Source organism: Anser brachyrhynchus (assembly GCF_964034855.1).
Source record: "Anser brachyrhynchus genome assembly, chromosome: 24".
Classification (NCBI taxonomy): Eukaryota; Metazoa; Chordata; class Aves; order Anseriformes; family Anatidae; genus Anser; species Anser brachyrhynchus.
Genome location: NC_137717.1, coordinates 3,681,142 through 3,733,047, shown reverse-complemented (window position 1 = coordinate 3,733,047; position 51,906 = coordinate 3,681,142). Strand labels below are relative to the sequence as shown.

The 51,906-nt window shown below is 46.7% G+C and overlaps 5 protein-coding genes and 1 long non-coding RNA gene across 13 annotated transcripts; 5 read left to right on the top strand and 1 right to left on the bottom strand.

Moving 5' to 3' along the window:
* The first annotated feature begins 4,062 nt into the window (after window positions 1-4,062).
* On the top strand, window positions 4,063-10,178 carry STMN1 (stathmin 1). Of its 4 annotated transcripts, none has more exons than XM_080567312.1 (5): window positions 4,063-4,191; window positions 6,803-6,872; window positions 7,604-7,776; window positions 8,509-8,700; window positions 9,064-10,178. In XM_080567312.1, the coding sequence occupies exons 1-5, from the start codon at window positions 4,078-4,080 to the stop codon at window positions 9,130-9,132; spliced, it is 618 nt and encodes a 205-aa protein (XP_080423438.1). In that variant the 5' UTR covers window positions 4,063-4,077; the 3' UTR covers window positions 9,133-10,178. The 4 variants fall into 4 exon arrangements, with proteins under 4 accessions (XP_080423438.1, XP_080423439.1, XP_080423441.1 ...); XM_080567313.1 differs by lacking the exon at window positions 4,063-4,191 and adding an exon at window positions 5,757-5,824; XM_080567315.1 differs by lacking the exon at window positions 4,063-4,191 and adding an exon at window positions 5,830-5,891.
* A 1,719-nt stretch (window positions 10,179-11,897) lies between these two features.
* PAQR7 (progestin and adipoQ receptor family member 7) lies at window positions 11,898-15,208 on the top strand. 3 transcript variants are annotated; one of them, XM_080567296.1, is made up of 2 exons: window positions 11,898-12,024; window positions 13,863-15,208. In XM_080567296.1, exon 2 carries the CDS (start codon window positions 13,902-13,904, stop codon window positions 14,940-14,942), a length of 1,041 nt encoding a protein of 346 aa, XP_080423422.1. In that variant the 5' UTR covers window positions 11,898-12,024; window positions 13,863-13,901; the 3' UTR covers window positions 14,943-15,208. The 3 variants fall into 3 exon arrangements, with proteins under 3 accessions (XP_080423422.1, XP_080423424.1, XP_080423423.1); XM_080567298.1 differs by having other exon boundaries at window positions 11,899-12,020; XM_080567297.1 differs by lacking the exon at window positions 11,898-12,024 and adding an exon at window positions 12,268-13,095.
* Window positions 15,209-15,359: 151 nt separating this feature from the next.
* On the top strand, window positions 15,360-24,612 carry GJA9 (gap junction protein alpha 9). Of its 2 annotated transcripts, none has more exons than XM_080567264.1 (2): window positions 15,360-20,164; window positions 21,937-24,612. In XM_080567264.1, exon 2 carries the CDS (start codon window positions 21,958-21,960, stop codon window positions 23,512-23,514), a length of 1,557 nt encoding a protein of 518 aa, XP_080423390.1. In that variant the 5' UTR covers window positions 15,360-20,164; window positions 21,937-21,957; the 3' UTR covers window positions 23,515-24,612. The 2 variants fall into 2 exon arrangements, with proteins under 2 accessions (XP_080423390.1, XP_080423391.1); XM_080567265.1 differs by having other exon boundaries at window positions 15,360-22,184; window positions 22,449-24,612.
* Window positions 24,613-24,746: 134 nt separating this feature from the next.
* On the top strand, window positions 24,747-30,196 carry MYCBP (MYC binding protein). 2 transcript variants are annotated; one of them, XM_080567322.1, is made up of 6 exons: window positions 24,747-24,879; window positions 25,044-25,116; window positions 26,540-26,566; window positions 26,704-26,752; window positions 27,657-27,786; window positions 30,098-30,196. In XM_080567322.1, exons 1-6 carry the CDS (start codon window positions 24,865-24,867, stop codon window positions 30,140-30,142), a joined length of 339 nt encoding a protein of 112 aa, XP_080423448.1. In that variant the 5' UTR covers window positions 24,747-24,864; the 3' UTR covers window positions 30,143-30,196. The 2 variants fall into 2 exon arrangements, with proteins under 2 accessions (XP_080423448.1, XP_080423449.1); XM_080567323.1 differs by lacking the exon at window positions 26,540-26,566 and having other exon boundaries at window positions 24,792-24,879.
* Window positions 30,197-31,893: 1,697 nt separating this feature from the next.
* On the top strand, window positions 31,894-42,447 carry RRAGC (Ras related GTP binding C). Its single transcript, XM_080567307.1, has 7 exons — window positions 31,894-32,196; window positions 34,630-34,833; window positions 35,517-35,716; window positions 36,577-36,691; window positions 38,137-38,279; window positions 39,164-39,312; window positions 40,359-42,447. Exons 1-7 carry the CDS (start codon window positions 31,924-31,926, stop codon window positions 40,508-40,510), a joined length of 1,236 nt encoding a protein of 411 aa, XP_080423433.1. The 5' UTR covers window positions 31,894-31,923; the 3' UTR covers window positions 40,511-42,447.
* LOC308182518 lies at window positions 40,778-44,252 on the bottom strand. Its single transcript, XR_013941850.1, has 2 exons — window positions 43,627-44,252; window positions 40,778-43,088 (listed from the first exon to the last, which is right to left on the bottom strand). It is a non-coding gene; the product is annotated as an uncharacterized lncRNA (long non-coding RNA).
* Between the last annotated feature and the right edge of the window lie 7,654 nt (window positions 44,253-51,906).

The window sequence follows — 51,906 nt, the reverse complement described above, 5'->3', positions numbered from 1 at the left end:
CTCAACTCCTCCCATCGTGACACTTCCAGGCTACATCTTGTCTTGAAAGGGTGGCAGTATTTTTAACTGTATCACGCCAGGGATGTATTAATAGCACAATGGGCTCGCTGAGCTTCTGCGAGAGCTGAGCCCGTGTTTTAAATTCAAGGAACTAATTAGGCGCGAGGGAATAATTAGTGCTACACCCGGCTTTTCTTCCCCCCCCCATTTCATTTGCAAAGAGCTAAAGCAAATGTCTTTGCTGGAATCTTCTGTCGCTCTTGAATATTTTATGGCCTCCCCGTGCGTTGCTGTTCCATGTGGATGTCAAAGCCGTGCTGTCTCCCCTGCTCCATCCCAGCTGAAGCGGCTGACTCTGGCGCTTCTGAAATGTAATTAGTGCATCTCACGTTGGCTCACACGCGAAAACCCGGCCGTAAAGCCCTTCTTAGCGCCTCTCTCGCAGCCCCTCGCCGTGGCTGGGTGGTGCAGGTCGGTTATTTTGGAAGCCTGGGCTGCGCAGAGGCTTCCTCGAGTGGCAAAGTTCTCGGCACTCCATACGGGGAACGCAGATACGGCACCGCGGGTGGGAGCAGGAGGGGAAAGCGGCGAGGATGCTGAGAGCGAGGAGGGGGAAGCGAGGCGAGGAGACCTCAGGGCCGGCTTTCCCTGCGTGTTTCTGGGTGTCGTGGGGCTGAGACCACGTGCAGGCTGCTCCTTCTATCGAGCAGGTTGCTCCCAGGACCCCACAACTGCCTCGGAGGATCTGCTGGTGGCACGAAGGAAACCGCCAGCTCCGAAATGTTCCCCGCTGCAGGGAGCGGCAGCTCTCCCCGGCGCGAAGTCTCTGGTCTCTAATAATAGTCGGGCTTGTGCTGAAGCCTTTCCCTCGCTCTTGCCTCTCCCCAGCCATCTGTTTTCAAGAAACTTGTGGAATTCGAGCCGCTGAGATCTCATCCATATTTACTGGAGGGGCAGAGAGCGGCTGGCAGAGCCGAAAGCTGGGACGGGAGACGAGGCCGAGGTATGGAAGTGGTTCGATTGCACAAAGCCCCGTTTTCTGAGGAAACAAAGAGTGAAAAACACGCCAGGAGACCGGGCAGCGCTCCTCTGTGCCCCGGCTGAGCCGCCTGGGAGGAAGGCCAGAATCTAGGATTCTGTGATAAGGCCAGCGCTCCGACGGCCACCAGGCTGCACCCGGGGTTAAGGTGCCCATGAGCCCAACCCGCAGCCTCTGCCAAACCTTTAGGGTCTGTCACCGTCCCCGTGTGCTGGGGGATTGTTTGCGAGGACAGCAAAGTGCTTGTCATTAGTATATTAGAAGCTTATCATATTTTTCCACCCTCTTTAGAGCCTTGTAGCTCCCATCACCGTAGTACGTGGGCATCACGCGGTACCGTCGTGTGGCTGCGTGTTAAGAGCTGAGTATGATGTTTCAGGGTTATATTGCCCCAATATCAGAGCAATTAATTTATATTTTCATCTCTCTTGCTGCAGGCGCAATCGCCGTCTGTGGTGAGTGCTTTTACTTGTCTCATTTTACGGAGGAATTAAGTGAGTTCGAGTGAATTTCTCAAAAAGCAAACCAGCAATAGGAGCCAGGCGCCCTGTCTGATTTGAAAAAAATTAAATCATTTCCAACAGCACATTGGCAAGTGCGATCTTTTTCCGAAGGGAACATTTTCTTAATGGTTTATTTCAGCATAAATATAGTATCAGCCTGAACCCCACCAGTAAACAAATCTCAATTACCTTACGCATTCCTTGCCCGCGGGAGAGCTTTCACGGGGAGGCAGACACTCCCTGAAAGTCGTGTTTTATTCTACGTTTCCGTGGACTCCTAGGCTGCACGTGGATTGAAACATATTTGTATCTGAAGATCAGGGAGAGCTGTGCAGCCACTAATTTTTCCTGCAGGACTTTTGTCAGGCGGCAGCACGTAGGTGCCAGCACCACGTCGATGGGCAAGCGGCCGAGAGGAGAAAGATCTGCTGGAGGTTAACACAAAGCCTGAAAAACGTGGACAGGAAAAAGCCTTGCAGCCCCTCTCTCTACCTCTGAGAGCAATTTTCTTTTCAATTACCGTCTCCTCTAGCAGGTTATTTATTATGGGAGTATGGTTATGGCTGACTCAGGTCAGTGTATTGGATTTCTGGCTTTAAATTGAACTTTACTATCGCACTGCCTGTTACCAGTCTCAGCAATGCACTTGCTGCTCGTATTACTTACAAAGGCGCTTTACAACGTTCTCTGACTAACAAATAAGCTGTCAGTCTGTCCACCGTGGGTGCTTAAGGGTGGCAATTTTATACTCAGAAAGAGCATTTCCTTATTAGAGATTAAATATTTTTGCAAGTTAAAAGAGCTGCCGTGGGCTGAGTTGTCACCTAATTCTGTCAGTCTCTTTGTGGGGTATTGTGATAAGCACATCAGAGGAGACTCTTTTAATCTTCGTGCTAAATCTGATCACGCCACGGCCTAAATTCACACGTACAAGGAGTCCTCGGGATGAGGCCTTGACTTATCGGTTTCTCTGGGAGCGGAGTGTGTTGAGACGAAGCCGAGGGGTCTCGTGCTTTGTCTGTGCTGGGAGCGAGCCCCACTTGAGCCAGCAGCAAGCAGTTGCTGTGACCGGCACGAGGGCAGCGATTTTATGCGGGTGCAGTTATCACTGGCTCGCAAGCACGGCAGCCACTGGCCCTGAGAACGGCTCAAATCCCCAGTCTGTAACGCCTTCGCCCCTTCCCGCCCTGGGAATATCTCCTGCAGGTTCTGCTGTGGTCCTTTCTTGTCCCAAGATGCACAACTTCGTCTGATTCATCTGGCTGATCTGGTTAGATTTGGGCTTCAAACAGTGTGTTCCTTCTTGAGCCTTTTTTTTTTTCGGGTTAAATAGTGGCGTTTTGAAGGAAATTTCTCATAATGATGCTTGTTCTTTTTTTGGAAAAACAGGAATTAGAGCAAAAGGCTCTTCTTGGTGATGAGGAGCCCAGGAGACAAAAGCTACTGCAGCCACACGCTGCTAGGCTTGCCGAAAGAAGAGGCTGTTTAGAATCCCAGTAAAAGTGTTGATAAACACAAATCAAATGCAAATTAAATAAAAGCCTTTCATACACTCCATTCTCATTGAGATCCGACAAAAATAAATTCCACATAAACAAGCGGGTCTTATGAAATGTTCCAAAAATAAAAACCCTCTTGCAATGAGGCCAAAAATGAGATCGCCTCCATGCGTTTCCAGCTGCTGAGGGCTGTTGTTTCTCTTTGTATTACAGCAGTGCTCAAAGATTTTGGCTTAAATTGAAACCAATGGTGGCAGGTGTTGTAAAGAGGTTGGTAAAGAGTCTCCGTGTAAGCAACATGGAGTGGAAAATGTCAGAGCTGAGAACAGATCCCAAATCTGATTCCCAGCACATTGCCTCTTACATATGAGAGCTCTTATCTGAAGTAAATGATTTTGGCTGTAAAGCTGGTCTGCAAAGGAAGGTAAGTTACATTCACGTGTTTCTCTCTTTTTTCTTTTTTTTTTCTCTCTGCGAGAAGCCCAGGAAATAAGATGGAAAGCACTGAGAACAGCCCCTGCATGGCTGTAGTTATATCTCAGTCTGCATCCCTTCTTCAGAAGCTGAAAATGATGTTTCATCATCATCTCTCCAGGGGATGAGGAGTGACTAAAGGCAGTCACATAGGTACCAAACAAAAAGCCCCAAGCCCAGGAAGATTTATTTCCTTTGGGAAATCCTGAGATCATCCCAGGATAAGCTCACTGATTTTACTAAAAAGCATTAATATTAAAGCATCCAACACACTGTTGGTCTACATGGATGATAATTAATGAATGATAAAGCAAAACACAAGCTGATGACATGATCTCTTGGCTTCTTTGTCTTCCAGCACTATTTAATGCAATTTAATCCAAGCACTCAAGATGTTTCATTTAAAAACACATGTTGTGTGTGATATCAATGCGTGTACTGCTGTTTTTGAGCCGGGAACCCTGTAAATGTACCAGGCGTGATCCTGAATGGCCAAGCAGGCAAACCATTTGGAATCTGAAGCCCCCTCCACCCTACGAAAGCTCTACCATGCTGCTGGAAAATGGCTCTTCCCATGCCCAGCCAGCCACTCCGACAGCAACCTCTCCCAGTTCTAGCAGCTCGGCGGCTGGATGTGGTTTCCATGGAAATAGACGTCAGATCAGCAAAAAACAGGGCAAGTGTTTAAAATAATCTCTATTTTGAAAGCTTTACATATTTCTGTCACAATATTAACCTTCCTTAAGGTAGGATTTTTTTTTTTTTTTGGTGCAAAATCCGTGTTTTTAAGATTGTGCACAAGAAGGGTGGGTCCCCTCGGAAAAGTCCTTTCTTTGGTATTTTGGGTACAAAGACTGCTCTGCTGGGCTTGTGTTGTAGCAGAAGATTTGTGCTTTTCTCTGGCCATCTGCCTTTTATGTGTATTGACTCTTGGTGTTAACTCAAGTGACTGCAGCATGAGAACTACCGCAGCAATTGTACACGAGTAATTTGTACAGAACATGCAAAAATGCAGCCAGTTCATTTAAAACACATTTGCGAGCAAGCCACTTATCTATGCATGGTAATGGCGTTATCTCAGGAAGGGAACCGCTCATAATGCAGCCCGTAGGACAAGGGAGGATCCTCTATATGCAGCCATTGCACATTATGTATCATGGAAATTCTGTTATGAAGACAGTTGTGGCTTTTTTGGACCTGCTGGTGTCACCTCATAGGAGAGGGTGGCCAGGTGGCCAACCAAAAACGTCATTTGTTTGGGTGGCTACCCAAAAACTTATCCCAAAACGTCATTCCAGGGGCTGTGGGGGCCAACGCATTGCCAGACCCAGATCCTGTGGGGTCAGCCTGTGGTGGCTGCGGCCCGGAGGTGCACAAAGGTACACGGTGGTTATCTTGGTGGTGACCTAGAGCCCCGAGGTGATCGTGGCGCTGAGATGACCAAAGACGCTCAGACAACTGGCTGGCCTTGAGGTGAACAAGGCTCCTCAGGTGGCCATGGCTCTGCAGCAACCAAGGGCCCTGAGGTGAGAGGCTGTGGCCCTGAGGTAGCCATGGCCCTGAGTAAAGTGTTCCTGAGGTTGGTGGCCGTCCCTGAGGTGTAAGTGGCCATCCCTGAGGTAAGTGTTCCTGAGGCAGGTGGCCATCCCTGAGGTACAGGTGGCTGTCCCTGAGGTGTAAGCGGCCATCCCTGAGGTAAGTGTTCCTGAGGTGCAGGTGGCCATCCCTGAGGTGTAAGCGGCCATCCCTGAGGTAAATGTTCCTGAGGTGTAAGAGGCCATCCCTGGGGCAGGTAGCACTGAGGTAAGCAGCCATCCGTGAGGCAGCCACCCCGTCACGGCTACATTCCCCCGAGGGGCAGAGCGACCCCCCGCCGCGCGAGGCCCCCGCTCCTCCCCAGCACCGGGGTGGCAGACAAAGGGAGTCCCACCGCCCTCAAGGAGCGGCAGGAGAGCGCCCCGCAGAGCCGCGCAGCCCCCGGGCCGGCCCGCCGAGCCGCCGCACTCCGCGTCGCGACCCCGCAGCCTCCCCCCGGCCGCGATCGGCCCTCGGGGGTCGCCGCCCCGCATCGCCTCCCCCCGCCCCCCGCGAACTACAACTCCCGGCATGCAGCGGGCGGCGGGGAGCGGGGCGCGAGCCCCCCAGCCTCGCCCTCCTTCCCCCCCCCTCCTTCCCCGCGGCGGGCGGCACGTGCCGCCGAGCTCGGCCAATAGGGGCGGGGCGGGGCGGGTCACGTGCCTTTGTTTGGCGCTTTTGTGCGCGGCGGGGCGGGCGGGAGCAGAGTGGGGCCGGGGCGGCGGAGCGGGCAGGTGGGTGCGCGCTGTCGCTGCGGGCCCGGCGGCGGGCCGAGGGGGGGCGCGGCGCGGAGAACGGCCGGTGGGCAGCGGAGGGGGCGTCGTAGCGGTGGAGGGGAGCCAGCGGGAGGGGTCTGAGGGCGGCTGTCAGGGCGAGGGGAGGCGGCGCGGGGGGCTCTGAGGGGCCGCGGGGGGCTCTGAGGGGCTCGGAGGTGCCGAGGAGGGGAGCGTGGGGTCGTCGGTTTTGTCCGTGAGGGGGGCGTGAGGTGGGTCGGGGGTCGTGGAGGGGGGGGGGGGGGCATGTAGGTGTGAGGGGTTGACGGGGGGCTGCGGGAGACAATGGGCGGGGGTCCTATTGTCCCGCCGTCGGCGCTGAGGGGGAGCCGCCCTGATGGCGGCTGAGGAGAAAGGCGGCGGCGCCCCCTCCCCTCCCTGACAGGACCCCGCCATTGTCAGTGGGGAGGGGGCGGGGCGGGGCCGTTCCCCCGGGGGGCGGCTGTGGGGAGAGGAGGGGGCGGGAGGGGGGGGGTGAGGGGAGGGGAGGGGGCGCCGGGGGGTGCCCGGATGTTGCCGTTGGCCCCGCCCCCTCCCCGAGCCCCCCGCCCGCGCGCGCGCGCTCCCCCTCCCCCCGCCCGCCCCTCTCCGGCCGTTTGAATTCGGTGCGGTTGGAGAGGCGCGTGCCGGGGGGGCGGGGCCTCCGCCCCAGCGCGCCGCGCTCATTGGCTGGCGGCGGGCGGCGCGGGGAGGGGCGGGGACGGGGCGAGGAGCCGGGTCCTAGCGCCGCCCGCGCTGCCGGCGGTGGGCGCAGCCCTGACGGGCGCTAATTAAATCAGCGGCATCTCCGCTCCCACCCGTGCGCAGCAGCCCCGCGGCCGCTAATTACCGGGTGCGGTCACCTGTCGGCCCCTCGTTCCTTTTCCCGCTGCTGCGGGGCGTTGGAAGCGATGGCAGCCGTGTGCCTGCTGCTCAGAGACATGTCTCTTTGTTACCCAGGAGTGCAGCTGTCGGAGGTCTCGTGGAGCGGGCTGCTGGAGGCGTATTTCCTCGGTCATGGCTACTTCTGGTACGTAGGATCGTGAGCCCAATGCATTTTTCTTCCCTCCCCCCTTAATTTCCTATGTAATTGTTGTGCTTTGTCAAATAAACTGTTGTCGCCAGGCTTTTCTACCATCTCTAGGCTGCTTTGGAGAAGCTGTTAAAGCAGTGCTTGTGGAAACAGAAGCAAAAGCCATCTCAAACTAGGCTGAGAGCAGATGGGCTTCAGTTCATCTGCACGCCATCTGCTCAGTTAACAAAACCGACTGTCATCTAGACATCTTGGTGGTCAAAACTGGTGTGCTGCTACAGCTGAAGCCATACGGGGCTGACGTGCCTGTGCCCCTGTGGAGGTGTTTAAATAGAAGGATGCTGGCTTAGGTGTTTCTCGGAGAAAGGGTTTCAGTGCTTGGCCCTCTAGGTCAGGTCTTTTGAAGAGGTTCAAAATGCTCACCTCTAACTTCTCATTGGAGAAAGAGTGTTTTTTCATTTGGAACCACTGCTACAGTTGTTTTTATGAGTCTGGATATTAAAAGCTAAATGAAATGCCAGGCGCTTGAGTAATTTATCAAGGAGGAATTGTGAACAGAACTGCCCACTGCGTTTTTGAATGGCGCTACTGCGTAGAACAGAGCTATCTGCTCCGATGCACCTGTAACCTAAAGTGAGCTTGGTGGCCTTCAGTTCTTGAAGGCTGCCGTTCAAGTTAGCTAAGTCAGTTTCATGGCTTAAAATCCCATTTCTTTTTTATGTTCCTAGATATACAAGTGAAGGAACTGGAAAAGCGTGCCTCTGGGCAGGCATTTGAGCTGATACTCAGTCCCCGCTCAAAAGAAGCAGTCCCAGAATTCCCTCTTTCTCCCCCAAAGAAGAAGGATCTGTCATTGGAAGAAATTCAGAAGAAGTTGGAAGCAGCAGAAGAGAGACGTAAGGTAAGTTTGAAAGAGCAGGTTAAAGGAACTCTACTCAATCAATCCGTGGGGTTTTCTTAAATTTGTGTTACGTAAGACAAATGAGTGGTTTGTGTTATGGTAAATGGAATATTAATTGAGCTTGTTAGAATCATGGGCTCTTAGGGAGATTTACGCCCAAAGTTATTTTGAATGGTCAATTGAAAAACTGGGGAGATAACTGAGAGGTGATGCTCTTTCAGGAAGAAGCTGTTCTTTTCTCTATCTGTAATGTCACGAAAGATTCACTTTCTCCTAGAAAACCTAGTGGTGAATCTATAATTAGAAGGCTCGTGGATGCAGTATCTTGATGTAAGATCTTGCTGTTGATGTGGTTTAGAGCCCTTGGCTGTACAGAGGCTTAGGAATTGAAGTACAGCCTCACGTGTGACTGGAATTGCAAACTCAGCATTCTGAGAAGTGAGTCTTCTAGGAAAGATCAATAGGTATTAACGTAAAAATCCATGTACCCTTCTGAGAAAAATCCCGCTTAAAGACTTGTGAGTAATGATAAAAATTCGCTTTCTTTTGTTGTTGGTAGTGGTGAAATACAGACTATGGGAGGTGGAGTGGGTACTGGGGGGCTTTGTGCTGCATCAAGAACTTATGCAGATTGCCATTAAAATGGCAGAAAAACCTCTGCTCAGGAGTTGCAGGCACCTGGATTGTAGCTGTGTAGTTTATGTTCAGAACGCGCCTGCTCTGTTTTGTTAGTCTCATGAAGCAGAAGTCCTGAAGCAGCTAGCCGAGAAGAGGGAGCATGAAAAAGAAGTGCTTCAGAAAGCCATTGAAGAAAACAACAACTTCAGCAAAATGGCAGAGGAGAAGCTGACCCACAAAATGGAAGCCAACAAAGAGAACCGTGAGGCACAAATGGCTGCTAAACTGGAACGCTTGAGGGAGAAGGTAGGTGTTGAGTCGTGGTTGGGAGAGAAGGTGTCAGCGCTCCTCACTTGCAAACCAGCTAGACAGGGACCAGTGAACGGCCGTGTGAGGGGACTGGTACAAATAGACACATCCCTGGGCGGTCTGTGGGTCCGGTCTCAAAAGAATATGAAATCTATGGGAGACCTTGTAGGAATCCTCCTTGTGGGGGAGGAGGGTGGAAAGGGTTAGAGCAGGCTGCTCGCTTTCTCTCGAGCTTCATTCCGCAGCCCCCCTCAGTAAGGCGCAGCAGGTTTCCTGCTGTGAGCCGGGGATGGGATGCAGGCGGGGGCGCGCTCTGCTCTGCGCCCTGCGGCTCACTGCTCCCCTGCTGTTGTCTTTCAGGACAAGCACATTGAAGAGGTTCGAAAGAACAAAGAAGGCAAAGACCCCGGTGAGGCCGAAACCGACTGACTTCGTTCTGGAAACTGACACTCTCCCCCTCCTCTAAATATCCAAAGACTGTACTGGCCAGTGGTTTTACTTTTGGTTTTGTTTTTTAAGTTTCTAGAAACTGATGTAGAACTGTAAAGTTAGATCCAAACTGTACGCTTTCTTTGGGGGCTAGAGGGGAGACCTTCCATGTTTCACTTTTTCTAAAGTGTTGTCTTTCCAGTGTAGCTATCTTCTTGTTGCATCCTTTTCTACTCCAGAGCACTTGCTACTGGGTTGATGGCTAGTACTGTATCAGCTCTGTAAGACATTTGTGAAAGGAATATGTAGTAAACTGTTCCATGCTCAATATGTTACACTTCAAAAAAAATCTGACTCTGTCCCAGTCTTCTAAAATACTGCTGTAACTGAGTGACTAAATAAAGCTGCACAGTGCTGTTACCATGAGAATCATTTCTGGAAATGACCTGAGGAATAATTGGTTGGCTGATGTCTACAACAGGCATCCTTATCCAGCGCTGATAGAAAAATCTGTAACAGCACTTCTCCTTACACCCATGGGCATGCTGCATAGCTGGCTCTTCCTAGAGCACGCTCATTGTCTCAGTTGTACAGTAGGAGCTTTGTTTGGACACCTCAGCAGTTGTCAGCTGTGGGGTGTTTTTGTTCAAAGGGTTCAGAGCCACCTCCCTTCAGATGCTGATGCCTCGACAAACGAGTCCTTGTTGCCACATGACTCTGATCCGAGCCTTTTATTTTTTTGGTAAGGGTTTCTGGAAGATCGCTTGTGCTATTGAATCGGGATCTGTGTACCGCTCGCTGCAGTGTCACGGGGTAAAAGCCAGGCCTGCTCCGTGCTGGGATCACGCGCGTCCACCAACAGAGAATGCCGCTGAAGATTTTTAATCTTGTATCTGCTGCAGATGTGTTGGGATAAAAAAACTGTGCCCTGGGGCGAGTCTGGAGATAACGCCTGCCCGCAGAGATGCATGCTGTGCTTGTTTTTCTGGGAAGTGAAACGTACAACTGTACTTGTGCTGTGAGTAAAGATGCTTTTAGGTGGCGCATTGCTGTAGTGTACGGTTGCCTTAAAAAAAAAAACAAAAACACAACAACAACAACCACCCTTCCTGTGGGATTAACACAGGGTCTGGCATGTCCACGAGTACCCGTGCAGCTTGGCTGTAAAGGCGAGGCTGCGCTGGAGTATAAATAGCCGTCCATGAAGGGAGCGTGTCAGTATGAAGTATAACTTCCTGAGCTGAGATACTCGGCATTAATGATCGCCTTCCCTCGGAGCGTGGGGACCTGTCGCTTCTCAGCTCCTCGTGCTGCCCGGCACTGAGCTCTGCTCCAAGGCGCGCTCCGTCCCAGCTCCCCCTCCTAGGTCATGGGGCTGGCTGGGGGCTGGTTCTGCTCCGTGCCCAGAGCTCCTGGCACTGACCGTGCACCAGACACTGATACTCTGAGGATGGAAAACCTGGTAAGGATATTTTTAAAGGGGCTAATTGAGTCCTGGATCACTCACCGTTGCTCTGGGGCTTGCCAAAGCGGGAGGCTTACTTCAGAAAGCTCTCGTGCGTTACGTTTGGTGCTTTTGGTTGTACTGGAAAAATGCAACAAAAAGGGGAGGGGGAAAACAGGTGGGGAATAGGGTGACACAAAGCCAGGCTGCACAGATGGGGGGGCCGAGCTCTTGCTTAAAGAACTTTTCAGCACTTGTGCTTCACACTTCGAGGCAGGAAGGGCTGTACTTGAGCCTGCTCAGAGGCACCCAGCTGCAGGGGGAACAGCGGGCTTTGTGTTTTCAGTGGCACAGAGGTAGGGGCTGGGATCCACTGGGGCAGGGGAGGGGGCTGCGATGAGCTCGGCATGGGGAAAAAGACCTCAGGCATTACAGAAGTGCCTGTGAAAGGTGAACGGCTCTGACACTGCGCGGTGAGGCTGGTGGTCACAGAGCCGGTTCCCTTCTTTAAGATCATGCGTAAGTGCTAGCTGAAAACCAAAAGCCTCTGCAGCTGAACATGGTTGCCTGCCGCTTGAGTGAAGTTCTGGCAGCCCAAATGCTGTACGCTCCCCCCTTCTTTCCAAGGATGAGAAGGATGCCAAAACCCAAACGCTATTAAGAGCACGAAGACATTAAATACGCGGCTTTGACTTGCCAAAGCTGTCACATGGGAGCCTGGGGCCTTCTGTTCCCTTCAGTTCTGCTTTCTGTGCCTCCTTGTGTGAAATGGAGCCTAATGTGTGGGGCTGGGGCCTCGGCAGGGGAAGGGACAGGGGGATGCACATCCTGAGGGGAGGAGGGGGTAAAAGAAAAGCCCTGCCCTTGTGCCCCCTTGTGCGGGGGCGGGAAGAAGGGACAATTCCTCTGCTTGATGGGGAGAACCTGAACGATGCCCGAAACGGCAGCAGAAAGCTGCAGCTTCCTTGTTCCTTCGGTCTGCCCCTTGCACGGCAGCGAGCCGCAGGAACGGCAGCGGCCCTTGTAAGGGAATAACGCCAGGAACCCCATCACGCCGCTTCCCACCACCACCACCACGGGGATAACCCCAATTCCCACCACCCCCCCCCCCCAGAAAACCCAGGTTTTCGGCCGGGCGGAGGCTGCGCACGGAGCCCGGCCTCCCCCCCCCCCCCCCCCCGCGGGCATCCTCCGCTCCCCCGGCCCGGGCGAGGCCCCGGGGGCGGCTCTGGGTGCCCGGCGCTCGGCAGGGCCGCGGTGCGGGTCCCCCCCCACCCCGGGTCCCCCCCCCCGGTGCCGAGCGGAGCCCGAGGCCCCCCCCGGGGGCGGCAGCACCGAGCCCCGGTGCGGGGCGGGCCCGGCGCAGGGGGCGGCCGCTGCGGAGGCTGGGCGGCAGCCGGGGCTCCGCGACCTCCGGCGGGCAGCGCGGCCGCGGCGGGGCTCTGCAGGTGCCTTCGTGGGCAGAGGGGGGAGAAACCGGGGTCGGCTCCGGGCTGGGGGCACCGGGACGGGAACCGAGGGGGGGAGGAGGCGGCGGGGGGAGGCTCCGCCGAGCGGGGGCCTCGCCCCCTGGGAGCCTCCCGGAGCCGGGCTGGAGGCTGGAGGCGGGGGGGGGGAGGCCCGGTGCTGAGCCGGGTTTCCGAGCGAGGGGCTGGGGCTGGGGCTGCGGCCCCGAGGGAGGCTCGGAGGGGGGGGGGGGGGGGGGGAACGGATGCTGCGGAAACGCCCCGCAGGAAATCCCGGGTGCGACAGGGGCAGGGGGAGGCTGGAGCCGGGCACGAGCAGGGCTCGGGGATCCCAGCGCTGCCCCAGCGGTGCTCCGGCCCTACGCCAGCATCCCTTAAGGCTTCGTGGCTGGGAAGAGCTTTGGAGGAGAGCCCCGTGCCTGCGGGCTTGGGAGGGCCTGAAGCGACCTCCAGAGCCTCCCCTGCCCGGCTGCCTCCACGGGGATCCCACTGCCTGTGCCCCAAAACCTCCCCGGGGGCACCTTTCCCGTGGGAACCGTCGCAGGCCGCAGCTCCCCACACATCGCAGCAGGGCTTCGCCCTGGGAAGGTTGGGTTTGGTCAACGCTGCTCTCGCCCGCGTGCGCCCCAGTGGGACCCGAGGCTGCTCCGGACCAGCAGTGCGGGGCGAGGGCTGGCGCAGTTCCCTCCCCGTGTCGCAGCATCACGGGAGGGCTCAGGTCGAGGGGGAGCCTCCTTAGCCAGGCAAGGTGGGAAAAGAGCGCTCAAGAGGGGAGCCGAGCGGCAAAGAGCCGATTTTTATCCCTATTTGTGCTCCTCAGGCAGGCGTGGGTTATGGACCTATCTGCTCCACTGCGATGAGGAAATTCTGGAGTGTAAAAAATAAAAAAAAAACAGTCCCGCTCCCTCCTCCTCTGCTTCCAAACTTTGAAAAGCTTTTCCTGTCTGAGCCGTGCCTGAAATGACTGAACTTGCCAGGAGTTAAGGCTGTAAATCAGCACCGGGGCTGGACGGGAATTTGGCTGTTTTCCTCCACTTGTCTGAGCAAGAGCAGGTAAACGGGCACGGGCGAGCTCACCTCGAGCGAGTTCTTTTCAGCGAGCCTTTAAGGCCACCATGAAAAGGCAGAGCGGGGCTGCCTTTATCTCGGCAAGGACAGCAGCTTCTGAAGTGTAAATATAGGAAGCTTGCTCGGAAAGATTACGCTGCTGGATGTCAGTGATGCAACCGGATAAACTCACGCAGGCTGCATTGTTTTCATGTAGTGTCATATGGAAAACACAGAGTTGAAAACAGACGGTGAAAACCTCCATCAGATTATGTCCGTGCTCTGTTACTTCGTTCCCCGAGGCAGCTCCTCATGAGGCAGGGCAGGGTGTCTGGCCAGAGCCTCGAGCGGGGATCCTGCAGGCGGCTGGCAAGGGAGGATTGGGGCTGCTCCTGGAGCGGGAAGTTCTCTCAGGATGTTGTGGGAACAGAACATCCCGAACCCCTGGGAAGGGCCGAGCTGAGCTTAACTAGGAGTTGGTGTATCCTGGTGAGTTAATTATTTCATTGATTAACCCCATGCTGGTGTCCTCTACCTCTCCAGTCTTCCCGACTGTCGCCTGCATGGGGCACTCCAGCAGGGCTTAAGTATCACATCAGCCTCCTTCATATTGCTATTTCTGGTGACTCTCTTGTTTCGGCTACAGAGGCCGCTCTCTAGTCATGCAGGATTTTACATATTAAAATAAAAAAAAGCATTCAAACAGCCCCTGTTGCTGAGATTGCTGAAGCCGCCATTAAACCCCACAGCAAAACTTTCTTTTTGTTCCGAAGGTTGTGCCGGGTGGCGGCGAACTGGACTTTGGCTGTGTCATGGCAACGGCCGTCCCTGAAAAGCTCAGCCGCCTCTTCGTTAACGTGCGGCAGGTCCCTCAGCTGCTGGCCCCGCTCTCCCCCTCCACCGTCAGCAGTGCCGAGGTGCCGAAGGTCTTCTGGAAGCCCTACATCCACACCGGCTACCGGCCGGTGCACCAGACCTGGCGCTATTACTTCTCGACGCTCTTCCAGCAGCACAACGAAGCCATCAACGTCTGGACCCACCTGGTGGCCGCCCTCATCCTGCTGCTGCGGTTCCAGCAGCTCTCGCAGAGGGTGGATTTCGGGCAGGACCCGCACGCCCAGCCCCTCCTCATCATCATCGTGGCGTCCATCACCTACCTGACCTTCAGCACCCTCGCGCACCTCCTGCAGGCCAAGTCCGAGTTCTGGCACTACAGCTTCTTCTTCATGGACTACGTGGGGGTGGCCGTCTACCAGTACGGCAGCGCGCTGGGGCACTACTACTACGCCATCGAGCCCGGCTGGCACGAGAAGGTCAAGGGCTTTTACATGCCCGGGGCCGTCCTGCTGGCGTGGATGTCCTGCGCGGGCTCCTGCTACGCCAAGTTCCGCTACCACCAGTCCGCCGGCCTGCTGAGCAGGCTGTGCCAGGAGATGCCCTCGGGTCTGGCGTACATGCTGGACATCAGCCCCGTAGTGCACCGCATCTACACCGCGCCGCCGTCTGAGCGCGCGGACCCGGCCCTTCTGTATCACAAGTGCCAGGTCCTGTTTTTCCTCATCGGCGCCTTTTTTTTCTCCCACCCGTACCCGGAGAAGTGGTTCCCTGGGAAGTGCCATTTCTTCGGGCAGAGCCACCAGATCTTCCACGTCTGCCTGGTGCTCTGCACGCTGGCGCAGATCGAGGCGGTGGTGCTGGACTACGAGTCCCGGCGGCACATCTACTCTTCCCTTCACGGTGACCTGGCTCACAACTTCTCTGCCCTGTGCCTCGTCACCGTGACCTGCTCGGTCCTCACGGCCATGTGCATGGCCCGGAAGGTGCAGAACAAGCTGAGCTTCAAAGAAGATTAGGAGCCCCGTGGGAGAAGCTGGGGCGCTCGCCCGCGGGCCTGAGCGGTTCCTCTGCAGCTGGTTGCAGCGATGCCGTGGCAAAGGCGACAGAGTTCGAGGAGAAGAGGAGAGAGACGCTTTGCAAGCTGTTTCTCGGCACTGCTCTGGTTAGGGAGGGGGAATAAGAGCTGCTCTTCGTGCTTTTTTAATTCACAGTTAATCCCAGCTTGTTCTCAAAATGGTACACTGGTTTCGTTCAAACGTCTGAATAAACGGCTGGAACAAAACGCTGATGGTGGTGCAGCCCTGTGCCTTTGCAGATGGGGGCTGGGAAGGTTTCTGGGATGTTCCTGAGTCTTGGGGCAAAAAGTCAGGAGCTGCCAACCGACTTCCTCGCTAGCGGTGGCAGCATCCAACCCATTAAAGCAAACAGACCCATGGGGGCTTGTATAAATCATAATGAAGGGGGAGCAGGTTTATTTAAAATTGGTTCAGGCCCCTTTTATATGGGTTAGGGAATTGTGCAGAGCTGTCCACCCAAAGAGCATGCAGGTGGGCTTGGGGTGGCGGAATTGGACCAGCTCAGGTTGGAAGGGTCCCCAGAAGATCACCAGGCCCACGCTGCATGGGAACAGGGAGCCTGGGTGGGATGGCACCCCTGTCAGCCTCTGGTGATGGGGCTTCTGCCACGTCCCTGCGGAGGTCCTGCCCCCGATCGATTGTTCTCACCATAAATAATTTCTTTCTTATATCGGGACAAAACCTCTCCCGGTGCGGCCTGCACCCATTGCTCCTTGTCTTCTCCTTGTGACGAGGGAGCCCCCACCCGCTTCGTGGCTGCCCTCCAAGTACGGGAGCCCTGCGGTGAGGCCCCCCCCGGGCCTGATCCTCACAGGGAGGAGAGACGCAGCTCCCTCAGTCCCCGCTGCTGGTGTTAGCAGCAGGCTTTCGGGGGCCGCTTCCAGTCCCGTCACCCAGAGCATTCAGGAAGGTGGCGAGCAGCGTGGGGCCTGGCAGCGAGCCCTGGGGGACCCCCCCCTTTGACAGGCCGCCGGCCGGGGTAAAGCCACTGATCGCCCCCCTCCAAGCGTGGCCTTTTTGCACCCCCCCAGCCCCTATCCCACCAGTTTGTCTACAAAAGGCTGCGGGGAGCAGTCTGCTTGCTGAAGGCCAGGTCAGCAGTGACCACTGCTCTCTCCACCTCGACAGAAGTTGTTCCCGTCTTGTAGGACGCCATCAGGTTAGTCAGGCACCGTCTGCCTTCAGTAAACGGGTGTTGTTTTTTCCCAATCACCTGCTCCATTTGGCTGGTAGTAATTTCTAAGAGGGCTCCTTCTGTTACTTCCCCAAGGACTGGAGAGGCCGGGCTGAGGTTGGTTGGATGGAAGCTGAACGGATCGCTGTGCGTGGGGAGAGCGCTGCTCGGTGCGGAGCTGCACTGGCTGCCACGGGCAGGCACGAACCCAGCTTGTTTGTCACCGGCTTGCACCGCTGGCTTTTTTGGGTTCGGCGCGGGGCCCCGGTTGCCTCCAGATCTGCCAGGAATTTACAAACGAGTGGAGGACTTGAAGAGCTCCTCTTACGTGACTGCTGTCATTGCCTCTTCAATTTTTGGTGTAGCCTTACTCCTTGCTCCGATCAGATTTATGATTTTTTCTCTTTGCCTTTGCGATTGTGGTGGAAAAACAAAGAAACCAGTTTTGCTGAGAGCAGTGCAGGCTTCCCTCTTCTATGACATTCAGATTTCCCTAGGCATTGGCTTCTTGCTGTATCAGACTTTTGCCCAGTCCCATTTCTTTTAGGGCCCAATTAACTGCTTTATTCACTGGGCTACAGCAGGACAAACGGCCACGTGCGCGGTGAGCAGCGGCTCTGCAAGAGCAGTGAATGATCTTTGCTCATCAAGGGAGAGCTCCACACAAACGCACCTTCTACAGTGTCTTCAGGGAAAAGCAGTTGCCTTCTCTTTAAACGTGCTGAGGCACATCAGACTGGATATTTCTTGCTTGTAGGAATGGGATTTAAATGTTGTCAACTTTGATCTACAAAATTGCTGTGCAAGAAATTCCTAAATAGTACTAAGCTGGTTTTGAGCATTCAGCATCTTAGCAGGGAGTGTTTTGTGAGTACAAGCACCCTGCTTGCTTTACAGGAAGCTTTTTACAATATAGCGAAGAACTTGAGCAGCAAAAAAGGGCGTCCTAAACGAAATGTTGCATGCTATCTAAGCTTAAAAATAACTAGTGACCAAAAAACCACCTTAAACCTTTTGGATAAATGCCAGGGCATCTTCAGAAAGCTCCCTTGGGAAAGCAAACCCACAAGTCTGCACCTACTAATTCGCACGTATATCATAGCAATAAAAACTGATTCTATAAACCAGCACAGAAAGCAGTCAAAGATCAAGAGCGTGTGCCTCTCCCTTTATGTGTTGTTCTGTGATCTGCCCCCGGCACAGCTGGATTGTGCAATCATAAAGACAATATTGAGTATTGTGGTTGTCCAAATTTCTCATTATCATTTGCGATCCTAATGTTGCTGTTGAATGAGACTACAGGAGTGAGTCTGCGTCGTCCCACAAGCCTGTAGGACACGTCGCTGATGTCCGTGCCTCTCGCTATCTAGCTGGCCGTTGTGGGTCAGACAAGTGCAGTAGAAAATCAAAATCAATTGTACACATAAAGTGCACATTATTGATGAGTAGGAATGAAAAGGTCTGATCTTAGGAGAATATTTCCACGACTGAATGATTTTTATGGCGTTTGACCCTGAGCTAAGAAAACATAGTTTAGTAGGCAGATGAAATTTGGAGGGTATTTTGCAGCAGAACCAACTACAATAAAATGTGGGTGATGTAGCTTCCTGACCTGGGAGAAAATAGAGTATTCTCTCCTATGTCACTACTCGTGTTGTTGCTAAACTCTGAATACTGGCAGGACAGTCTGTGTAAATATTCCTATCTGCAAAATATCTGGACTAAAGTAAAGAGCAGCATATCGCTGCTGTAAAATTGCCATCAGCACTTGAATTCATTTTCCCTCCTGACCGGTCAAGTTGTCATTTGACTGAAATGCCCTTTTACATGAGATAATGCATCTTGGAATACTAAGTGCAGATTGATAAAGGTTTCTCCTAACATAAATCTTTTACAAAAAGAGGGGATCCCCAGACACCATAGCTCAGTCTCTTCTAATTCTTGGGATTTTCAAACAAAGCTTCAGAATCTTTGCAGGGGGTGGGGGGTGTCCATGGACCGCTCAGATGGATTAAGAATCTTTTGTACCAATAGCAGAAAAATATTTAAAAACCTACTTTAAGTATTTAATAGAAATGGCTGGCTGGAGACCAATAGCTTGCCAAAACGACTGAGTACTTCCAGCATGCTGTCATTCAACTATGAAATCGGACATGACCTATTGACTGGTCCTCAGCACCAAAATTAAAAGATATTGATGAGCGTCGGAGTTTTCAGCAGAGGAAGTTTATTCATCCTATACAGGCCACTTGTATTGGCGATACACTTTGGCAGGGCACTGATCAGAAAAATCTAAAAGAGCATTATAGTGCTAGTTATACTTCTCAACGAATATTGATCCTAGCGCAGGAGTGGCATCTTAATACCAAGTGTGCATAACAGGTCCGAATTTTTGGCTACTGTGCTGCTAACACAAGCTCCAGGAAAACCTCTGTACACAAAGCAAGCATAGTTCTTTCTCTAGCTTCCCTTTTCTAAAATGAGGTCTCTTTCTCTTCCCTCTCCCAAACATTTTGCATGCATTTACTAAATTTTAGAGTGTTTGAATGGATGTCACCTGCTCCATTTTTACAGGCTATATATAAATATTACTCAATCTTCAGAGTGTCTGACAGCTAGACTGGGGTGGTAGCGACTTGCTCCTGAAAGGAAATACCAAGTTATACAGGCTGGGAAAATGGAGTAGCAGTTGCAATGTTTAGGGGTGTTTAAAAGAACTCAATATGACAAGAGAGGTGGCACGGGGAAAATAAATGAGGGGTCAGGAATCATGGAATATAAGGACAGGTGCTGTATATGAAGAAGGATCGAGTTTGGAGCTGCCCAAAGTACTGTTACTGTGTTTTGTTTTGTTTTGCATCAGGAGCGCAGCGCTGAGCTGTTACAGCAGAACAGATTTTCTGCAGACATTTACACCGCATTCCTTTTGGGAGGATTTACATTCTTAGATTTTGCATAGCCAAGCTGAATGTTGCTATTGTGATAGGTAAAATATAGCTTGGTTGTAGCTGGTGGTGTAGTTGGTGGTTGTAGTTAGCCTTTTTATAACCATGTATTAAAAGAATGAAAGAAGATTATTCCAATGCCTTGACAGAAGCAGCCACAGAAAATCAGTATCAATAATTATGCCGTTAATTGACCAAGTTAATATGGCTACTGTGGTAACAATTTTTCATAAGTAATGTCTTATGGGATTACAGGGGTAAACCATCTTCTGTTGGTCAACAACTATTTCATTTAAATCAATAAAGGAAAGCTTTTTTACTTGCTGGCTTTCGAGGGCATAAAGAACAGAGTTAATTGTAGGGCACTAACGCCATGTTGTAAGTGCATCTGTGTAGTGACAGAGGTCTTCTGAAATTCCCATTTCAATTCAAAATAAGCAAGTTTCCTTTAAAAAACGAAGGAAACCACAAATGAATCAGACAACAAAAACTCTCTGCCCCAGAAAGGAGACTGGAGGGTCTGGTAGTATTTGCCCTGATGGTCTGAGCTCTAGCCTGTGTTGCTTGGGAACTCTACGTCATGCATCGAACTGATGAAACTCCGTTCCCAAGACACCAAAGAGAATGAAATTCTCCTGGTTCATCAGAATATCTCTGCCTGATGTCTTTGATCACCCGTTTATCCCGTACCCATCACCGAGGCTTACAAAGGGCAAAAAGCCTCCAAAGGTGGAGACTTGTGAAGCACCCTTCTCTTGCTCCTTCCACCCTGTCTTATGAGCTCCTACGTTGGGCAGTTTATGGCAGGGCTGTTTTCTTCTTTTGGCATTGTACACATAAGGTGCACAGGCTCCTCACTCGACCACGCTGTGCTAGGACGCAATGCAAAACTTGAAGTTGTCTAAACCAGGACCTCAGCATTTCTGCTGTGACTGAAGTCGCTAAGACGTCTGATCGCTCCGTCTGGAAGGACTACGTTCATGATGCAAAGCCAGCCTATGCCCAGCGTTAGGACAAGCAGCGTTTTGCAATCAAATTAATAGGTAAGGGTGTGGGAAGGGGTGGGGTGGCCTGGGGTATTGCTTTCTTTTTTGCTGTTTACCAGATGCTGAGATGGTTCTTAAAGCTTGGAAGGTGCTGGAGAGGGGAAAGGGAAGATCATCTGAAGGAAGTCTGAGCAGTGGATTTTTTTATTTTTTTTAATGGGATTTTTCCCTGTAGATGTTAATTTGATTACAGTTAAATTAGGCTTGGAGCTGTAGCAGGCTGGCCAACAGATTGATTTTCTCCTCCCTCCATCCCTGGCAAGTATAAATTCAGTGTGCAAGGCTTGCACTCCGTCGGCTGCTCCAGTAGTGAACTAAACTGTTTATAATGTGAAATTCGCTCACGCGGATGGAAGATGTCAGGGGTTGTAACTTTTCATTGGATGCCATAGAGCTTAATTTTACAGATTTTTGTAAAGAAAGGTATGTTTTATTTATAATGTGCTGTTTATTTGTAATTTGTTTATCTTTTTAAAATGTCTAATACCTATTTGTCTACCAATACAAAAGTGTATTGTCATGTTTAATAGGCTGTCTTAACATAAAATTTCCTCCGTGGTCATCAGTATTGCAGCCAAGACTTCAACATCCATTTACTTAATATTCTTCAACATCCATTTACTTAATATTCTTATTTTACAGGGTGAAAATTAATTACATATGAACCAAAAACTCTGTTAAACCACCCTTATCCTAAATAATCAGACTATTCTGTTTTTAATATAACTGAATTCTGAACAAAGTAAAGTTATATCCACGAATATAACTGTTACCCCTGCACATACAGAAGACAGATATTTTTGTTAGTGTGTACACCCACAGAGGTGCTGAAACGGAATTTATAATCTTGTTCACTCTATAGTATCCTGTAACAGAGGAAGAACCAAAAATGTGAAGTAAATGCAAGGTGTGTGATTACACGTATATTACCAGTTTATCTGTACTCGGATAATAATTATTTGTGAAAATGCTGGTAGGTAATTTTTGCATAAATCATTCATTTTTCATAGAACCACAGACAAAGATTGCAACACTTGACACTTAGACACTCCATTCTGTATTTCATATGCAGGTATCATTGAGCAGAGGAAAGTGATCCGATTATGGTGATTTATTTATTTGTTTATCGTTGTGATCCACAAACCAAAAGCTACTGTTTGCTCCCAATTATATGTTCAAAAAAAGACTTTTAAAAAATTTAACACTGCATTTCTAGTGAGATGTTTTATTCCCTCATGAGGGTCTTTGTATAACCAGTTTTCACAGCGAAACAGTAATTGGACATTAGCATAACCTCAGCTGCAACACGGGGCTCAGAACACCTGAAAATGAGGACCAGGAAATATTTCTCTGTTTGCAGAGAAATAAAACCTCATTACCTTCACAGCTGCCCTAAATATAAGCACACCGCTCTCACGCTGGTGTCTCTTGGATGATGTTCAAACAGCCCCCAGGGTGCACAGAACCCTGCTACCAGTCAGGCACCTGATTTTCCACCGACTTGGATGCAGACCCGGGGTGCTGCATTTCTCGTAGTTTCCTCCTTATGGGGCTGTCTTTTACTGAAATCAGACGCAGGTGGACGATGCACTTCTTCATCTTGTAGATGAGAAAGAATAATGCCCGTAATATCAACAAGGAGTGGGTCATGTTGCCAGCTTTACAATGTGAGATAGGACGTTTCCTCCCAGTATAATTATTTTCATAATGCGTTAAGGAAGGACTGTGGCTTTTACAGTATTTGATACTTTTTCTCTCATTCGTTTCAGTGTTAAGATGGCAGAATAACCATGGGAGACTGGAATTTCCTTGGAGGCATTTTAGAGGAGGTCCACATTCATTCCACCATTATTGGGAAGATTTGGCTCACTATCCTCTTCGTATTTCGAATGCTTGTCCTCGGAGTGGCAACTGAGGACGTCTGGAATGACGAACAATCAGAATTTATCTGCAACACTGAGCAACCTGGCTGTAGAAACGTGTGCTATGATGAGGCCTTCCCTATCTCCCTCATAAGGTACTGGGTCTTGCAAGTTATCTTTGTGTCTTCCCCTTCTTTGGTGTATATGGGTCATGCCTTATACAGACTAAGAGCCTTAGAGAAAGAGAGACAAAAGAAGAAAGCTCAGGTAAGAGTGGAGCTTGAAAGCACTGAATTGGAAATGACCGAATATCGGAAAAGGCTGGAGAGAGAACTCCGGCAACTGGATCAAAGGAAGCTGAACAAAGCACCCCTGCGAGGCTCTTTGCTCTGCACTTACGTGATACATATTTTCACTAGGTCTGCAGTGGAAGTCGGTTTTATGATTGGGCAATATCTGCTTTATGGGTTTCGGCTGGATCCCCTTTACAAATGTCAGAGAGACCCATGTCCAAATGTCGTTGACTGCTTTGTATCAAGACCGACAGAAAAGACAGTGTTCATATTATTCATGCAATCGATAGCGACTGTGTCGCTGGTTTTAAATGTCTTGGAAATTATCCACCTAGGATTACGAAAAATTAAAATGGGTCTTTGTGGGCAGGAGGAAAACAGGGGTGGCCATGGCAACTTCTACATAAACAAATCTAAGAAATACTCTGTGATACCACGCTCTTCTTTGGGAATACCTGCAACCCCTCCAAAAACTCTTCCTTCTGTACTTAGTGGTTATGCATTTTTAATGGAAAAGCAAACCGACACTGCCATCTACCCGGTTCTAAATTCTCCTCCCATGTTTCAGTCTATTCAAAATAACCATACAGAAAATAGCAGCAACTACACTCACCACAATCAGGAAAATAAATTGCCGAGGAAAAGGCCAGCTACAAGTGCTTTAAATGATCAGAATCAAAATATTAGCACAAACAATGAGGCCTTGCCTAGCAGGCCTCAGACTGAAGCAAACAATTCTCAGAAAGAAGCTGATCAGAAACATTTCCTTGCTGGTACACAGAATGCAGATACAGCTCCAACTATGTGCTTGAGAAGCTTTGCTGAAATGCCATCGCAACCGTCTCTGCAACCTAGCACTTTTCCAGCTGCCAGCTTCAGAAGGCAGCAAGGAATCGTTTCCTCCTGGAACTGCTCCGCAGCCGTCGAGAGCGCCGGCTCTTCCACGAATTCTCTCACAAAGTGCAGCAGCAGAAGACAAAGCAGTCTCAGTGCAAACCAAGGCCAGCCACCTTCCAAAACCGACATCAGAAATCCCAGCCGCCCAGACACTCCCGACTCCGTCGGGGAGGCGAGCTCCGGCTCTCGCCAGAGCAGGGGCTGTGGCAGCCCCCAGCTGCTCACCGTGTCCGGGCGCCCGTCCCTGTCCAGCAGTGCCGGCAGCCGGCGTGCCCCCACCGACCTGCGCATATAGCGCGAGCGCGCCGGTGAATCACGCTACTCGGTGCCAGGGTAGTTACTGGAAGTTGTAATATACGAGCTATTTATAAGAGTAGCTGCCTCGTTTGACTTTAACCAGCTCTTTCACGGAAGTGAAAATAGAAGTTGTGTAGCCCTTTGCTTATTAGCTAAGTAACTTTTAAACAGTCCACTTCTTGGCAATGAAAGGATGGCTTGAACCTCAGTGCCGAACATCTGCGTTAACCTCCCAGCTAAAAAGGGTTACATACATCACATAAATCCACGCATTAGGAAGTCAGGGCTAAAATTACAGCTGTACCTAAACCAGATAAAAGTAGAAGACAAAATTACAGTCTAAAAATGTATTTTACAAAGACCAGTAAAGGAAGTTAGGCTAAAGAAAGCACTAGAACACATGAGAAATACGGATTATTAATAAATAACTTTATTCTTAATCTAATAATTCAAACACATAGTTGATAGCTCTTTGAGAGAAGAATGTCACGTATATTCTGCTGTTTGAACTATTAAATACAAAAATAACAAAACATTTGATAAATGTTTCACTTATTGACTCCGCAGCACATATTTTTTCAGTGTATCACCACTGACTTCTTCAGCAGAGAAATCAGCGATTCTCCTATCTTTTGGTGTCACAGCGCACAGACACAACGCCGTGACCAGGTCAAACCTTCCCAGGCCATGGGCCTCCCCATTTATTTTGGTGTCAGTAATACTCTTTTTGGTGTCAGTAATACTCTTTTTGATGTTGGTAACACTCTTTTTGATGTCAGCAGGAATCTTTTTGACATTGGTAACGATCTTTTTGCAGTCAGTAACACTCCTTTTGACATCATTAACGCTCTCGTTGACGTCACAGCGCACAGACACAATGCCGGGACTAGGCCGAAGCCCCACAGCCTCCCCAGGCCGCAGGCCTCCCCAGTCTTTTGACATCAGCAACCCTCATTTTGATGTCAGTAATGCTTTTTTGTGACATCATTAACACTCTTTTTTATGTCGGTAACACTCTTTTTGACGTCACAGTGCACAGACATAATGCTGGGACTAGGCCGAGGCCTGACAGCCTCCCCAGGCCGCGGGCCTCCCCTGATGTCATTTTGACACCAGCAACCCTCATTTTGACATGATTCACGTTTTGTTTTGATGCCACTAACACTCCTTCTGACGTCAGCAACCCTCACTTTGACGTCACACCGCCAGGCCGAGGCCGAAGCCCCGCAGCCTCCCCGGGCCTCCCCGGGAGGCCGCCCTCGGGGCGTGTCTCCCGGCCCCGTCGCCATGGCAGCGGCGGCCGCCCCGGGGCCGTAAAGGAGGCGGGCGCAGGCGCGCGGCCGGGCCGATGGCGCACTACAAGGTAGGGGCAGCGCGGACCGGCCCCGGCGGCGCCCCCCGGGGGCTGCCCGCGGACCGGGACCGGGACCGGCACCGGGACCGGCCTCGGCCTCGGCGGGGTGGGGGCCGGGCTCGGGCCCGTCCGTCCCGCCCCGCCGCGCTGACCGCCCGGCCGTCCTCCCGCAGGCCGCCGACTCGAAGCGGGAGCAGTTCCGCCGCTACCTGGAGAAGTCGGGGGTGCTGGACACGCTCACCAAGGGTACGGCGGCGGCGGGGGGGTGCTGAGGGGGTGCGGGGTCCTGGGGGTGCCCCTGCGCTGCGGGGGGGGAGTGTTTGGGGGGGCTTTTCTCACAGGTAACCAGGGATAGGACCAGAGGGAACGGCCTCCAGTTGTGCCAGGGGAGGTTCAGGCTGGAAATGAGGAGACATTTCTTCTCAGAAAGAGCGGTCAGGCGTTGGGACGGGTTGCCCAGGGAGGTGGTGGAGTCCCCGTCCCTGGGGGTGTTCAAGGAGAGGTTGGACGTGGGGCTCGGGGACGTGGTTAGTGGGTGATGGGGGTGGTAGGGGGTGGTTGGACCAGGTGAGCCTGGAGGGCTTTTCCAACCTTAATGATTCTGTGAGGGAAGTAACAGGAGGCGTGCCCCAGGACTGGTTAAAGGTCCCTTCCTGAGCAGGGCTCGTATCTTCTCTTGAAGCTAGCTGGTAAGCTTTCACTGAATCATTACGGTTGCGAAAACCATCTGAGACCATCTGGTCCAACCACCCCCTACCACCACCGTCACCCACTAACCCATGTCCCTAAGCACCACATCCAACCTTTGTAGAAGCAACTTTGTATCAGAACGGGGAAAATACTTGTGCTGCGCTGAAGGATACTTTGGTTTTCTTTATGGCCTCCTCTGACTTCTTCTGAAGTGTTCTCGAGAGCCTTCCGGCAGTGTGTTAATATTCCTGCTCGACAACGCACGCTGTTTGAAGGGCGAACAGCAGATCTGCGATGTGAGGGAATGGGTTTCATGCTGAGGCTCCCAGCCGGGTGTGTGGGTGCTGTTTGGCTTCCTGTAGGTGTTTTGTACTATCACAGTTTGAAGCACCCTGTGCGATAGCAAAACAACTCTTCCAAGCACTGTGGCATCTCGATTTTGCTTCTAACTTAGGTGCTCAGTGTAAAACCTGTGCAGTTCAGGCACCTGAAACTGGGAGAGGGGCATCAAAGTTCCCTGCAAATACTGCTTGGGAAGGATTTATGAAACCAAACATCTACAGATGTGTGTGTGCCACTGAAGACAGGTGGGGTGATTGTGTTTGGGAACTTTCTGACTGCTCATGGGGCTGGGTGCCCCAGATACAGGGTTGGCATATGTATGGCTAGTTTTATTTAAGCTGTCAGGGTACTGCTGCTTGTGCCGAGCCCTCTGGCACTCTGTTGTCCACAGGAGCCCCAATCCATGAAGGTTTTCAGTGAAGTGAGGAATTTAATCACCTACTCTGACAGTAGCCTTTTAGTTCTGTACCTGTTTGATGGAGGCTTGCTTTTATGCTGAAAGTTACAGAAGTGCTGATATACTAGTGCTATACTTGTTCTGTACTATCCCCTAACTAGTCAGTGACTAGTTAGGGGAACAAAAAACCCCTTCTGGTTAGCTGTTACAGTGTGGGATGCTCTGTTCTCTCCCGTACAGCTCTACTCTTAACATCAAAGGATGTAGGTGAGAACCTTGTTAAACAGAAGAACGTGCTATAAACATGGCATGCAACGCTTATGCCTTCTGACTGTTGGTATGTGTTTTAAAAGTGAAGAGTTGCATGAACTTTTTTGAAATTGTTGAATATTTTCTGTTTGCAGTGTTGGTAGCCTTATATGAAGAGCCAGAGAAACCAAATAGTGCACTGGAGTATCCTTTTTCTCTTCTGTGGAGTGCTTATGGAGACGTGCCACGCAGTGTCAGTGTTGTTTCTCACTTGCAGATGAACTGGAGAGACTTACTCAGAAGACTTAAACTCAGAAAATGCTTTCTCTGGATGATTTTAGTTACTACTAGCAGTCTTACAGGTGGCTCTTGATCCACTAGGACAACATATAATAGACAATTGGAAATTCCTCTGGCGCTAAACCTTTTCCAGAAACCTTAAGACTGCTGGCATTTTCCAGTGTTTCTGGCTGCAGTTTATTACCAAAGCATTTGGTAATATTCACAAGCATGTATCAGATTATTCTTGGGTGAAGACTTGTCAGAGAGCTATCCAAGTCTGACAGGATACAAGAGAATTGTGCTCATCAGTGTGTCAGCATTTATGAAATTAAGTTACAAGCTACTACAAGATGTTGTAGACCTTCCATGTTAGATTTAATTACTGTATCTGTGGCTTCTGAAGTCTGCTTCTTCATGCTGCCCCTTATTCTAGTATTATTTGAGTACACGAAGGCAAAGAAAAAATATTAAAGGCTTTGTTTCTTGCTGTTCGTAGGCAGCCTACCTTTTTTCCTTTTTATTTCTTAATGTTTGAAACAAGTTGAAAAGCTACCATATTCTGCGTTTCAGAGGAAAGAAAAGATTGGTGTAGCAAAATGTGAGCATCTCATATGTACTGATGTCACTTTTGTATGATATACCACTGAACTTGAAAGGCTTTCATATTTTTGTAACTTCATCCTGTAGGATGAAAAGCTCTGTAGTAATCTGACTGGTTTGATGCAGTTTTGGCCATGTTTATTGCATCACTAACTTTTAATTAAGCATTAAAAATTAAAACAGTTATGCTGTCTAACTGAAGAAATACTTAACATCCAAATACCAGCTTTCTGAAGCATCATTTGGGAGCTTCAGCTCCTGAGAATCCAGAAATAGAGGCACTTCGCCTAGAAGTGGCAGAGATGAAAGAAAAATACGAAGCTGTGTTGGAAGAAAATAAAAAACTGAAAACCAAGGTAAAAGTCTGTCTAGTATTCTGAAGTACTTCTGCATATCACAAGCAGATACTTTGACGTTTACAATACAGCTAACTCTTTTTCACTAGAATAACTGATAAATGTTGTTAACATTGTTTAGCCTTGGGGCTGAGGAATGCCAGCTCATTCCTGGTAGACTTCTATGTAGTACATTTTTTTTGATGGGAAACTTGCATTATATAATATAGCTTTACTAACTAGAGAATTTATTTTGTGAAAAATACCTGTATGAAGGCTAATTCTGTATCATCACTCAGTCCTAGCTGGATATTTTTAAGTTACCTGATACGATGTAGCTTACACTTCCACAAGAGCTTTGAAAAAGAGGGTGGTGGTGGTAAGCTAGTATATCTGCTATAGAGGCTTTTAAAGGGCTCACTGAAGGAGGAAAGTTGTGTGTTAGTTTTTGTATCCTGGTACGGATTTATACGCGGCAGGATTTTACCAGTGGAGGTCACTCTTACCACGTTGAACATTAACTTGCCCTTTAGTTAAAACAGCTCTGGTACTCCTGTGTCTGCGAGGCTCTGAAGTGCTGGTGAATGCAGGGCTGTTTAAGGGGTCCCTAGGCCCTCTAAAACAGCTCAGAGATGTGAACGGCTTCCCTTTTAGATGGTAATGGCTGTAAAGTAAACAAGAAGTTTCAAAGTAAAACTTTGAGAGCCTTAATGAGCTAGTGTCATGGCTTTAAGCTTATGTGCCACTGGGGGCTTCCGTGTGTTTGTTTGAAGAGGATGGCTCTTCTCCTATGTGAACATCCCCGTGTTTTTTCTTGTATCGTGAACAACTACCACTGCTTCTCTCCTGGGAGAAGGGATTCTTGGGCTTTACGCCCTCTTCTGGAGTGTCCTCTTGTTTACTTAGCAATTCTCCTTAGCTGGTACCTGCCGAGTCCTTGCAGCCACACTTGTTCATGCTTGCTAGGAAATACGGCAGAGAGCATCTTGCCTCCTTTCGTGGGAGTGGCAGCAGACCAGCAGTCTGCTTGGAGTAGCTGAGTTGAAAATGCAACTAGTAAGTGGAGGTGTGAAAGCAGAGGGACCTGGGTCTCTCTTAAAGAGGTGTTGCTAAAACTTGTTTCAGGAAAGCAAGCTTTCCATAAGCCAAGCCTTTTAGTTTACTTGTACTTTGGCCTTCTTCATTTTCGAATGTTAATTTTTACTTTGTGTTTTCCATTATTAATGTTTTTTCTTTTGTTCCCTTCTACCTGTCATTTTGACACAGTAGAAGTTGTATGGATGAACTCATACGGATGTTCTCAGCAGGGAGAACTCTGTTAGCTTTATTTTCAGCATTCCTCTAGCATAAAATACACCCCTCTAATTGTGCCTTTACTGGTAACTTCAGTCATGCCTGAATAGGTGTTCTGCTGCTGTGTTAATCTGTGAAGAGCTGTTCTTTTCCTTAAGCTTACTGAATGCTATGTATTTACATGGGGGTGTGGGCAGAAATGCAACAGTTGGGTCCTTTACAGGAAAGAAAACTGACTTCAGGTTGTATACTGGCTATCTTGTGTGGTAAACTCTAGAAGAACATGCTCGAAATGCTGTTTTTGTGGTTCTTGTTAATGCCATAGTGGCTGCTGTAAATCAGTGTTGCTACAAGGGACACAATGGTATTTTAATTTGTTTTGATGCATTGATTTTTAACCTACTTCACAGTTTACAGGATGAGGGGTAGAATCTTAAGTAGGGAAGCTGGACTGGCATATTTCAGACTCAGTCCTAGCACTCGAACTGTTTTTGAAGCTTGAGCTTATCTTTTATGTTACCGAGGTCAAGTAAACATCTTCGTGTTTCTTTGGAAATAACTTTCCAAGTAAAGGTCACACTTGAATGCATGGCTGCCTAGGCCATGCTTTCTAGAAAGAATAATCAAAGCTGGAATGATTTCAGGAAGTGTTTAGATCTCATTTCTATGAGAACAACTATTTTATTTAATCATATATCAGTACAAATCAAAACTTAGAAGGCACTGATCAATACCAGCTGCTATTTTAGATTAATAGTACTTCATGAGACCTAGAACAAGAAACAGGGAAAAATGAAAGTGTATTTGAAAAGCCCACTTCTTACAGCTGTGTGATTATACAATGCAACAACTTGGTGCTTTGAAGGAAAGGTAATTTTGTTGCTTAACTTGAAAGTGGACATGCATAACTGCCAGGGATGGATTAAAATACAAAAAGTAAATGCAGCACTTCCAGACCAGACTGTCTTTCACGTTTCTTAATGTAGAAATTGTCTCTAAGATGTTGCAGCTAACTGAATTCCTCTCTTTAAATCCACAGCTGGCTCAGTATGAACCACCTCAAGAAGAGAAGCGTGATGAATAACAGTAGTTTCTCCTTTAATGCCTTGATTTAATAAAGGGCTTCCTGAGAACTGCAGTCCTGACTCTTCTGTGTGAACTCTGCACGTCTATTTAGGTACCTGACCATCTTAAAGGAAAACTAGTGTTTTGTGTGTAACTGTTTCTGTGCAGCTGCACCAGCAACTGATGAATTTAGACATGCTTGCCAATCTTGCTTTCTGTGCTGAAGAAAAGGTTGCTGTTAAAATTAACTTGCGGAGAAATGTGCCTGCCAACTTTGTGTAAGCTGCAGATCGTGGTCAATGATCCTGTTAAGCTGCTGATCTCCTGGTATTCTCTCGATTGGGAGGAGGGAGGGACCAACTGTAAAAGCAAGACCTCCAAAGCATGTTGCAGGCTGGTACTTGGCGCTGCAGTTAGGCTTCTGCTGAAGCTGATGTAGGGCAACTGTCTGCTCAAAGTGGCATCAGGAATGGGTACAGTTAAGTGAGGGACACAGCACACTGCTGGAGATGCAGTACCACCTGCATCATTTCATAGCACTTCTGAAATGCAAAGTTGTCCTTCACAGGAAAGATGCATTTCAGAGAGCACCCTTTTTTCCAATCCTAAAACTAGGTACTTTAAAGGCAGCTGTTGACAGGAGAAAATGAGAGGAGATAAGGGGACAGAAGTGCAGTAGCTGTTTATGGGATCTACTGGCTAGTAGAATAAGTTACTTGTTTCTAGGATGAGTCTTGCACCTGGTCTTAGAGGTGTGGTGAGATAGAGCAAAACTGCTGAAGTCAGTGTGCAAATTGAAATCAGGTGCTAACAAATGTAATGGCTTCTTACCTTGCTGCTGTACCTATTCTTGATCTAGAGAGAACAGAAGAGAGCTAAATGAGTGGGTTAAAATGCTGTGTTAACTCTTAAAAACAAACAAAAATAAATCCACAACCCAACAGGCTGCTTCCCTCTCGTGTGTTGCAGAAGGTAAGTTAGGATGTGTACACTGCATTAAGTTGCAGCCTGGGGAAGGACTGGGAGTGGTGATGCTGTAGGAAATGCATCGCAGCTGAATGTGTGCTGCTTGGAGCATGCCTTGCTCCGGGAGCAGCAGGCAGGTCAGGTGTCGGGCTGAGGCAGTTGCAGGGCGAGAAAGCATCAGCTGGGAGGTAATAGCGTGCGCTTACACTTGTCACTGGTCACACCCCCGCTGGTTTTATCTGAAAACCCTTTGGTCCTGTGAGCCTTAACCGGGGGTTGGACAGACTGAGAGCCCCGGAGCACAGCTTCACGCGAGGACCGAGCCGGGCAGCTGTAGCCGGGGGAAATTAGCGAGGGGTTAACGAGCAGGGCAAGAAAAGGACCGGGCAGGGCGAGCCCCGCTCCCGGGGGGCCGCTGGGGCCGGGTGCTGCGGAGCACGATCGGGGCTGGGGCCTGCAGCGCGAAGCCGCCCCCTGGCCACGCCCCCAACACATGGCCACGCCCACCCCATTCACTACCCGGACCCATGGCCACGCCCACCCCATTCACGGCGCCCCGACCATAGCCACGCCCCTCCGGGCACTCGCCCCGCCCCCGCAGCCCCTCGGCACGCCTCCCGCCGCTCGCCCCCTCCCCTCGCCCCGCCCCTCCCGCTCACGTGCAGCCGCGCCGTCAGGTGACTCGGGTCTTGTGCCCGGAGCCACCCTACCTTGCTGCCGCCGTCAGCCAATGGGCGGCGCGGAGCTCGCCGCGCAGCCAATGGGCGCGGGGCCGGGCGGCGTTGGGTTGGCGCGGCAGGCGGAGGCCCGGCGGGGCGCAGGGCGGGGGCGGCCATGGCGCTGCAGTTCGGCGGCGCGGGCGCGGCGGGCGCGGCGGAGGAGCCGGCGCTGGTCGGGGGCAGCTTCGGGGCGGCGGACGCGTTCCCCAAGGACTTCGGCTACGGGGAGGAGGAGGAGGAGGCGGAGCTGGACGGCGGCCCGGGCTCCGGAGGCCCTGGCGGCGGCGGCGGAGCGGGCGGGCCCGGCGGCGGGGCGGGCGGGGCGGACTCCAAGCCGCGGATCCTGCTGATGGGGCTGCGGCGCAGCGGCAAGTCCTCCATCCAGAAGGTGAGCGCCGCGCCCCGCCGCTCTCGTCGGCCCGGCTCCGGTGAGGGCGGGCTGCGGAGCCCCGGTAAGCTGCGGAGCCCCGGGGGAGGCCGCCCCGGGCGAGGAGAGGCCGCCCTGGCGAGCTGCCCCCCGGGCGAGCTGGTTCCCCCGGTGGTCGCCCCCGCAGGGCAGCCGGCCCCGGGTCCGCCGCCTTCCTGAGGCGCTGCCGCTGCGCAGCGGGGGCAGCCCCGGCCCCGCCGCCGGTTCCCGCAGGGGCAGAGGCTCCACTCCCCCCCCGGCTGCAGGCCGCGGCGAGGTGCTGGGCGAGGAGGAAGTGGTGCTGGGCGCCGCAGGGAGCCGCCGGTGGTTGGTAGTAAAATAACGCGAACCTGAGCGTGTCGGGTGGCAGAGGAGAAGTGGGGCGGCTGGTCCGTGTTCCGCAGCTCGAGGGTCTTCTTTGCGGTCACTGCGATGAGGTTCTTCTGCGTGCTGTTCTGGGAAGGGGCTGTGGGTGAAGCACAGGGGTTGTCAACCCAGAGCGTGGGGGTCTCCGGTTTCCCTGTAATGCAAACGTGGAACCCTTCGGGGCTTTCTGTAAAACTACGCAGAGAAGCCTTTTTTGCATGTTGCACTCTAGGAGGAAGGAATCTGCTGCTTGTAGCTGTGCTGTGCAGGCTGCGTGGTAATCCCCAGGCTGTGCTGCGCCACTGGGTCCTGAACTGCAGCCTGGGACTCCTGTCTTCACTGGAGACTTGTTCCTTTCCTTAGGCAGGGTTTACAAATCGTACTGGAGCAGTTAGAAAACATTTACTTTGTGCCCTGAAATGCAGCGGTAGATGGGGCTGTCGCTGCCTTTCAGGCTCTCCACTCACCTGCCAGTACCTAGGCCTGTTGCCCCCCACATACGTTCAGATGTTGTGATTGCACTGAAAGTTTTTTTCTGAGTCTCTGGGCACGGGGATGGCAGCCCTCACAGGCTCTTATTGGAGATCTTAGTGTTATCTACAGCTGGAAATTGTGAAACCTGAAAGCTAGAGGGAACCAGTAACCCCAAATTGTGGCTACATTTGAAGACTTTGCAAGTCACTTCTTAGATGCAGCCTTTCTTTTTCTTCTAAGCAAAGCTGGGAGCATCAGCTACACGCTGCTTTGGGAAAAGGGGATGGTGACATCGCTTCTTAGAGACTCACCTGCTTTAAACTTAATTCATTAGTTCTGTTTTGCTCCGTGTGAGAGATGCTCGGTTCCAAAGGAGTGTTGATTTCAAGGATGCTTTAAAACTGTTCTTCAGACCCTGAGGAACGTCTAGTCCTTGCAGTAAGGCCGCTACCTATCTAGAACTGCTCTCACTTCTCCATACCAGTGTCGTGCTGTATAAAACCTCATACAGACCCTGACTTCTTCATACGTTTGCTTTGAGGAAGTGAATTTCTTTCCCCTTATTTTTAAAAATCTGACGTACTACCTTGAACCTCACTATGCAGCCATTGGCTGTGCTGGGTGTGGAGCTGTTTGTCTTGCAGTTTGACAGAGATTGTTGCATTCGCTCTTTTTAAGGGTTGACTTTTATAACGGTGTGAAACATTTAGAAGAAAATTGAAACATTTCATTTTGCAGTCCTAGCCTTCAACCACCTTACCGTTTGTAGTAACTTTTGTGACAGGCAGTCCAGTTGCTTTAGCACAACATTTGCTGTTGAAGCTGACTGCTTTTGTTACAGACCGCTTTGCTGTGGGCTTACATGTTTCTGTTTGTTCAGGAAAGGGCTAAAATCCCAGGGGAGCTTTTTGAGTACTAGCAATAACTGTGTCTTTCATCGCTGCAGCTAAACTGTTTACCAACTAGCATAATAGTTTTCAGCACTCCTTTTAGGGTACTTGAAGGGAGAGGGTCAGCAAAGATAAATCAGCTGCTAACAGAAGGTGAACTACCTAGCAGTTCAGGCCTCTAAAACAGATGTATTTCCGTACGTTGTAGCGTAGGAGCAGTCTGATTCTGTTGCACTATAACTGCTTTTAGTCTGGTGTTGAGCGTTTTGTAGAGGAAATTCTCAGACTGAAAAAGAACAGTTCTTAAAAGCTTGCAGTTGCTTAATTAACATGGTGGCTTTCCACCTGATGCAATGTAGCTAATACAGGAACATTTCAAGATACTCTGTTTGACTTGCAAGGAAGAAAGAGTAACTGGGATGTCCGCGTCTTTAGGCAGTATCATTATTTAGGCTTGTAAAAATATTTAACTGAATTGAGTTGCTTGGCTCTGTCTAACACCAGGTTATTTGCTTAGCTGATGAACCAAGCTGTCTGTTCACCGAAAGGGAAAACTCAAGTCCCTGTAGGAAAAGCCATACACTTTAGAGCGGATGAACCTATTTGTAAGATTCAAGTCACAGAACTTTTAACAACCTCTTCTACTGAGGCCAAGTCAAGGCTGTTATTTGTGTTCTTTTAACAGGTGGTGTTTCACAAAATGTCTCCCAACGAGACCCTGTTCTTGGAAAGCACCAACAAGATCTATAAGGATGATATTTCCAACAGCTCGTTTGTGAATTTCCAAATCTGGGATTTTCCTGGACAGATGGACTTTTTTGATCCAACGTTTGATTATGAGATGATCTTCAGAGGAACAGGTGCTCTAATATATGTTATTGATGCTCAGGTAACTTCTTAACAATTCTTAGTGATTTGTATTTTTCTTTGTGAGAGGAACCATTGGGAATCTAATAATTTGTATTTTTAAATAAGGTTTTGTGAAACATTTCTTACGTATGAAAGGCTGTGTTGGCAATCTCACTTTCTGGTGTGTAACTTTTAGTTTTGTGAATTGATTATGTGGAACATACAGCCCCAGCAGAGACGGTGGAAGGGGCAAGTACTCTGAAGTACTTTTCTGCACTTGTGGGAATCTGATGTGCTAAATGGTCTGAATGATCCAATTATCCCCTTCCTCTGCCGTTGAATGCTGTGGAGTTCATTTAATAACAGCATGCTTCTGACCTCAATGTCACGGTACTGGTACTGTTAGGTATCTGTTAGCTTCTAATGGACTTAAGAATCGCGCCATTGGAGAGTACCTGGTTATTGGGACTGTCTCGGAGATTACTGCTGCATTTTGCTGGAGTTGAAGTGTAACCTGCCTTTTGCTATGAAACCTGGTTTTGTATAATTGCGCCTTGCATAGCTAATGAAACAGAGTCTAAGCCACTTGGATTCCTGAATCTCCAAGGTATTCTCTTCTCCCAAACTTCTGTTTCATCACAGAAGTGAAATGAAGTTCTTGTACTGAAAGGAGTTATTGAAGATAAAGGCTTTTCATTCATTCCTGCCAAAACTTATTTACAGGATGACTATATGGAAGCTTTAACAAGACTCCACATCACAGTTTCAAAAGCCTACAAGGTCAACCCAGAAATGAACTTTGAAGTTTTTATTCATAAAGTTGATGGTTTATCGGATGACCATAAAATAGAAACTCAGCGGGATATTCATCAGAGGGCTAACGATGACCTTACAGATGCTGGGCTTGAAAAACTTCACCTTAGGTGAGTTACAAAATACTGGCATATGTGATTCTGCTGTTGCTGATATGCCTACAGACTACGGGGTTTTAGATGTAATAGTGGATTGGAGCAACGTCTTGTTAGTTTCTTAAAGTTAAAAAAAAATACACTGCTGAATTTTTGGCCAAGTCTCAGCTAGCTACCTTACTAAAATAAAGCAGGCTAGCGTATCGGTTTCCAATCAACAGGCTTACAAATAAGCTTGCTGATAATTCAAGATCCTCTTGCATAGCTTTCATTCAGTGTAACAGGCCAAATTTGTACAAGTGGCCTGGAGAGAGGCAGGGGAGGGAGGACAGAAGAAGCTGTGTTCTAATACTGTCTAGCACTGGCTTTTCAGTATGACTGGTTTACAAGCTTGGTCTCTTTCTTGATATTTGGCCTGCTTTTTAAGGAATCTTTTACTGACACCTTTAAAACAAGATATCTTTTTTTTCTGTTTTTGCTATTTTAATTTTTTACTATTTTAATTCTCATGGAGCCTTTAATTACGGCCAGTCTCTCAGTGTTAGTGTGACAAAGTGGAAGGTCAAGAACAGGACTTGATGAAACCTGGTTAGACATTTAACTCCTTTGCGTAGGCTCAGCGTGTTGTGAAAGCAAATTGATTTTTTTTTCTCTGTGCTCCCATCTCCTGTGGAAGCCTGCATCATGTTTACTCTAGTCTCAGAAATGATGTTCTTGATGGAGCAGCCAAAGATATCTGTGATAAAGCATCCCAGTTTAATTACCAGCCTTGAATGTTAGAAAATAGAGATATAACATTTGTACTATTTGTACTGTGATTCTAACAGACTCATGAATCTGTTCTTTTTTCCTTTTCTCTTCCCTCCTCATCTCAGCTTTTATTTGACGAGTATCTATGACCATTCAATATTTGAAGCCTTCAGTAAAGTGGTTCAGAAGCTCATTCCGCAACTGCCAACACTGGAAAATCTACTAAATATCTTTATATCAGTAAGTGTTAATCAAACAGAATTGTAAGTGAAATATGTGGAACAATAAAGCAAGTCCTTCTGCTAAGGGACGCTGGCCTTGGGAGATTTGGGTGGCTCTCAGCATCGTTGTACTCATCCTAATTGTCTGCATTAGAAGATCTGTACCAGAGCTAAACTGTACTGGTCTGTACTTCATGCAGGTTTCTCAAAATACTGGCAAAGCGTAGTTTGGCTTGTTGTAACTGTTGATAAGGAAGGTTTCTGCCAGCATGATATACTAATTAGTCTGTCAAGGCGCTTAGTAGTGTAATGTAGCTCTGCTGGAAAGATGCTTTTTTTCACATGAACTTCGCCTTAAACCAAACTGTCAATTTCATGTGGCCTGCAAGACCTTTGTCCTTATTTTAGTGTTTGTGTTTTTTACAGAGTTTGTGACGTAGAATTTTGTGCTGTATACTTTAAATCAACTGAGATACCAACATAGGAACGAGGCTGAAGTAGCCTGTCTTTCATCTAAGTTATGTCTGAGACTGTTGTAGGCATGTGGACAACATGGAAAATTACAGTTGTGATTGAGAGGAGCTGTGTGGGTCAGATGCATCACCCCATAAACTGTTTGATGCTTGCTTCTGTTGGCAGAGGACTGTAATAACCTGGCCCAGTGGATAATGGGCATGTTCATGCTCATGCTGCTCAGTGCCATGAGAGTACAGTGTGGCCCTGATGCTAAAAGGATAGGTTAGATCTTTTCAGCGTGCTGCCTTGGGTACTCACACAGGCTAGGAGAAAGCAATAATGAGTGTTCCTGGTGTGTAAATAGAACTTAAGCTTTGCCAGAAATCCATGGTGTGTATGTGGTTAACTCGCTGAACAGCAGAAGGCTCCTGAACTTAGGAGCATGTGAACTTTGCTGAAGTGCTCAAAGTTACATATGGGATGGTACAATTGGCTGGGTGCTCTTCCTTCATCATAACTGCCATAATATGATATTCTTCATGGAGTCAAAAGATTAGAAGCTGACTTTATTGGCTCTGCGTGTCAGTCTACATGGCAACTACATCACACAGTCACTGAACTGCCAAGATACTACAAGTATGCGCTGACACACTTTGCTGCTATGAAGTAACTCATCTCTGAACCTGGTTTATCAGGTGAATATGCAGCTCTTCTGGTGTTCGTAGAACCACAGAAGGTGAAAAATGCTGAATTTGGATTCTGGTAGCATTGTAAAATATAGCTTTAATTACAATCTGGTAAATAATAAACTAAAAAGAATTCTATCCAAGTGCCAAGCTTTACATTTTGTCAACTAGAAGATGATATTGATATCTACTACAGCTACAAGGGTATTGTATTTATAAAACATTTCCTGCTATTAAGAATGTGAAAGTGCATGAATTCTACTTGAGATTTTAAAAACGCAGTTATTTTAAAAACTCATCCAAATTCTTTCTCTTTCTGAAGAATTCAGGCATTGAAAAAGCTTTTCTCTTCGATGTAGTCAGCAAAATCTACATCGCAACAGACAGTTCCCCTGTGGACATGCAGTCGTATGAGTTGTGCTGTGACATGATTGATGTAGTGATAGATGTTTCCTGTATATATGGGTAAGTGATGAATACTCTTAGGAGAAAAATCCTTAAAAGTTGTAGAATAGGTTGCAAACTTATGCAAATGGTGTTGGCTTCATCGTCCTGCAAGATGCTATTAGTTGTTCTATAGAGCATATTGGTTCTGTAAGTAACTAGAATAATATAACAGATGATTTGGCAGCTGGATCAAGTATTTGTAATCGCTTTTTGTCCCTCCACTTGTGTCTGTAGAAAGCCATTTGACATTTTGAAAAGGCAAGGGTTCAATATAAAATATGAATACTGCTGTATTGTTTGGCGTGGTATGTTAGTATGCAGATATGTTAGTACCTGCAACAACTGGGGTCGATAGCATACCATAGCTCCGAAGTGTAACTTGCAAGTCATGTTGCTATCAGCCTTCTTGCTATCTCAGCGGAGTAGCTTTTGCCAACTTTCAATTTGGCTCCAGTTCCTCAACGTGGCTTTTGCTAACTCTCTTTGAGGGATGCATGTAGCACTTATTTCTCCTGGTTTGTGGCAGAATTATAGTTCAAAACACCTTTTTTTGAAGTGGCTCTAGAGATGTGGTAATTTATTTTAGAGGTGTGGTTGTAACCTGAAAAATACAGTGCGGCCAACAAATACTGCAGTGTTTAATGGTCTGTCTCCTGATGGGTCAGCCCCAGGGCTGCATAACTTTTTGTCTTTTTGCAGAAGTAGCTCTACAATGCTGCTATTGCTTCTACAGTAACCTAAGTAACACTAATAGTTTGTCCTAGTCTTTTCTTAAAAACCCATGCGGTTTTAGCTTAACACCAAAGTGTGTCCCCCGTGTCACAGGTATTAAGCATTTGTCATGAAGTTACTTTATGCATGCCTTACTAAATTATGTCTTGGGTTAACTCATTCTTTCTTAGGTTAAAAGAAGATGGTACTGGAAGTGCTTATGATAAGGAGTCAATGGCAATTATCAAGCTCAATAACACAACGGTCTTGTACTTAAAGGAAGTAACAAAGTTTTTGGCATTAGTTTGCATTCTTAGAGAAGAAAGTTTTGAGCGCAAAGGTAAGAGCCTTCCCTGTTTGAATGGCTTTTGTAAAATGATTTTTATCAACTATAAAATATTAGTATGGCCTTACAAGTCACCTTAATTTTGTAAAATTAAATTTATTTAATTTCTTCTGGGGGTAATTTTCTCCCTTCATAGAGCTAAAATGGTCTTATTTTTATTCTTGTGAATCATTGCTTTAATGCTGTCCTCCTGTTGGAATGACTTGTGTAGCTAATGGGGCCTGTGTCATTACCATCTGCTATAGTGCAGTCATTTGAATGGAGTAATACTTATTTGTTCTGCTTGATAGGCTGCTGTGTTGTGATAGCCCTATTCTCTATTTCTTGTGTTGTGCTACTGCAACCTTTTTAACGTAGGACTGAAGAAATTAGCAGTGGTAGGCTAGTACAGTACGTGGTAAGAACTTAAAGCAAAGGGTTTAACGTGTTGCGAGTTTAACCAACTATACAGTTGCTTGGACCTGTAGCAGACAATTGGTACGAGTGGTCTTGCATATATTATGGGGTAGAAATGAAAGCATAAAACCCAAATTTCAAAGTACTTGGCTTAACTAGTGATGGCGTTTACTTTAGCATTTACAGACAGTTCAAAAGAAGAAAAGCAGATATGTTTTAATAACTGTATTGTATTTAGAATCTTTCAGGTTGGAAAAGACCTCTAAGATCCTCTAGTGCAACCTTTAACTTTTAACCTAGTACTGACTCAAGTTTTCCTTGATCTCAAAAGTTTTACAACAGTTAGGATATGCATCGATGACACCATCAAAGTGCAAGATAATGTTGAATGTTATCTGCTCTTTAATTATGAATTATACACCTTGTGTTCCAAATAAGTACCTTGTTTCTAAAAAGAGACAGTCTAAACAAATACTGGCACTAGAGTAAAAACTTAGCTGTTAAATCTTCTGAACCCATATTCATACTGAATCAAGTAACAAAATAGCTGTGTATTAAATGAAACATACTGATTTTGAAGGTCTGACTACATACACGTGGCAAGCTGAGCACAGTTTTTCCTCTCCCCTGCCTCTCCTTGACAGGTCTGATAGACTACAATTTCCATTGCTTCCGCAAAGCCATTCATGAGGTCTTTGAAGTAGGTGTTGCCTCCCACAGAATCTGCAACCATCAAGCAAGCACCTCGAATATGAAAGCAGTGACTCACAATGGCACACCTAGGAATGCAGTCTAGAGGGAAACTAGACATTGGATAGACTTGTCAGCTCTTCAGTCCAAAGATTTGTGGAACAAGAGAAGAGTAGTCTGAAAGCCTGAAGTATGTTTCACAGGAGAAGAGCGGCGCTAACTGTGGCACAGCAGCTTGTAACTCATGTCCGACAACTGAAACTACTGTAAAAATACTTTGAGGCCAGTGGAGTTAGAAATGTCAGTTTGAAACCACCTTTATTGCAAGTGCAGTGGTATTTCAGTTTGGAGTCCTGTTTTAACAGTCTATGACTGATTGCCCGGTCAAAACTTAAAAATGAGAGAGTTGAGTTTAATGTGAAACACCGAATAGTCACTTGCTCAACGTTTTTTTAAATTATTCTGTAGAATGTCCAGTTTTGCTTAAGTTTAACCTCTTATCACGCAAAACGTTGGTGGTGTTAATACTTAAGCTTGTGAAAGTCACGCTTTCTGTTTTGTGAGGCTGGTCTCACAAATCATTCCATGAAGTTCTTGCTTTCCCCAGTTTGCTCAGAGTATCCTTGTGAATTCTGTACTTGTTAAGTGGACACAAGGTAGAGCTCTGTTCTAGTGACTCGATGTTTGCTTGGAGAACTGAGCTGGAGTTTTGTTTTGAGAGATCACGATACTTTGCTTTCAGACAACACTTCTTGTTATGCCCGCTTTGATGGAAGGGAAGTGTTAAAAACCAGGAATAAACTACCTGCTCTTTTTTGCTAAAACATGGATGTCATAAATCTATGTGATTAATCCTATTCACAAAACAATTGCATGGCTAACTAAACTGAAATGTCTGCCATCTGTTGGAATATAGCAACCAGTTTCAGCCATTTCCAAATGAAGAAACGATCATATTACTGGCTTGTGATGGTAGATCTCTCCTTACCCTCTGACTGATAATCAAGACAATTTTAGGAAACTACCTGAAGGTGTTATCCTTGAATAGTAATTAAATATTGGAGTGCCACAACCTAATAATAATATTGGACATTTGAAGTGTGTTGATTCTGTATTGTGGCAAACAGCTTCTTGTTTGTTGCCATGCAATCTGAATAGAATTGCGTGTATTCTGATTTTGTGAATGCTGGCCGTCATATTATGGGAAGTGTATCTGAATAGTTTTCATCTAATTTATTGGTAATATTGCTGCAGATGTCATATTGTACATCAGCCTTGTTATGCGGTAAGCTCAGCTATTGGCCCATAAAGATCTTGCCACTCTTTGCCTATCCCTATGTGTGTATAGGTGTTCCGAAGCCACTGGACCAATTGACTATACAAGTGCCACTATAGAGGTTTCTACAAGAAGGTCTGTAACTGTAAACGATCTCTGTGACTGATGTATTTATGTGGTCAGACATAACCACAAGATTGCTTATGTGCTTATAGAATTGATTTTTATTGAACTATGTAAAAATTAACATTCATGCATTTACATTAGGGTGTATGCACATACTATGTAAATGTTTTTCCTTTGATTTAAAGCTGTTTTATGATACTCTATACATAAAGGATCTGCTCCAAAAGTTACTCAAGTCAGTAGGAGACTTGGGAATTCAAATGCTTTAGTTCCGGTCTCTGTTGGCAGTTGTCATTCTGAACCTAGGCTTAGCCCCTTTCTGGTAATGGAACTGCAGGGTTGGTTTTTTAAGGATGTGCTGTGGGCTTGTAAGATTGGGTTTTTGTGGCTTGCAAGCTCTATGACAGTGTTCAGGTACTCAAGGTGAGAGGAGAATAGGCAATATCACAGGAAGTAACAAGTCATTCCCATTTTTGTAGTGAGTTTTCCATGTTCAGAGTATGTGTTCCTCTCTGTCTTCATTCTACATGATTCTGTGCTAATAAAATGAAAAAAGATCAAACCATGGCACTATTGTTTCTGTTGGAGGGTGAGACACTTCAACAAAAGTCTAATAAAATGGGCCTATATGATTAAGCAAATAATGCCATGTTATCTTCATTATTATTTTTTTTGAATATTATCTTCCCATGTGAGACTTGAAAAATTCTAGTCAGCCTTGGCTTTCCTCTCAGTTTAAAGCTGACTCTTTATTGAATACTCAATATTTGGAAGATAACTCTAGACTTTAAAGGCATGTAAGTGATAAAGAGACTTGTTCTCTTATTTTGATCAATGATGAGCCTTAGGCTGCATTATGAAGTTCTGCTTTCTAGTGTGCCTTTTTTGTTGTTTTTCGGTTTTCTTTTGCTTTTGTGTGTGACTATTTTTGGCCTTAATTATCTTATTCTTGAATGATTGCATTTACTAAAAATTAATGGTAGCTTCTCAGAACATCAATATACTTGCATGATTACTGAACATTATTAGCTTTAGAAGTTAAATTTATCTCCGTTAAGGAGCAAGATCTTTAAATTACTGAAACTAGTCTTAGTTTTCTTTCTAACACATTAATCAATTTAAGTCAAATGCTGCTATGCAAATAGAGTGTACCTTACCCTGTTGCTGCTCTAGCAAGGTGGTTCTCAGATTTTGCTGAGATCTTTGTGGTCACAGAGGGGAAGGACAGGAGTTTTGTCTTCTCTTCCTTCTGCAGAGACCTGCGTCCACTTCCTTTGCTGACCTGCTGTAGGCAGAGATACTATTAGAGAAAAGAGAAGGTAATATGACAGTCTGTCCAATAGTGGAGGTCTGAGATTGTAAAGGAAGTCATTGAGTAGTGCTTCACTTTAAAAAAAAAAATAAATATCTGAATCTACAGTCTTTTTTTACAAAGACCTGAGGATGTGTACTTCTAAGGAGGAAAAAAAAAAAGGGGGTAGAAGGGGACTAGCCTGCATGAAGGAATAAAATACGCTTGCTTTTGAAGAGTAGGGCAGTCTCTGTGAGCTGCCCTCAAAATTCTGAGGAAGCTGGTGCTGGCCAGGTGCTCATCACAGGCTGGATTTCCACTCGACAATCACAGTAACTGTAGCACAGGAAAGGGATGGAGGGCAAGGCCAACCCCGGGCAGAGGTTCCGAACTTCAAGCTAGTCTCTAGCTGCTGTCTTTAAGACCCAAGTCCTCCCGTCACTCGGCTGGAGGAACGAGTGCCCTTTCCCTCAGCCCTTCCCGCCCGCCCCCCCGACTGAGGTGCGGCCGGGACTGGCCGCCGCCTCACCCCGCGCTGAGGCGAGAAGGTGCCCGGGGGCTCCGGTGCTGGTGTCCTCGCTCGTGGCTTCCCCACCAGCTGGGACCCGAGTTGCTGAGCAGCCATGGGCCCGGCCTTCTCCTGCGGTGACCGCCCCAGTCAGCGGGGGCTAAGTGGTGCGAAAGCCCCTGGCGCAGGGGGGCGGCGGGAGCGGCCATTTTGTCGCTCGCTCCCCTCATCGCCCGCGGCGGGTGGGGCGGGGAACTTGTGGCGCCCCTCGCCTGAGGAGAAGTTGTGCCTGGCCGCCCTCAGCCGCTGTGTGTCGACGCCTGGTGGATGTGCACCGACCTGCTGAGGACTCAGAACCTCTCGTCTGGGCCTCGCTGTGGGGGACGTGATGGGCTTTGGGAGCTGTTCCTCAGTCTGAGTACGTACTGCCTGGCACCTGTGTGTCTACGGGCTTTTCTCGTTTATAGAAGACTTTGAGTTCCCTTTAGTGCTGAACAGCTCTGTTTAGCTTTGAGTATCTCCTCGCAGTAGATGGCACCCTTGTAACGTGTCTACAAGAAGTTTTTCAGAAATGTTTCTCAAAGCCATCTTCACTTGCTGTCTGAAGCACGCCTTCAAGGGACGAGCAGATGTCCAGTCACCGCTGCACGGTAAGACACGTTCTGAGGTATTTAGAGGTTTCCTTGAAGACTAAGTTAACCTTTTAAATAAGAGCAGCTGAGGAAAACTGGGTTTTCCTCAAAACTGATAAAAGTGTTCTGTAGGAAGTGGTTTTGATAGTCGGTTTTTTCAATGCTGGAGTGTTTTTTTGGCTCAATATTTGGTGGAAAATCTTTTATTGTTTGGATACATGTTTTGTTTGGCTTCTGTCCTTCTGTCAGTTAATTTAAGGACAGAGTAAATGTTTTTTTTGCCCCAAAACAATCACGTTAGGATATTTTCCTTTGTGTTATAAACACAAAATGTATTTTCCATGCTTTAGAACTATTATCATGTTTCCTTATTTTCAGCATGTCTTTTCACCTCATTTTTCTGGTCTTAATTTCTGAACAGCTATCCCCTAAGCACGAACAGGAATGAACTACTGTTTTTCTCATTTTTCATTAACAGTAAATTAACCCTAGCTTGTTTTCTGGGTATGCTTTGGAAGACATGTAAAGGTGGTGCTAGTGGGCATCTGTTGTCTGCAGGTGCACAACTTCATTAAGGGCACATGTTAAAATAGTGGATCTTGTAAAAATAGAAGGGAGAGCTGTATCACAGAAGAGTCTTGGCATGATTTTATTCATTGGTTCTTAACAATTTTAGTCAGGCAAGTACTAATTGTGTATTATTTCTCCATTGAGTCTAGGGGGAATCCCAAAAACATGTTCATGTGGGGGCTGGGATGACAAATTTGGTTTGAGTAAAAGTAGACTCTTTAAAAAATAAATAATAATAATAAAAAAAAATTAACCCCCCCTAACATCCTAGTTCTGTCTTGTAGGTGAAAACACTGCACATCACAGGTACAAATCATGCCAAGCAGCCAGTTGTTACATCCTTGTCCACTGATGTAGGCTTCAATTCGACAGCTAGTGTACGTACCTGTACCTTGTTACCTGCCTCTCACTTGAGGGGAATGCTTGGTACAACTTCCAGTGTGAGCTTGTGGTCTTTCTACTGACACAGTTTAGGCAGGTTTTGTTTCCTTTTGCCCTTTTAAGAGATTACTGTCTTCAGAACAGTGTTACTGCTTGGATTGTAATAGCACCTAGCGCACGTAAATAGATTCTTTAATATCTTTTCTGTTGTCATTTTTATTACTGACCTTTTTACAGCGTAAACACAGAAGTCTATAGAAATACAATTCCAGCTAGTATTAATAAGTCAGTCCAAGCTAAGCCAAACCAATCTATAATGGTTTATTTTTTATTTTTTCCAGATACGGAGAACACAGGTTCAGGACTCACGAAGCCTACCTAAAGACTGGTTTGCTGCTTTCTCAGTTTTACTGATGGCAAAGGTAGGATGGTGGGTCATGTCCTCAGGATTACTGAGGCTGCAGTCAGTGAGTAGTACTGGGTATTTAATTATTAAAAAATGAGGCTTCCTAATTAGCTTTTATGAACTACTGATTTGTCTTTGGTAGCAGGGAATAAGACCATATTTGGTAGCCTCATGGATGTGATGGAGGATGAAAGATTGTTCTGGCTGTCCATTTCTGTCCTTTATGTATGTTTTATATTAGAATGTTCTAGTTTCCCTGCCTGCTTTTCTTAGCTTAGATAATGCCACTTTTTTCAGCAATCAACTAGGTAAATAAGAACTAATTATTCTGATTTACTTTTCAGACACCTGGTGAGGCAAGTGAAGAAAAGCAGTCAGGGACCATTCAGAAGGAAAAGAACCAAATAAAATCAACCTGTGTTTAAGCAGGAGATTAGAAAAATGCTGGAGTTTACAACTGAGGCATTTGAAGAGTAGAGCATTTGTAAGGCCCCCACTAAAGAATCTGAATTGTTCCTTTTGTGGAGATTTTCTTGTCAAGGCAAAATAGACAGTATTCCAAAATGCAGGAACAAGCTCAGCTTCAGGAGAGAAACAGAAACTTTTTTTTTAAAAAAAAAAACTAGACCTAGAATTAATGCAGCCTTTCTAATAGAGTTTTCATATTTACTTCTAGCAACTACAAATATCTAAAGGTAACCAGTTAACCACTCTTTGCCTTCATAATGGGATCATCTGGAGATGAGTTACCTCTTCCTCTGAAGTATGTTGCAATCCAAAGGTAGGATCTTCTTCATGTAAAACGTGGAATATGTGTAAGTAGCCATTGATTCTTTCATATTTTTCTTTCCTACCTTGACAGGAGAAGCTGTTCCAGGCTGTCCACATCTTGCTTCTGATTTTTTTTTTTTACAGGATGGAGTTTGTGTTGTTGTTGTTCCCCTCTTTTTCCTTTCAGTGTCTTTCATTCTGCTAACCACTTATTCTTTATCTGAAATCAATAAGGAGAAAGAAAAGAAGAAACATCTCCATTAATAAGCCTGTATAATTGTACATGTTTTTGAGAGACTGGTAATTTTGGTTATCATTGAAAGCAAGGAGGAAAAAAGTCTTGCTTCTCAACAGACACATTCACTCTTCAAAAATTCTGTGAGCTTCTTAAACCATGTGTCACGCTTCCAATCCGCAGTGTGTCAGGGCTAACTTTTGTTATGTGTCACGTACCTGTTAACTGGAACTCACTGGGATAAAAACGTGCTCCCAGGCTGATAGTACGCATTGTTCAGAGCCATCTTCTGAGCTGCTGCAGTCACTGGTCAGGTTTTGAAATACCATTTGAAGATCAGCCAGGTGCTAGGCAAGACATTTTTTGACCTGGAAAGTGATCTGATGTGCAGTTGCCATCTTTCTTTTTTTTTTTATGTGGTATTTGGTACAAATATTGATGTTAATGTCTTATGGAAAATGGCACTGTGTAGAGTAGGGGTTCTGTTACAACTTTGAACTAAGGAGCGATGAACAGAAGTGTCACCTTTGTGCAGGATTACCTAAATGTTAGACAATTATCTTGAGTGTGATGGTCTGAGCTTTTAATTTACATTGATGGTACGCGATTTTTTTAAATACTGTTCAAAGACTGTTAAGAGATTTAAAAAAAAATACCCAAAGAATACCTAAAACAGTCCTCTTTAAATATATATTTTTTTCTGAACTAAAAATAATAATGGGCAACCTCTCTTTCTCTTGTCATCCCAAGTACAAGGTATACCCTTTATCAGACTATCTGCTGAAGGCATGACTCTGTAGCAACCTTTCACTTTCTGAGAGATAAAACCCCTAACTTTTATGGTTCCTGAGGGAATTTAGCTTCTTCCTATTAAAAATGAATAATAAAATTCAAAGCTTTCATCATAATGGGGTTAGGAAGGAGGTGTTTCGCTTTTTATAGCTATACCAATGATCGAAAAGCGAGTTGAAACCATCGCAAAATTAGGGAAGAGGTCATCATTAGAAGGCAAGTGAAAAGAAGATTTTGTAAAAGCGCTTTTGGATTTAATTCAAAGATTATTTCTTGCTGGTGTCAGTAAGCAGGCCATCCATATTTCATGTCAGAAATGAAACAAAGGGATGGTGTGTAATCTCCAGAAATGTAGGGGAAGAGATACTTCAGCAAGAACAAACCCTCTGCAGATGTTTCCAGGATCAGTATGCAGTATGATTAATACCTCTCCCTCTGCCCTCAGTTCCTAAATGACAACTCAGTACCTTTATTCCATATTGTGGAAATGGCAAGAGAAGTGAGAGAATTTTGTATACATTGGTCCCTGTGCACTGAAAAATACAGCAGGTACCTGCAGTAGGCTTAAAAGACAGCCTGCAGTAGTCACAGCGGACATGCAGTGTTCTGAACAATTAGATCTCTGGTAGCATAGAAAATGAGACCAAAAAAAAGGGAAGGGAGGGACTGGTCTGGAGAGAGCCAAGAGCAGTGCTGATTATTTCACCACACACCTTTCTCCGCCCTGATCTCTAGATCCAAATCAAAACTCTAGAAAGATTTTTCTCTACTTTTTTTCAAATAATTCTGTTTTTCTATGCATTTTTTCATTTGTAATACCTGTTCCAAATTAGCTGTGCTAACAGAACTGTATTAAACTTTACCAGTGTCAGGAATTGATCTGAGCAAACAGTAAGAATTACCCGGAATCCTTTCACAGGGGACTGTAATCTCCAAATATATCTGTTTCTCTAATAGACGAAAAAACCCTACTTCTACTTCAGCTTGGAACTCCCCACTCCTATGACTCACTGTGATAGTTTGTACAATTTATCAGTAATGAGCTGCTTAAAGCATTATGGCCATAAATGCTTTTTTATGATTGTGGAGCAAGAAAGCTCACTGCTGGTATAGCTGCTGCTTTGTGTTGCATTCTGCTCTGCGCCAGAGCCCGTACTGAAGAAGGAGGAAATGCTGAATACCGTAATGGAGTTAAGGAGCGAGGTAGCAGTGACATCTTCGTCCCTAATTACACATCTGTGATACTGATTTTTTAGAATTGTGTGTTGCATAGTAGCAAACAGTCTGCTTTTATAAAAATCCGTGCTTTCTGTAGAAATTGTCATCCTAAGAGGAGAAAATTGTCACTTTTTGGTTTCTGGATTATTCTGGAAGTCAGGCTGAAATACCAAGTAAAAATGAACTACCTGGTGTTTGCAGTGAATTGATTGTTCGGTGTTCCCTTGTGATTTAAGGGTCTGCCTTTTTTGCCCTCTAGATGGCTGTCTTGTTCTCTTAGAAGGAACGCATTACCCAAAGAGTCTAGCAGAGCTGTAAGAGAAAGTTTTTAAATCGTCACAGTTTTTAAATGTTTACATATTCACAACGTGTTTATGAGCAAAAATGTCGGGTAGGGAGGACTATATGACTGAAAACCTGCTGTGAACAACTGTGAGGTGATGTCTTCTGTTGCTGTGCTCGAGGAGAATAAGTACTAACTTGTTGGGAAGCACTGAAAATATTACCTAGTACATTTTTCATGAAATCAAAAAAACTGGTAATTTATTGTGGGAAGAAAAATTCCCTTGTGGCCCCAGCAGTAGTAGTATTTTTCCCTCTACTTAATTGTATAGGAATTTTGCTTAGTTTAAAAACCTCTTGAAAAACCTTTTGACTGTAGCCAGAAGTGGGTGTGGGCTAAAGATACTGAGGGAGTGTTCTTGCAGCATTTGTAATTTATCACAACTGTCTTATTCTTATTTTTTTTCTTTTGAAAAGTCTTCTGGCTTCAACTTGAAAACTTCTATTTAGATGAAGTAAGTCTTCAGAGGAAACGTGTAGAGGATTATCTTTAAGTGGACTGTTGTGAATTAATTCACAAAGATGAATAGCTCTTTCAGACACTTTATATAAGGAGAGTCACAATGCAAAAATCTGCTTATTTTATGAGCATTGATGTTTAAAAAAATAACCCCCCCAATAAAAAACTGATCATATGTTCATTTTGGCTATTTTAATAATTTTTACAACATAAGAGTTTCCTGAATATTAATGACTGCTCATGACACTTTGTTTTAGCAGGACGGTATTTGTAGTTATGTGCCATGCCACAGCTAGTGCTCTGATTTTTTACATAATTCTTTAATTTTATATAATTTGGTAAAAATTGTGATTTTTTTTTTTTGGTATTTGAATTTTGAAGCATGCGTAGCATTGCTCTTACAGTTATACGTGATGCTTATGGCTGAGATTCTAAGCAGTGACTCCCTGAATCCAACTTTGTGGGATGTGTAAAATGGCTGACCTTGTGCATTCTTATTCCAGTGCATTTTTGAATACCCAAATCGTTACTAACAAGTCAGGCTTTTAACCAGATTTGTCACTATAACTTCTTGTAATTCATACAGTTGATACTAAATAATTGTTTAAGAAAACCAAATCTTAAGAAATCATCAGTCAGCAGTGTAGAGTAAAACTTTCTGAGGCTTTCAGTTTATACGTAGGAAATTAAAAGTTTTGTTTCTTTGTTTACTTCATTTGTATGGTGAGATAAAGCTGCTTAGCACTGGAAAGAGCAAGTCAAGTGTTTGTTGATCAGCTGGCACTTATTTTTATTCACAAGTAAATCCACATAGAACATGACCTTGGTATTTGATCTATTTAAGTACAGAGAGGTAGAAGGATCTACTCTACTGTTTTCTGAATTGTGATTAAGCAGTTTCATTTTTGCAGTGTTCCCTTTGTTTCTAAAAGTCATTATATCATTTTTTCCCTTTCTGAATTACTGAAACCAGTGTTTTCTCATTAAGTGGCATACTGAACAAGCAGTGCCCTCCTTTTGACGGCAGCACCGATCTTGCGGTGTTTAGAAACAACTGCGTAGTTAATTGCTTTTAAAGACAGTTGTTAAGAGATGATGACTTATATGATTTAGCATTGATTAAAATAATTGCTTTCTGGAAAAGAATCTCTTGTCTAATAAGTTGATGCTTCTGAAGGGCAAATGTTAAGATTATTAAGTATCCTTCTGTCATGAAGAAAGGTGCTGGTTTCCATAAGTGACGATAATTAACACATTGGGATAGTAACTTTGGTTAGGAGGCGACTAGCTTAATCTGCTTCTATTGCTTACAGCAGGTCATAATGTTATAGATAAGCAGTTATGCTTACTCCATGATTAAGGATGAATCATGTTTGAAAATCATGATGTAAAGCATTCAGTGATCTTATCAGTCATTCATAATAACTCCCATGTCATGCAGACTTTTTATGGAAAAGAGCAAAGTAATTGGTATCCGTCACATGCACTTGTGTTAAGATCACAATTTCCATGACAGTACTGCGCTTTAATAGAGTCTGTCAACTTAGCTTAGACTGTAATGGCTCACAGCACATCAGTCTTAAAGAATACATGAATTTATTATTGAATAAGTTAACTACAGTTTTACAGAGAATTGTGCTGCAGAACTCTCCTAGGGTCAAAAAGTTAAATATAAGAGTGATCCAGTGCAATTAGGCCGCACAGCTTCTCAAGTAGTAGGATGAGGATAAATGGTCAGTTCACTTAATGAAAAACAAACAGACAAAAACACTAAAAAACACCCCCCTGCCCCCTTCTGGTGTTAAGAATGTAGACAAGAAGTTTACATTTCACTTTATTGCGTTATATGCATTTATTTAAATTAGGCAGTCTTAAAAATTCTATGTATTTCCAGCTAAGTAGATGGCTTGGCAACATTTTTCAAAAGCTTTGAAGCCTGAAGTTGTTTGGACTTTCAGAATTGCGTGGTGCTAGGCCATCTGAACTGTTTGTTATAAAAAGTCAGAAAACTTGAGGAATGAGAGAAGGATTAGGGTTTATTGATGGAACGTCCTTCTTTGTATGAGAAGGATACATCATCAGTAGTAGTGACTGTGAAAGCGGTCATGTTTGAAGAGAGGAGGAATGTATTGATTACTTTAGGAGTAATTTATTTATTACTGTGAAATTATTCAGAAGTAAACAAATGGAAAATTTGTTGGGGGGGAGTTTTCTTGTTTGGAAGATGTTTTTTCAAGTCAACAGAAAGGTGATTTTCACTTGAATGTCTGCGTTAGAGTCCTTCAGTCAAAAGCTGATTATTTTTTTTCTTGTATTGCATTCTATTTTCCTGATAGTGTCTTTTTTAATAATACTTGTTGAAAATGTCAGTGCCAAATACAAGCATATCCTTTTCTCAGACTTAATTGAAAATATTATAAAGACAAGGTGAATTCAAATAAAGCTCTGAATTTTATGGTCCAGCTTTGGACCTTGCAGACCAACATGCTCTCAC

Bases quoted from the DNA above. Each gene is read 5' to 3' on its own strand.
- STMN1 (XM_080567312.1), top strand. From the start codon at position 4,078: ATGGCTCTTCCCATGCCCAGCCAGCCACTCCGACAGCAACCTCTCCCA. The intron at 6,873-7,603 runs GTACGTAGGATC...TTATGTTCCTAG, and splicing joins CTCGGTCATGGCTACTTCTG to ATATACAAGTGAAGGAACTG. The intron at 7,777-8,508 runs GTAAGTTTGAAA...CTGTTTTGTTAG, and splicing joins CAGCAGAAGAGAGACGTAAG to TCTCATGAAGCAGAAGTCCT.
- PAQR7 (XM_080567296.1), top strand. From the start codon at position 13,902: ATGGCAACGGCCGTCCCTGAAAAGCTCAGCCGCCTCTTCGTTAACGTG.
- GJA9 (XM_080567264.1), top strand. From the start codon at position 21,958: ATGGGAGACTGGAATTTCCTTGGAGGCATTTTAGAGGAGGTCCACATT.
- MYCBP (XM_080567322.1), top strand. The intron at 25,117-26,539 runs GTACGGCGGCGG...TCTCCCGTACAG, and splicing joins GCTGGACACGCTCACCAAGG to CTCTACTCTTAACATCAAAG. The intron at 26,567-26,703 runs GTGAGAACCTTG...TTCTGTTTGCAG, and splicing joins CTTAACATCAAAGGATGTAG to TGTTGGTAGCCTTATATGAA.
- RRAGC (XM_080567307.1), top strand. From the start codon at position 31,924: ATGGCGCTGCAGTTCGGCGGCGCGGGCGCGGCGGGCGCGGCGGAGGAG. The intron at 32,197-34,629 runs GTGAGCGCCGCG...TTCTTTTAACAG, and splicing joins GCAAGTCCTCCATCCAGAAG to GTGGTGTTTCACAAAATGTC. The intron at 34,834-35,516 runs GTAACTTCTTAA...ACTTATTTACAG, and splicing joins TATATGTTATTGATGCTCAG to GATGACTATATGGAAGCTTT.